The sequence below is a fragment of the Cervus elaphus genome, chromosome 24 (genome assembly GCF_910594005.1).
Source record: "Cervus elaphus chromosome 24, mCerEla1.1, whole genome shotgun sequence".
Lineage (NCBI taxonomy): Eukaryota > Metazoa > Chordata > Mammalia > Artiodactyla > Cervidae > Cervus > Cervus elaphus.
This window is the reverse complement of record NC_057838.1, coordinates 25,646,895-25,710,783: the sequence shown is the minus strand read 5'-3', so window position 1 is coordinate 25,710,783 and position 63,889 is coordinate 25,646,895. Positions and strand designations below refer to the sequence as shown.

Genomic DNA, 63,889 nt, shown 5'->3' with positions numbered 1-63,889 from the left:
AGTCCAAGGGACTCTCAAGAGTCTTCTCCAATACCACAGTTCCAAAGCATCAATTTTTCAACACTCAGCTTTCTTTATAGTCCAACTCTCTCATCCATATATGACTACTGGAAAAACCATAGCTTTGACTAGACGTATTTTTGTTGGCAAAGTAATGTCTCTGTTTTTTAATAAGCTGTCTTGGTTGGTCATAACTTTTCTTCCAAGGAGTAAGCGTCTTTTAATTTCATGGCTGCAGTCACCATCTGCAGTGATTTTGGAGCCCAAGAAAATAAAGTCTGTTTGCACTGTTTCCCCACTTATTTGCCATGAAGTAATGGGACCAGATGCCATGATCTTAGTTTTCTGAATGTTGAGTTTTTAAGCCAACTTTTTCACTCTCCTCTTTCACTTTCATCAAGAGACTCTTTAGTTCTTCTTCGCTTTCTGCCATTAGCATGGTATCATCTGCATATCTGAGGTTATTGATATTTCTCCTGGCAATCTTGATTCCAGTTTGTGCTTCATCCAGCACAGCATTTCGCATGAGGTACTCTGCATATAAGTTAAGTAAGCAGGGTGACAGTATACAGCCTTGACGTATTCCTTTCCCAATTTAGAACCAGTCTGTTGTTTCATGTCCAGTTCTAACTGTTGCTTCTTGATCTGCATGCAGTCTCAGGAGGCAGGTAAGGTGATCTGGTATTCCCATCTCTTGAAGAGTTTTCCACAGTTTGTTGTGATCCACACGTCGAAAAAGCAAGAGAGTTCCAGAAAAACATTTACTTCTGCTTTATTGACACTGACAGTGGCTGGAATGTTTTCTGAGTTGCTGAAATATATGGGTACTTGGAACTTGCCTCAGGGCAAATATGTCTGCTGAGCATGTTTCTGAGATTTGCTCTCTGTTTTATAAGATTGTTTTAGGAAATTCCCTGTGGTCTAGTGTTTAAGGCACAGCACTTTCACTACTGTGGCTGAGTTCAATCCCTGGTCAGGGATCTAAGATCTCACAAGCTGCATAGTGCAACCAGGAGAAAAAAAAATTGTTTTAAAAAGAATTTCCAGTGTAAATGGAGTTTGTACTTGTACCAGAAGAAGTAGTGTTACCAGCAAAGTGGCAATACCTTTGCTTTTGTGCTCCCAAAGAAAATAATTCAGTCAACAGACAGCACAGTTTTAAGCAGCCAGAATTTTATTTTTAAAAAAGCAAAAGTATGCTTCTAGAAAAGGAGAGCAGGCCAAATGGATAGTGTTGGGTTTTTTAGAGTGGTGATCCTTCCCTGTGTCCTGTGTTATTTAACAAGTTGATTGACAGCTTTAAGTTATGTAACTTTTCTCCTAGTATGCAGGCGCTTACCCATAAGCACCCAAGTGAGACCCATTTGCAAAGAAATAGAGGAAAACAATAGAAAGGAAAGACTAGAGATCTCCTCAAGAAAATTACAGATACCAAGGGAACATTTCATGCAAAAATGGGCACAATAAAGGACAGAAATGGTATAGACCTAACAGAAGCAGAAGATACCAAGAAGAGGTGACAAGAAGATACCAAGAGGTGACACAGAAGAACTATACAGATATGACCCAGATAACCACATGGTGTGATCACTAACCTAGAGCCAGACCTCCTGAAATGGGAAGTCAAATAGGCCTTAGGATGCATGGCTACGAACAAACCTAGTGGAGGTGATGGAACTCCAGCTGAGCTATTTCAAATCCTAAAAGATGATGCTGTTATAATGCTGCACTCAATATGCCAGTAAATTTGGAAAACTCAGCAGTGGCCACAGGACTGGAAAAGGTCAGTTTTCATTCAAAGAAAGCCAGTGCCAAAGAATGTTCAAACTGCTGCACAATTGGATTCATCCCACTCGTGAGAAAAGTAATGCTCAAAATTCTCCAAGCTAGGCTTTAATAGTATGTAAACTGAGAACTTTCAGATGTTCCAGCTGGATTTACAAAAGGTAGAGGAACCAGAGATCAAGTTGCCAACATCAACTGGATCATCAAAAAAGCAAGAGAATTTCAGAAGAACATCTACTTCTGCTTCATTGACCACACTAAAGCCTTTGAGTGTGCAGATCACAACAGACTGGAAAATTCTGAAAGAGATGGGAATACCAGACCACCTTACCTGCCTCCTGAGAAATATGTATGCAGGTCAATTAGAACTGTACATGGAACAACGAACTGGTTCCAAATTGGGAAAGGAGTGCGTCAGGCTGTATTTTATTACCCTGCTTATTTAACTTATATGCAGAGTATATCATGTGAAATGCTGTGATGGATGAAGCACAAGCTGGAATCAAGATCGCTGGGAGGAATATCAATAACCTCAGATATGAAGATGACACCACCATTATGGCAGAAAGTGAAGAAGAGCTAAAGAGCCGCTTGATGAAAGTGAAAGAGGAGAATGAAAAGTTGGCTTAAAACTCAACATTCAAAAAACGAAGATCATAGCATCTGGTCCCATCACTTCATGGCAAATAGATGGGGAAACAATGGAAACAGTGACAGACTTCATTTTCTTGGGCTCCAAAATCACTGCAGATGGTGACTGCAGCCATGAAATTAAAAGACACTTGCTCCTTGGAAGAAAAGCTATAACACACCTAGACAGCATATTAAAAAGCAGAGATGTCACTTTACCGACAAAAGTCCATATAATCAAAGCTATTGTTTTTCCAGTTGTCATGTATGGATGTGAGAGTTGGACCATAAAGAAAGCTGAGCACTGAAGAATTGATGCTTTTGAACTGTGGTGTTGGAGAATACTCCTGAATGTCCCTTGGACAGTAAGAAGATCAAACCAGTCAATTCTAAGGAAAATCAACCCTGAATATTCATTAGAAGGATTGATGCTGAAGTTGAAGCTCAAATATTTTGGCCACTTGATGTGAAGAGCTGACTCATTGGAAAAGGTTCTGATGCAGTGAAAGATTGAGGGCAGAAGAAGAAGCGGGCCACAGATGATGAGATAGTTAGTTAGTTAGCATCACTGACTCAGTGGACAAGAATTTGAGCAAAGTGGGAGATCGTGAAGGACAAGGAAGCCTGGTGTGCCATAGTCCATGGGGTCACAAAGAGTCAGACATGACTTAGTGATTGAACAACAACAAAAGTAGAGGGTTGGTTGGGATACTAGAACAAGGCTGGTGCTCCTTTATCAGTGGACAGGGTCACTTCTGAAAAAGTAAAAGGACAGAGGCACATGGGATGGCCTTCAGCTCCAGCAAGAATACTCATGTTATCTTGGCTGGCTTGATATCTCAATATCGGAGTTCTGTGACCTACTGTGTCCTCTGATTGATTTCTTATGAGACAAATGTCCCATGAGGTGGGGAAATTACTCCAATAGGAGACTGTATATGGTTGTCAAAAGACAATTTTATCATGTTCCCAATACTTACTGTCTGAATCTGGGCATGCCATTTGCCTTCTCTAAATCTCAGGTTCCCTTGTGGTAAAATAAGGATGAAAAACATCAACTTCCAAGGACTGTTAGGTCTAAAAGGAATAATCTATATGAGAAATCAGCAAACTTTTTTTTGTAAAGGGCGTTATAGTAAATGTATTGGATTTTGTGGCCATAGAATCTCAGCCACAATTGTTGATCTCATTTGTTTTAGTGGAAAAGCTGCCATAGGTAACACAAAAATGAATGGATGTGGCTCTGCTCCAATAAACTTTATTTACCAAAACAGGCAGTAGCTAGAATTGACCATCCTTTGCCAACCCCTTTGTATAGATAAAGTCCTTAACCTATCACAGAATCCATCTTCAGTTAGTCTCTGTAATAATGTACTCAATATTAAAGTGTGTGCCACAAAGACAGAAATATAGATCAATGGAACAGAATAGAAAGCCCAGAGATAAATCTACGAACCTATGGACACCTTATCTTTGACAAAGGAGGCAAGGATATACAATGGAAAAAAGACAACCTCTTTGACAAGTGGTGCTGGGAAAACTGGTCAACCACTTGTAAAAGAATGAAACTAGAACACTTTCTAACACCATACACAAAAATAAACTCAAAATGGATTAAAGATCTAAATGTAAGACCAGAAACTATAAAACTCCTAGAGGAGAACATAGGCAAAACACTCTCCGACATAAATCACAGCAAGATCCTCTATGACCCACCTCCCAGAATATTGGAAATAAAAGCAAAAATAAACAAATGGGACCTAATGAAACTTAAAAGCTTTTGCACTACAAAGGAAACTATAAGTAAGGTGAAAAGACAGCCCTCAGATTGGGAGAAAACAATAGCAAATGAAGAAACAGACAAAGGATTAATCTCAAAAATATACAAGCAACTCCTGCAGCTCAATTCCAGAAAAATAAATGACCCAATCAAAAAATGGGCCAAAGAACTAAACAGACATTTCTCCAAGGAAGACATACAGATGGCTAACAAACACATGAAAAGATGCTCAACATCACTCATTATTAGAGAAATGCAAATCAAAACCACAATGAGGTACCATTACACGCCAGTCAGGATGGCTGCTATCCAAAAGTCTACAAGCAATAAATGCTGGAGAGGGTGTGGAGAAAAGGGAACCCTCTTACACTGTTGGTGGGAATGCAAACTAGTACAGCCGCTATGGAGAACAGTGTGGAGATTTCTTAAAAAACTGGAAATAGACCTGCCATATGACCCAGCAATCCCACTTGTGGGCATACACACTGAGGAAACCAGATCTGAAAGAGACATGTGCACCCCAATGTTCATCGCAGCACTGTTTATAATAGCCAGGACATGGAAGCAACCTAGATGCCCATCAGCAGATGAATGGATAAGGAAGCTGTGGTACATATACACCATGGAATATTACTCAGCTGTTAAAAAGAATTCATTTGAATCAGTCCTAATGAGATGGATGAAACTGGAGCCCCTTATACAGAGTGAAGTAAGCCAGAAAGATAAAGAACATTACAGCATACTAACACATATATATGGAATTTAGAAAGATGGTAATGATAACCCTATATGCAAAACAGAAAAAGAGACACAGAAATACAGAACAGACTTTTGAACTCTGTGGGAGAATGTGAGGGTGGGATATTTCAAAAGAACAGCATGTATACTATTTATGGTGAAACAGATCACCAGCCCAGGTGGGATGCATGAGACAAGTGCTCGGGCCTGGTACACTGGGAAGACCCAGAGGAATCAGGTGGAGAGGGAGGTGGGAGGGGGATCGGGATGGGGAATACGTGTAAATCTATGGCTGATTCATATCAATGTATGACAAAACCCACTGAAATGTTGTGAAGTAATTAGCCTCCAACTAATAAAAAAATAAAAAAATTTAAAAATAAATAAATAAATAAAATTTGTGTATAATCCAAAAAATAAATAAATAAATAAATAAATAAAGTGTGTGCCAGATGGATGTTCTAAGAGCTGTGGGCTTCCTTGTCTTCAGGTAAATAAAAAAGAGGCCAGATTCTTGCTGGACGCTGGATGGGAGGATTAGCAGACTAGTAGGAAGTCTTCCTTGATTTTGTGTTTTGCAAATGGGGACCTTTGAGGACTGGTTTTAGAATTCTTTTGACTTTAGAGTCTTTTCCTTTTCCTCATTCCTTTGTCTCCCCCCTCCTTTTTTTTTAATTGAAATATAGTTTGATTTACAATGTCGTGTTGATTTCTGCTGTGCAGCAAAGTGGTTTTGTTATACATACATGTACATTCTTCTTAAAATATTCTTTTCCATTATGGTTTATCACAGGATATTGAACATAATTCTCTGTGCTATACAGTAGGACCTTGTTGTTTATCCATTCTGTATATAATTGCTTACATCTGCTAACCCCAACTTCCCACTTCATCACCCCCAACCCCCATCCCCTGGGCAACCACAAGTCTATTCTCTATGTCCATGAGTCTGTTTCTGTTTCACAGACAGGTTCCTTTGTGTCACTTTAGATTCCATGTATAAGTGATATCATATGTGTCTTTCTCTGTATGGCTAACTTCATGTAGTATGGTAATCTCTAGTTGCATCCATGTGCTGCAAATGGGATTATTTTGTTCTTTTTATGGCTGAGTAGTGTTCCATTGTATATTTGTACCACATCTTCTTTATCCCTTTATCTCTCCATGAACATACAGATTGTTTCCATGTTTTGACTATAGTGAATAGTGCTGCTGTGAACATATGGGTGCGTGTATCTTTTTGGCTTAGAGTTTTGTCTGGATATATGCCCAGGAGTGGGATTGCTGGATCATATGATAATTCTGTTTTTGGTTTTCTGAGGAACCTCCATACTGTTTTCCATAGTGACTTTACCAAGTTACATTCCCACCAACAATGTAGGAGGATTCCCTTTGCTCCACATCATCTCCAGCATTTGTTATTTGTAGAGTTTTTAACAATGGTCATTTTGACTGTATGGATCACAATAAACTGTGGAAAATTCTGAAAGAAATGGGAATACCAGACCACCTGACCTGTCTCTTGAGAAGCTTGTATGCAGGTCAGGAAGCAACAGTTAGAACTGGACATGGAACAACAGACTGGTTCCAAATAGGAAAAGGGGTACATCAAGGCTGTATATTGTCACCTTGCTTATTTAACTTATATGCAGAGTACATCATGCGAAATGCTGTGCTGGATGAAGCACAAACTGGAATCAAGATTGCCGGGAGAAATATCAATAACCTCAGATATGCAGACAACACCACCCTTATGGTGGAAAGTGAAGAAGAATTAAAGAGCCTCTTGATGAAAGTGAAAGAGGAGAGTGAAAAAGTTGGCTTAAAACTCAACATTCAGAAAACCAAGATCATGGCATCTGGTCCCATCATTTCATGGCAATTAGATGGGGAAACAGTGGAAACAGTGGCCGACTTTATTTTTGGGGCTCCAAAATCACTGCAGATGGTAACTGCAGCCATGAAATTAAAAGACGCTTACTCCTTGGAAGGAAACTTATGATCAACCTAGACAGCATATTAAAAAGCAGACATTACTTTGCCAACAAAGGTCTGTCTGGTCAAGGCTATGGTTTTTCCAGTAGTCATGTATGGATGTGAGAGTTGGATTATAAAGAAAGCTGAGTGCCGAAGAATTGATGCTTTTGAACTGTGGTATTGGAGAAGACTCTTGAGAGTCCCTTGGACTGCAAGGAGACCCAACCAGTCCATCCTAAAGGAGATCAGTCTGGGTGTTCATTGGAAGGACTGATGTTGAAGCTGAAACTCCAGTATTTTGGCCACCTGACGTGAAGAGCTGACTCATTTCAAAAGACCCTGATGTTGGGAAAGATTGAAGGCAGAAGGAGAAGGGGACAACAGAGGATGAGATGGTTGGATGGCATCACCGACTCAGTGGACATGAGTTTAAGTAAACTCTGGGAGCTGGTGATGGACAGGAAGGCCTGGAGTGCTGCGGTTCATGGGATCACAAAGAGTCGGACACGACTGAGACTGAACTGAGCTGATTGTGACTGGTGTGAGCCCATTCCTTTGTCTTGTCTCTACTTTCTGAGGGTTTGATGAAATGTCTAGTTAGTTTTTAATGTCTGCTATTAGATTATTAATTTTCAAGAGTTATTTCTTCTTAATTCCACCTGCATTTTTTAAAAAAATGTTGCTGTCTCATAGAAGCAATATCTTCTATTATCTCTCTTCGATATTAATCAAAACTTCCTTTTTAAAATGTATTTATTTTTTTAATTGAAGGATAATTGCTTTACAGAATTTTGTTGTTTTCTGTCAAACCTCAACATGAATCAGACATAGGTATACATATATGCCCCCCCAACCCAGAACCTCCCTCCCATCTCTCTCCCCATCTATATCTAGGTTGATACAGACCCCCTGTTTGAGTTGCCTGAGACATACAGCAAATTCCCATTAGGTATCTATTTTATATACGGTAATGTAAGTTTCCACGTTACTCTCTCCATACATCTTACCCTCTCCTCCCCTCTCCCTATGTCCATAAGTCTGTTTATGTTTGTTTCTCCATTGCTGCCCTGCAAATAAATTCTTTGGTACCATCTTTCTAGATTCTATATACATGTGTTAGTATTTGATACTTATCTTTTTCTTTCTGACTGACTTCACGCTGTATAATAGACTCTAGGTTCATCCACCTCATTAGAACTGACTCAAATGCATTTCTTTTTATGGCTGAGTAATTTTCCACTGTGTATCTGTACCACAACTTCTTTATCCATCCATCTGTCAGTGGACATCTAGGTTGCTTCCATATCCTAGCTATTGTAAATAGTGCTGCAATGAACATTGTGGTACATGTGTCTTTTTCAATTTTGGTTTCCTCAGGATATATGCCTAGGAGTGGGATTGCTGGGTCATATGGTGGTTTTATTCCTAGTTTTTAAAGAAATCTCTATACTATCTTCCATAATGGCTGTATCAATTTACGTTCCCACTAATAGTGCAAGAGGGCTCCCTCTTCTCCACAGAGGGAGGGCTCCCTCTCCAGCAGTTTTTGTTTGTAGACTTTCTGATGATGGCCATTCTTATTGGTGTGAGGTGATATCTCCTTGTAATTTTGATTTGCGTTTCTCTAATAATGAGCAATGTTGAGCATCTTTTCATGTATTTGTTAGCCATCCGTATGTCTTCTTTGGAGAAATGTCTGTTTAGGTCTTTTCCTCACTTTTTGATTGGGTTATTTGTTTTTCTGGTATTGAGTGGTAAAAGCTCAATATGTTGAGCTTATAAATTGATACAGCCTTCATGGAAGACAGTATGGATATTTCTTGAAAAGCTAGGAATAAAACCACCATATGAGCCAGCAGTCCCACTCCTAGGCATATATCCTGAGGAAACCAAAATTGAAAAAGACACATGTACCACAGTGTTCATTGCAGCACTATTTACAACATCTATAACATGGAAGCAACCTATATATTCACTGACAGATGAACAATAGATGTCCTAGATGTCCATTGACACTACATTTTGGAAATTAATCTTTTGTCAGTTGCTTCATTTGCTATTATTTTCTCCCGTTCTGAGGGTTGTCTTTTCACCTTGCTTATGGTTTGCTTTGCTGTGCAAAAGCTTTTAAGTTTAATCAGGTCCCGTTTGTATACTTTTGTTTTTATTTCCATTACTCTAGGAGGTGGGTCATAGAGGGTCTTGCTTTGATTTATGTCATCGAGTGTTCTGCCTATGTTTTCCTGTAAGGAGTATCATGTCATCTGCAAACAGTGAGTGTTTTGCTTCTTCTTTTCCAATTTGGATTCCTTTCACTTCTTTTTCTTCTCTGATTGCTATAGCTAGGACTTCCAAAACTACATTGAATAATAGTGTTGAAAGTGGACACCCTTGTCTTGTTCCTGATCTTAGGGGGAATGCTTTCTGTTTTTCACCATTGAGAATAATGTTTGCTGTGGGCTTATCATATATGGCCTTGACTATGTTGAGGTAAGTCCCTTCTATGCCCATTTTTTGAAGAGGTTTAATCATAAATGGGTGCTGAATTTTGTCAAAGGCTCTTTCTGCATCTATTGAGATGATCATATGGTTTTTATCTCTCAGTTTGCTAACATGTTGTATCACACTGATTGATTTGCATATATTGAAGAATCCTTGCATCCCTGGAATAAACTGAACTTGATCATGGTGTATGAGCTTTTAATATGTTGTTGAATTCTGTTTGCTAGAATTTTGTTGAGGATTTTTGCATCCATGTTCATCAGTGATATGGGCCTGTAGTTTTAACTAATTTAATTAATCAAAATTTCCTTAAAAATTTTTTTTTTCTTTTCTGTGGATAGTTTCTGTTTCTTCCAATTCACTTTTTCCTGTTGGTTTGTTTTGTTCTTTACCCTTATATTCCAGCTAATAGATATCAGTTGGCAGGCTATTAGATATATAAATCTGGAGTGAAGGAAATATGAACTTTGTCTACCTTATTTAGCTATTGTGACTATGAAATGATATAACAATATAATTTGTTTAGCACAAAGCCGGGAATATAATTAGAATTCAAATGTTAGATGTTACTTTTGTTTTACTATTTAGTGATTGTATGCAGCACATGGGTGAACATAATTTAATCATTCCTTTATTGTTATGAAGAACTAAAGTGTCTCTTGGTGAATGTGAGAAAGGAGCATGAAAAAGTTGGCTTAAAACTAAACATTCAGAAAACTAAGATCATGGCATCTAGTCCCATCTCTTGATGGCAAATAGATGGGGAAACAATGGAAACAGTGACAGACTTCATTTTCTTGGGCTCCAAAATCACTGCAGATGGTGACTGCAGCCATGAAATTAGAAGACACTTGCTCCTTGGAAGAAAAGCTATGACAAACCTAGATAGTGTATTAAAAAGCAGAGACATTACTTTGCCAACAAAGGTTCATCTAGTCAAAGCTATGGTTTTTCCAGTAGTCGTGTATGGATCTGAGAGTTGGACTATAAAGAAAGCTGAGTGCTAAAGAACTGATGCTTTTGAACTGTAGTGTTGGAGAAGACTCTTGAGAGTCCCTTGGGCAGCAAGGAGATCCAACCAGTCCATCCTAAAGGAGATCAGTCCTGGGTGTTCATTGGAAGGACTAATGCTGAAGCTGAAACTCCAATATTTTGGCCACCTGATGTGAAGAACTGACTCATTGGAAAATACCCTGATGCTGGGAAGGATTGAAGGTGGGAGGAGAAGGGGATGACAGAAAATGAGATGGTTGGATGGCATTGCTGACTCGATGGACATGAGTCTGAGCAAGCTCTGGGAGATGGTAAAGGGCAGGGAAGCCTGGCGTGCTTCAGTCCATGGGGTCGCAAAGAGGTGAACATGACTGAGTGACTGAACTGAACTTGCTGTTATAAGTACTGCACATTTTTCTCACTTTTTAGTGTTGTATAAACAGGAGTGAACACCTTCTTGAAAACAGCTTTGCTCATATATTTAAAACTTTTTTATGGGAAATTACAAAAGTAGAGAATGGGATATAAAGAATTCCTGTGTACCCATCACCTAATTTGAATAATTACCCATTTATGCTCAATCATTCAAACATATTCATGTTTAATGCAAAATTTTGTTTTATTGATAGGAATACAGTCATCCCTTGGTATCCATGGAGGATTGGTTCCAGGACCTCCATAGATACCAAAATCCGCAAAGGCTCAAGTATATAAAATGTATATAAAAAGTATATAAAATGACTTACTGTTTACATGTAACCTACACACATCTTCCTGTGTGTATACTTGAAGTTATCCCTAGATTACTCATAATACATAATACAATATAAAAGCTATATTAGTGCTCGCTTCGGCAGCACATATACTAAAATTGGAACGATACAGAGAAGATTAGCATGGCCCCTGCGCAAGGATGACACGCAAGTTCGTGAAGCGTTCCATATTTTTAAAAGAAAAAAGAAAGAAAAAAAAAAACAAAAAAGCTATATTAATAGTTGTAAATACAGTTGACCTGGGTTTGAACTGCAAGTGTCCACTTATATTCAGATTTTTTAAATAGTAAATACTTCAGTACTACATGATCCACAGTTGGTTGAATCTATAACTGGTGACCTTGAATATAGAAGACTCATGGATATGGAGGGCCAACTCTTTCTGTTTCCACTGTTCAGAGGGTTGGCACCCCAAACCCTAGTGTTGTTGAAGGGTCAACTGGGTCAACTGCTCTAAATAGTTTACAGCATATGGCAAATTCAAGTTTTCCTTTTCAAACTTTCTGGAATTTTGTTTTCCCTGAATATTTTTGATCTGAGATTGGTTGACTCCGAAGAATGTGAAACCTGCAGATATGTCCTACTGGTGGTATATAGACTCTATACCAGTGCTGTCCAATAGAAACATAATGTAAACCACAAATATTAATACAAGCCACATTTATAATTAAAAATGTTACTTAAATGTGATTTAAACTTTTCTACTAGTTCCATTTCACAAAGAGAAAAGAAATAGGTGAAGTCAATTTTAATGATACATTTTCTTTTTTTCAATATATCCAAAATATTATTTTAATAGATGCCCCATATGCAAATTATTAATGACATATTTCACTTTTTCTTTTTGGTATTAAGTCTTCAAAATCCAGTGTGTATTATACATTTACAGCACACTACAATGGGACTATGTACATAGTGGCTTTCATATGAGAAAATATAAATACACCCACTAAATATGATTATTCTGAAGCAAGTTTTAGACATTGTATCCATATATTCATAAGCACTTCAGTATGTATTACCACTAATAGTATTCACATTAAAAATTTTCCTTAGTATAAATTTCTAGAAATTAGATTGTTGGATTGCTCATTTAAAATCTTACAGCATATTACCCATAATTTTCCAGAAAGTTGACACCAATTTACACGCCATCAGGAGTGCTTGATAGGGCCCACATCACTTCATACAGTGTATTTTTATTCCTGACTAGGTTTCTGAAATCCAGAGAAAGGCAATCAGACTTTCATCCTGAAGAAAGGTCAAGTTCTAAGATGACTCAGAGGTTAGTTTTAGGCAGATAAGAACAAAGGACCAAAACCAGGGGCCTCTTGGAATATTGCTTTGTTTTTCTTTTCTTTTTAAGGAAAGAATAGGGCAAAGGAAAAAAGATAGTGGGGAGGTAGAAATAAAGCAGACAGACTCTGGGTAAAGATGTCTGATAGAAAACCAACATCTAATTGCATTCCTTCCTGACACTCCAGTAAAAGTACAATGAGGCTCTGCCTAGATACTTGGCAATCCTTGTTTATCATCTCATTTTTGAGCGTGGATGTTGGTGGATAGGATGAAAAGCTGATGTAAGTTCTAACTTCTTGACTCAAGTTTCACTATTGAGTGATCTAACTGGGGAACTCCAAATGTCAGCACATTTTGTCCTTTTTCCTGGGCTGTTTGGATTTCCCATAATGGAAAACTTTTCCAAAGTCCTGTCTGGAGGGAGAGTTACACAGAACCCGAGGGGTGGACTTGAGATCTAAACAGTGTGTGTGCTCTGTCTGATTCTCTAAATCCTGCTGTTCTGCGTATGATACCTCCAACTTCAGCTGTGACTTGTGCTGTCCAGTCCTCTGCCTGTGTTGGGGAGAGATAATCATTCTTTAGCAGAGTAGGAGAAGGGATTAGGGAGCTACATTCTTAAACAGCTTTAAACTGTTTTAACCTTTTAACCGTCTTTATTTTATACCCATGAACTCAGCTTCCAGCTGTACGTGATACCATGAACTCCTGAACTTTTTAAAGATGCTACTGTTTAAACAGGTTGATTCTCAATTTCCTCATTGAGTTAGGATTAGGCTTTCTTGGATAGCTAAGCCATTAACCCTGGTCCATCAGCTTTTCAGGTGCCAAAGCTGTTGCCATTTTCTCTTCTCCTCTTTCCCATAGTTGTGGATTTGTGCTGGTACAATGCAGAGTTAACTCTCTCTGATGCATTCACTGCTCAGTTAATGGCAACCCCATATTTCTAGTTGCTTAGGCTAAAAGTTTAGAATAATCCTAGACTCCTCCTCTCTCTCACCCCACATATTAATAAATACAACAGCAAATCTTGGGGCTCTGACTATTGCTCAGAGTCTCTAGCACTACCAGCCTGGTCCTTGCCACTAGCATCTTTTGTCTGTATGTTTCTAATAGACTACCAGTTGATTTTCCTGTTTCTGCCCTTGCCCCTTTCACTTTATTTTTATTGCTGCAGCTAGAGAGTAAACCCTCTAAACCAGAAGCCAGATGTCCCTCCTTTGTTTAAAACCATCTAACGACTCTATCTTGCACAGTCTGTTTCCTGTTAACTCTCTGAGCCCATTTCCCACATCGTCTAGTTGTTCGTTCTCCTCCAATCACTCTGGCCTCTTTCTGTGCCTTGAATGCGCTCCTACTTGCATATGCTATTTCCTTTGCTTAGTGTGCTCTTCTGCCAAATAATTTCAAATGGCTGACTCCTTCACTTCCTTCAAGTCTTTGTTCAAATGTCACCTTATCAGACAAGACTTGCCTGACTTGTGTGAAGTAGCAATCCCTGCACTCCCTATCCCCTTTACTGTGCCTCATTTTCCTCTGGATTAGTTGTAATCCCCTGCACAATATGTACTTAGTGTCTGTTTCCTCCAGTAATGTCAGTTCCATGAGAGCAGGGACTTTGTTTTTTTAATTGGTGTAGCCACAGCATCAAGAACAGGAACTGGTTCAAAACAACAAAATTCTGTAAAGCAATTATCCTTCAACTAAAAAAAAAAAAAGAACAGGATCTGGTTCAGAGGATACTCACAGTATTAGCTGAACAAGTAGATGACTATATTAAAAGAAACTGAGGTATAGAAAGCATCTAAGAAGCGTAGGCGAGGGTCACTCAGTATCTAATAGAAGAACCGGGATTCAAACCAGATTTGTGTGATATCAGTGCCTGAATTATTAATCTTTTTGTTTGATATTTGGGAAGAATTTTTAATGAGGTGTGAAAGTGCTAATGAAATAAGTAATGAAATGCTATAAAAGAAGTAGATGTAAAGTAGTAACTCCAGTATGCTCTTAACTATGTGAAAACATGTAGAGGAAAAGATCCAGAAGTAAAGATACCAAATATAAAGCAGTGGGTTTCTGAGTGATTTAAAGTATATTTTAAAACTCTCTTGTAGAAAATTGTGACGTATACAAAGAAGACAGAACTATAGCAAACCTCCATGTACCCATCATCCCAGGCTCAAGGACAATCAAACCATGGGCCAGTCCTGTTCCATCTGCATTCTCCCTTCCATATTATTTTGAATCAGTTCACAAATGTGATGGTCAGTTTTATGTGTCACCATGGCTAGGCTACAGTCCTGTGTTATTTATTAAAGTGACTACAACCATAATCAGTTGTTTTTAAGTATGGGAAATTATCCTAGATAATCTAGGTGAGGCTGTCCTGTGGGTTTCAGACTTGCCTCAATAGCCCCTACAATCATGTAAGTTACTAGCAAAAGCAATTTCTCATGAAATTGAAACTGTATGTATCAGTGTATCTCCTACTTGTTCTATTTCTTGGGTTAAATCCTAACTGCTATAATAGACATATCAGTTCATCTGAAATAGTTTAAAAAATTTTTAAATGGTAAAGATTTTTTTCTTTCAATTTTTATTGGAATATAGCTGTTTCACAGTGTTGTGTTAATTTCTGCTGTACACCAAAGTGAATCAGTTATGTGTATACATGTATTCCCTCTTTTTAAGATTTCCTTCCCATCTAGGTCACCACAGATTATTGAGTAGAGTTCCCGGTGCTAAGGAGGTTCTCATTGGTTATCTATTTTGTACATAGAACTGCCAACATCTGCTGGATCATCGAAAAAGCAAGAGAGTTCCAGAAAACCATCTATTTCTGCTTTATTGACTATGCCAAAGCCTTTGACTGTGTAAATCATAATAAACTGTGGAAAATTCTGAAAGAGATGGGAATACCAGACCACCTGACCTGCCTCTTGAGAAACCTGTATGCAGGTCAGGAAGCAACAGTTAGAACTGGACATGGAACAACAGACTGGTTCCAGATAGGAAAAGGGGTACATCAAGGCTGTATATTGTCACCTTGCTTATTTAACTTATATGCAGAGTACATCATGCGAAATGCTGTGCTGGATGAAGCACAAACTGGAATCAAGATTGCTGGGAGAAATATCAATAACCTCAGATATGCAGATGACACCACTCTTATGGCAGAAAGTGAAGAAGAATTAAAGAGCCTCTTGATGAAAGTGAAAGAGGAGAGTGAAAACGTTGGCTTAAAACTCAACATTCAGAAAACAAAGATTATGGCATCTGGTCCCATCACTTCATGGCAAATAGATGGGGAAATGGTGGAAACTGGCTGGCTTTATTTTTCTGGGCTCCAAAATCACTGCAGATGGTGACTGCAGCCATGAAATTAAAAGACGCTTACTCCTTGGAAGGAAACTTATGACCAACCTAGATAGCATATTAAAAAGCAGAGACAAAAAATAAAAAAAAGCAGAGACATTACTTTGTCAACAAAGGTCCATCTGGTAAAGGCTATGGTTTCTCCAGTGGTCATGTATGGATATGAAAGTTGGACTATAAAGAAAGCTGAGTGCCAAAGAATTGATGCTTTTGAACTGTGGTGCTGGAGAAGACTCTTGAGAGCCCCTTGGACTGCAAGGAGATCCAACCAGTCCATCCTAAAGGAGATCAGTCCTGGGTGTTCATTGGAAGGACTGATGTTGAAGCTGAAACTCAAATACTTTGGCCACCAGATGTGAAGACCTGACTCATTGGAAAAGATCGTGATGCTGGGAAAGATTGAGAGCAGGAGGAGAAGGGGACGGCAGAGGATAAGATGGTTGAATGGCATCACCGACTCGATGGACATGGGTTTTGGTGGACTCCGGGAGTTGGTGATGGACAGGGAGGCCTGGCGTGCTGCAATTCACGGGGTTGCAAAGAGTCGGACACGACTGAGCGACTGAACTGAACTGAATGTATATATGTCAATCCCAATCTCCCAATTCCTCCAACTCCTCTTCCCACTTGATAACCATAAATTTGTTCTCTACATCTGTGACTCTTTCTGCTTTGCAAATAAGTTTATCTGTATCATTTTTCTATATTTCACATGTAAGTGATATTATTTTCTTTTTCTGACTTACTTCACTTTGTATGACAATCTCTGTGTGCATACTAAGTTGTTTCAGTCATGTCTGACTCTGTGCGACCCTATGGACTGTAGCTTGCCAAGCTCCTCTGTGGAGCTTGGAGATTGTCCAGGCAAGATTGTCCAGGAGTGGGTTGCCATGTCCTCTTCCAAGGGATCTTCCTGACCTAAGGATTGAATCCGAGTCTCCTGTCTCCTACATTGGCAGGCAGGTTGTTTATCACTAGCGCCACCTGGGAAGCCCTTGACAATCTCTAGGTCCTTCCATATCTCTGCAAATGGCACTATTTCATTCCTTTTTATGGCTGAGTATTATTCTGTTCTATATGTTTACTGCATCTTTATCCATTTGTCTCTGTCAATGGACATTTAGGTTGCTTTCATGTCCTTGCTATTGTAAATCGTGCTGCAATGAACACTGGAGTACATGGGTCTTTTTGAATTATGGTTTTCCCTGGGTATAGCCCAGGAGTGTGATTGCTGGGTCTTATTTTTAATTTTTTAAGGAACCGCCATACTCTTTTCCATAGTGACTTTATCAATTTACATTCCCAACGGAGCAAGAGGGTTCCCTTTTCTTCACACCCTCTCCAGCATTTATTGTTTGTAGATTTTTTTTGATGATGGCCATTCTGACTGGTGTGAGGTGATACTTCTTGCAGTTTCTTTTTTCATTGTAGTTTTGATTTGCATTTTGGTAATAATTAGTGATGCTGAGTATCTTTTCATGTGTTTGTTGGCCATCTGTATATCTTCTTTGATGAAATGTCTATTTAAGTCTCTCACCCATTTTTAAATATTGAGCTGTTTGAGCTGTTTGTATATAAATCTCTTGTCAGTTGTTTCATTGGTAAATATTTTCTCCAGTTCTGAGGGTCGTCTTTTCATTTGTTTATGATTTCCTTTGCCATGCAAAAGATTTTAAGTGTGATTCGGTCCCATTTGTTTATTTTTATTTTCATAGGTGGTAGGTAAACAGTAAGGATTATTTTTGAAGAAGAAATCCACAATACCATTGTCTCACCTAAACAAAAATTAACAGAAATTCCTTGATATTGCCAAATGTTTTAATTTCCAATTGTCTCATTATTTTATAAAATTAAAAATATTTTTGAACTCTTAATTTTTTTTTCAGCACCTATAATTAGGGAGGAAAAAAGCGCATAACCAGGAAGAGTTTTCTCCATAGCTCCAGTAGGGGGCATTAGTGTCTCATATGTTTCAAGAGGAAAATTTTCTCTTCCAACCTTAGTCTTGCAGCCCAGTGAGTGATTTAGCACCTGATAGACTTTTGGAAAATATTAGTGCGAGCGTGCTCAGTCATATCTGACTCTTTGTGACCCAGTGGACTGTAGCCTGTCAGGCTCCTCTATCTATGGGATTCTCCAGGCAAGAATACTGGAGTAAGTTGCCATTTTCTTCTTCAGGGAATTTTCCCGACCCAGGGATAAAACCGATGTCTCCTGAGTCTCCTGCATTTCCTGCATTGGCAGGTAGATTCTTTTACCACTGAGTCACCTGGAAAGCCCTTGGTAAATGTATGATAAGTGAATAAATAAATGGGTGAAGGAAATACTTTTTTATACTTTTATCCATTGGCTATACTCTGTGCCAGGTACTAGCTGAGTGTTACATTTTCTCTTTTTAAAATTTTTAACAGGAGGCAGATATTATCTCCATTTTATACATGAGAAAATCTAATGGTCAAAGAGATTGAAAGACTTAATGAACATCATAGAGATAGCAAATCCTGAGTTAGCCCAGATCTATAATTTTATTTTTAAATGTCATGTAGGACGTACAGAAAGTGTATGAATGGTTGAAAAAGGGAATACCTGTAACTGCTACCCATTTGTAGAACCTCACTGTCAGACATGGACCAACAGACTGCTTCCAAATTAGGAAAGGAGTACGTCAAGGCTGTATATTGTCACCCTGCTTATTTAACTTATGTGCAGAGTACATCATGAGAAACGCTGGGCTGGAAGAAGCACAAGCTGGAATTAAGATTGCCAGGAGAAATAGCAATAACCTCAGATATTCAGATGACACCACCCTTATGGCAGAAAGTGAAGAGGAACTAAAAAGCCTCTTGATGAAAGTGAAAGAGGAGAGTGAAAAAGTTGGCTTAAAGCTCAACATTCAGAAAACCAAGATCATGGCATCTGGTCCCATCATTTCATGGCAAATAGATGGGGAAACAATGGAAACAGTGAAAGACTTTAATTTTTTGGGCTCCCAAATCACTGCAGATGGTGATTGCAGCCATGAAATTAAAAGACACTTGCTCCTTGGAAGAGAAGCTGTGACCAACCTAGATAGCATATTAAGAAGCAGAGACATTACTTTGCCAACAAAGGTTCATCTAGTCAAAGCTATGGTTTTTCCAGTGGTCATGTATGAATGTGAGAGTTGGACTATAAAGAAAGCTGAGTGCTGAAAAATTGATGTTTTTGAACTGTGTTGTTGGAGAAGACTCTTGAGAGTCCCTTGGACTGCAAGGAGATCCAACCAGTCCATCCTAAAGGAGATCAGTCCTGGGTGTTCATTGGAAGGACTGATGCTGAAGCTGAAACTCCAGTATTTTGGCCACGGGATGCGAAGAACTGACTCATTTGAAAAGACCCTGATGCTGAGCAAGATTGAAGGCAGGAGGAGAAGGGGACAACAGAGGCTGAGATGGCTGGATGGCATCACTGACTCGATGGACATGAGTTTGAACAGACGCTGAGAGTCGGTGATGGACAGGGAAGCCTGGCATGCTGCAGTCCATGGGGTTGCAAAGAGTCAGACACGACTGAGTGACTGAACTGAACTGAACTGTCACTCCATAAGTCCTGTTTTTATGGACTGTCTGCTTGTGTGCCCCCAACAGTCATATGTTGAAACCATAACCCCCAATGTGGTGGTGTTGGGTATGGGACCTTTGGGAGGTGATTAGGGTTAGATGAGGTTATGAGGGGGGTTCACTAATCGTGATGAGATGATTATAAAAGGAGAGAGCTCACTCTCCCTTTCTGTATAAGCACAGAGGAAAGGTCAGTGAGAGGGTAGCCATCTACAAAGCAGAGAACTCTCACCAGGCACTGAACTGACCAGCACCTTAATCTCGGACTTCTTAGCTTCCAGAAGAGTGAGAAAATAAACTTCTGTTGTTTAAGCCACCCAGTCTGTGGTAGTTTATTGTGGTAGCCCTAGCAGACTGAAACATCTGTTTATCTCTCCCCATACAAAAGGTACCAATTTTACTTTCTTTGTTTAGTTTTACCTGTTTTTGAGCTTTATATTAATGGAATTATTCTATCTACCTACCTAATGACTTGTTTTTTAACCTCAACATTATGTTTGTAAGATCCATCCATATTGAGTATATATTTGTGGTTCTTTTGTTTTAATGCTGTATGGTATTTTCTAGTACCAACATGTTACTATTTATTCTTCCATTTTATGAGATGGGAGTCTTGGTTGCTGGTAAGAACATTCCTAGGCATGTATCCTGATATACATTAGAACACATATCTCAAAGATATATACCTTGGCCTGGAATTTTCCGACCATCTGGTATGCATGTCTTCAGCATTATTAGATAATAGCACAGGTTCCCAGAGTGGTTGCACTGACTTACATTCCCACCAGCAGTGAATGAGAATTCCATTTTTCTATACTTTCATTAACACTTGGTTTGTCAGACTTTTAAATTTGCCAGAATAATGGGTATATTGTGCTATCTTGTAGTTTTAATTTGCATTGCCCTGACCTGTTTAATGAAATTGAGCACCTTTTTATATTTATTGGACATTTAGATTTCTTCTTTTGTAAAATGTCTTTTCAAACCTTTTGCCCACTGAGAAAAACTAGGTCATCTGCTTTCTTCTCACTGATTTGTGGTTCTTCATACAATTAATCAGCTATATACTTTGCAGATACCTCTTCCCATTCTATGGCTTGTATTTTCATTCTTAATGCTGTTTTTTGACGAGTAGAAGTTCTTAATCTAATGTGATCCATCATATCCAGTATTCTTTTATGGTTAATGCTTTTTGTATAGTGTTTAAGAAACCCTTTCCTTATTCAAGATCTTACATTTTCCACCCTACATTCTATTCTAAAGCTTTTGTAGGTTTATCTTTCACACTTACTACCTGGGGGTGATGTTTTTCAAATCCTTATTTGTTTATTTGGCTGCATCAGGTCTTACTTTTGGCACACAGGATCTTCTTTGTGTCATGCAGGATCTTTTGTTGAGGCTCACAGACTCACTAGTTGTGGCGTGTCAACTTACTTGCTCTGCAGCATGTGGCATCTCAGCTCCCCAACCAGGGATTGAACCCATGTTCCCTGCATTGCAAGGCAGAGTCTTACCCCCTGGACCACGAGGAAAGTCCCTGGGAATGATTTTTGAAAATGTGAGAGGAAGGGTTGAATTTCCTTTATTTCTCCATGTGGAAATCCAGTTGTCCCACATTTTTCACTATTGCTCTGATGAGACACGTCTGTCATAAATCACGCAGCTATATATGAATAGGTATGTTGAACTACAAAATTCTAAAGTCAGATGCCCAACTGTCATGATATTGACTTTGTGAGGGGAAATATGATGGACATAATGTGATTTCCTTGCCGTCAAAGTGTGGAGTCCTAACCACTGGGCATCCAGGGAATTCCCCAATTTTTTTTTTTTTAATTTACTTGTTTTTTTCCAAATGTATTTTAGACTTAACCAGACTCTCAACTCACAGTCTCTATCTCCAGAAATACTTACTAGCTGGTGATGCTGGTGTGTTATTTTACCTTTGAGCCCATGTTTTTCTTGCATGGTTATTATAAGGAGTAGGCATAATTTGTGACACCTAATCGTAGTTAGTGATTTATCATCAGTACATATTTCACATGTAAGCACTTGCCCTGTTTGTAGCTTAGGGGCTTGGAGTTCTGTAGTTGTGTTAAGTTTTTATGGCGGTGTAACAAGTAGCCACACGCTCAGTACCCTGTAACAGCACCCATTTCTGACCTCGCAGTTCTGGAGGTCAGAAGTCTGGGTGGGTTCTCTGCTTAGAGACTCACAAATCTGAAATGATTGGAGGCTCTGGGGAGATCTGCCTCCAAGTTCACTTAGGTTGGTGGCTGAACTCAACTCCTTGCAGTTGTAGGACTGAAGTCCTTCTTCCATGCTGGCTGTCAGCCCCCTTAGTTCCTAGGGGCTGCCCTAAGGCCCTTTCCACCTAGCCTTCTCCATCTTCAAGTTAGCAACAGTCAAATCCTCCTAATGCTTTGAATATGACTTTCTTTCCTGGAGAAAATGAAAATGGAAGTGAAAGCTGCTCACTTATGTCCAACTCTTTGTGACCCCATGGACTATACAGTCCATGGAATTCTCCAGGGGATCTTCCCAACCCAGGGATCGAACCCAGATCTCCCACATTGCAGGAGGATTCTTTACCATCAGAGTCACCAGGAAAGCCCAGGAATACTGGAGGGGGTAGCCTATCCCTTCTCCAGTGGATCTTTCCAACCCAGGAATCGAAGTGGGGTCTCCTGCATTGCAGGCAGATTCTTTACTAACTAAACTATCAGGGAAGCCTGGAGAAAACACTCTGCCTTTAAAGAAGTCATGGAAATTGTGAATTGAGATTAGATTAGAATTTTGTAGTCCAGTTACATGATTAGCAACAATATGAAAATTTATGTAGTTTTAAAAAAGTAGTCCAAGAGATAGATCATGATGTGTGTATGTACACGTGCATGAGTGTGTGCAAGGAATACTTTGTGAAAGAAGTAGAGCTGGGATTGAACCTTGAGAAATATGGTGGTTTGGATGAGTGGGAGGATGACTCAGTCTAGGTAGGGAAAACTGAACAGTGGTGCACTTTGGGATGGGAGCAGACATTCTGGTTTGGAACCAAGAGGTGAGTGGCAGGTTGTAGCCTCACAGAAGCTTTGCAATGTCAGATAAGGTAAGGAAATGTTGGACTCAGTTATCTCAAGGAACCAAAGGTTTATTAAAGTGAAATACTTTGAACTTTCTGGAATAAAGGTGATATTGATGCATGACTTTCTTAATATACTAGGAAAGTTTGCTCAAGAAACTTCTTTTAGTTGTTTAGCTTCTTTTCATAGATGCCACCTTGGGTCCTTAGGAGAAAGAGTACCATATGCACAGTAACACACACACAGCAAGTCACAATAAAATAAGTCTCCTTTATTCTGTACTCAGTGAACAAGCTATAATCTGAGAGAATGTTGATTTTTACTTTGTAGCCATTGGACTTGCTAGAGTTCCCTCCCACTTTGTAGTTAAATATCCCTGCAGCTTCCTTTCCCCCCCTCAAAGTCAGGAACTATGGCTACTGTGCAAAGGCCTACCATCTAGGAAAGTGATTGGTAAGCAAATCAGAGAAGAGGATGTCCTGTGACAGCATCAGGTGGACCTGTGGGAATGGTGGGTGAAATATACTCAGGGTGCTAATGATGGAAAGACAACCCTAAGCAAAAGCCTAGCAAAGGCAAAATGATCTGGAGCCTGATAGCCTTGCTAGGAATAAACATTTCACAAGGGCACACAGCAAGGGGAAGGGGAGGCAACAAGGATGATACACACACAGGTGGAGATCTAATGACCAGAGCCCTGAGAGGGAATCCTACTTCAGGAATGGCCTGTAGTGTTCTGGTAAATATTCTGTGTGGCTCTGCCCTTCAGGTTCTGCTTGCATGACAGAAGCTTGGCTGTGGCCACTGTCCTTGAGGGTGGAGGAGGATTTTCCCTCAGATACAATATTCTACCAAGCTGAGGGAGCACAATGTTATTAACGGTTGTTAAGGAAATTCTTAGTTAAGGACCAATGAGAGGAAGCCATAAAATGAGATATTTGATTAGACCAGATGCCTACTAGACACCTGCCAGTTTCCAATCCTACTGGGAGGACTTATGGCATTTTTGAAGGAGGGAAAATGCAAACTGAGCCCTGAGGTCAACTCTTCCACATTCATCTGTCATCTTCTCAACTTACTCTTCCTGTGGGACACTTGGAATAAGGAGGCTGACCTTGATGGCCTGTCTCTCCCTGTTCCCCAATAGGTCAGCTAGTGGGTGGCGGGGTCTCTGGCAGAGGAATGTGCACAGAGCAGCTGAGGGACTTCCCAAGAGGTGTTTTGACGTAAATCAGTATCTGAGAGGCACAGGACCTAGGCACTGGACTTTAGCTGTGTTTCCTGAAGATGGACATTTTGCTTGCATTGTCTGGTGCCCCCCAAGCTGGTTACGGGCAGCTCTCAGGCTCTAGGAACCACTCTGTGAGGCTCACTCAGAGTCCACCATGTTGTCCAAGGCGTGCTGGGAGCGCCTCTGACTCCTGGACGACACACACAAGTACACGAGATACGTCAGACACAGCAAGGCCACTGCTGCAAAGGAGGCGAGGGTGCCCACGAAGGCAGGTGGCTCGATGGGCAGGTGGATGAGGGGGCTTTCGGCTGGGATCTGGTTGGTCAGGCTGAGCATGTAGCCGAGAGACCAGGCTATGCTGCTGTTCCCCACCTGAGGAGTAGAGGAGACGGCTCAGTTCTCAGGACTGAGCTTGAGGCACAGATTATATCCCCAGGACACACCATGGTCACCCTCCTGAGACACCCCCAGGAACTGTGGCCTAAGGAGGTCAAAGGACTTGCCTAAGTTCAGAAACTGCAGAGACTGGGCTAGAACCCTGGTCATCATGACCACAAAGGCTCGAGTGTCCGACCTCCCACACTGCAGAGAAGTAATCCTCACAGCCTTGTCACAGCCAGTGTGAAGAGGGCACAGTTAACAACAGTGGAAGTTTTTCTGTCACTGGGTACAGAAGTGTCTCTAGCTAAAAAAGAGGTGATGCATGTTTTACCGAACCCAGGACCAGTTTCTAAGGAAAGAAGGTCAGTCTAAGTGGGAAGCAGACGGTGTCAGTTTCATCTGGTGGTTCCATCAGTTTTTGTTGGCATGTTTTTAGGCCATTTTGGTAGATGTATGAATGTTTCACGTTTGTAACCTTCCGTCCTCTCTCTCTCACTGTGCTGTCTTCTCTTGCTGTGGAGCACAGACTAGAAGCTGCACAGCCTCAGTGGTTGTGGCGCATGGACTTAGCTGCTCCCTGGCCTGGGGAATCTTCCCAGACCAGGGACTGAGCCCGTGTCCTCTGCAGTGGCAGGTGGGTTCTCATCTACTGAGCCACCAGGGAAACCCCCCAAATATTTTGGATATAAATCTTTGTTTGGGGTTTGGCAAATCTCCTGAAGTCTTTTTTACATCCTCACATTTGAATACTGATTTGACTGATATTAAATTCTTTATAAATAAAAGAAAGGAACTTGAAACCTAGAATTATGTATCCCCCCCGCCCCCGAATTGGTATTTAATGGAAAATCATAATGTGCTTTCCTGGTAATTAGATTAGTTAGAAACAAAGCTTGGAGCGGACATGCCACCAGCAGTCCTTATCTGTCTCCAGACAGCCTTCTTTTTTACGGCCGACTCAATTTTATCCATGTAAAACAGTCACAAGCCTAATACTGGATATTGCTTGCTGTAATCTAATTACTGCTGAAGCTCATATTGAACAGACTGACTCCAGACATACTTCAGGCTTTACATCTGCTATTCCTGAAATGAGAAAACCCTCCAAGAACCCAGGGAACAGAGTGCTGGATCAATATAACAGCAAGGCTGAGTCCTGGAAGCAAAGTACAGAGGCACCTCACCAGTCAGCTGTCATTCCAGCGTCAGACCATTCTGGACACTTGAAAGTGAATACGGTGACCTCAGACTCATTCCAAGATCAAATTCTTATTTAATGCTGCTTACTTAATCCCTGTGCTCTAAAGAATAGATCTCCTTCTGACATCTGTGTAAAATGGAGATCAGTTAGTTACTATCCTCTTAACAAAATTGTTGTATCTGAAGCTTCTTGTCAGGATTAAAAGTCTCAGTTCCTTAACATATTTATGGATTCACTCAACAATATTTACTAAGAGCCTCCTATGTTCTCAGTCTTGTGTGAGTGCTTAGGAATATGAGGATGATAAAGCAAGCCCTGCCCCGACAGAGCTTAGAGTCCACAGTTCTTGGCTTCCTTAGCTCACATAGAAGGTTTCTGATGACCACTTCCTCTAAATTCTCCATTATCTCTTCTCATAAGCTCACCAGGGCTCATAAGCTCACTGGCTCCCATTCAGCAAGTTTAAATCCCCAATTCCCACTTATCTCCTACATTTCTTTCACACACATACAAACAAACATCTATTTTGAGAGGAAGAAGAGGAAAACAATTTGTGCTTTGACTTACTTCCTTTTTAAAATGTATTTGGGGCCAGCTCTCCTCGGTGAATTTGTATCCACTTACAAGCAAATGGTAGATATAGTGGGCCGAGAAGCAGTAGGAGCGTGCATACTGCTCATCAAACCGGGGCAGCAGCAGTAGGAGCTGAAGACAAGTTCAAAACAGGGAGGAGGCAGGTTTTAAAATGCGCATTTCAGAACAGCTTAGGTCAGCAGTCATATTTTAAAGAATCTTATCACCCAGAGAATTTAATCATTAAAATTACTATAAAATAACACAATAACAAAATATCCATATTTTATGTTCATTTGTTTCATTAGATTCCACATATACATGATAAAATACAATATCTGTCTTCCTCCGTCTGACTTATTTCACTAAGCATAATACCCTCCAGGTCCACTCATGTTGCTGCAAATGGCACAATTTCATTCTTAATGGCTGAGTGATATTCCATTGTATATATACACCACATCTCCTATATTAAAAAAAAAATCCCTTTACAACATAACCGAGTGGTAAACCACCCGCCTGCCAATGCAGGAGACGTAACAGATGCAGGTTCAATCCCTGGGTTGGGAAGATCCCCTGGAGAAGGAAATGGCAACCCACTTTAGTATTCTTGCCTGGAGAATTCCATGGACAGAGGAGCCTGGTGGGCTACAGTTCATAGCGTCACAAAGAGTTGGACTGAAGCGACTTAAAATGCATACAATATCATGGAAGAGCAATCTTAAGTTTATAGAGTGCTTGTTACATGCCAGACACTGTTATAAACATTGTGCCCATGAATAGAACATTTAATCTACAACATAGCTATGAGGTGGGGCTCCTTATTACCCCCATCTTACAGATGTGGTGAAGGAGAACAGGATAAAAGTCAAATTCAGAACATACATACACACACACACAGGCGCAAATGAAATCTACCCTGCTCTACTGTTTTGTACCAATATGGATCCTTTTTCTTTAAATACTGACCTGAGTCCAATTCTTTGAGCAGAAATTCCAGGTGCTCAAGTTGAAGGTGTGCAGAGAAAAGCTACCCGAAAGGTTGAAAGCATTGGCTGTGTAGTAGAATCCTGCAAAAGCCTGTAAGGAAGTTGTACAGAATGCAATATAATGGAGGTTTCAGGGCAGGGAATAAGAAAGTGGGAAACACCTCAGCAGAGGAAAAACAGGAAGGTGAGAAATAATCAGTAGGGGGAAAAGGGGAATCTCTGTTGTTTTGCTCTTACCACAAATGACCCTTTAACTCTTGGCTGATACACCCCATCAAAGGAACAAGCTTCGTGATCACGGCAAGCGCTGAAGTTAAATAGGAAAGCCACCTTTTCCCTACACAGTGATGGGTCCCCAGTTCCTTCAAAAGTGATGATGTTGTTGGGATTATATCTTTCAGAAGGCCTCAGGTCCTCTGTACACAGGCTGCCAAACACCTGTGCCTCAGTGAAGGTGGTGATGTAATTCTGAGGGTAACAAGGGTTGGTGAACGTGGTTTCAGTGGTATAATCCTATAGGTATAAGAGTAAGGTGTTAGAAATCACTCTTGTGGAGGTCCAAATACTTTCCTTTTGCAAGTCCTCACTGTTGTTCCCCTCCAATGCCAAGAGAGAAATGGAAAAAAGGCCATTATACGTCCAGTGGAAGGGAAGTCCCAGGTTGTCTAGATAACTCTACTTGGGGTGGGGGCTTTGTCACCCCGCACCAGGCACAATACCAGGCTCTGCTCCAGTACTTAGCGCAGCTCCATGAAGCAGGTTTATGAGCTCCATTGTGATGAGAAAGCAAGATATGTTTAGGTTAATTGACCATTTTGAAGAGCATGTTATCTATCCATCTAAAAATAACAATTAAAAAGGTACAAATAAATGTATTATGAAAATTAAGGCTCATTCCCACCCACTTTATCCACCCAGGTTCCCTCCCTGGAAGTAACCACTATTGCCAGTTATAGTGTATTCTAACAGAGATTCTGTGTATACTTCTTCTATGCATGTGCAATTACATTTTCTTTTCCCCTCTTTCTCTTTCTTTAAATTTTAAATCATAAATGGTAGTGCTCTATACACACTGTTCTGTCCCGTGCATCTCTTACTTAAGAATATATCTTTGAGATTTTCCTTTCATTGTCCATGTAAGAGTGAAGTGAAGTCAGGTCACTCAGTCGTGTCCAACTCTTTGCGACCCTGTGGACTGTAGCCCACCAGGCTCCTCCGTCCATGGGATTCTCCAGGCAAGAATACTGGAGTGGATTGCCATTTTCTTCTCCAGGGGATCTTCCCGATCCAGGGATCGAACCCAGGTCTCCCGCATTGCAAGCAGACGCTTTAACGTCTGAGCCACCAGGGAAGCCCCTGGTGTAAGAGTGACCTCTTCTTTTTACACTAGCTTCTTTCATGCTAGCTACAGAGAACTCCACTGTACAAATAAACCGTACTTTATTTAGGGAATCCCATCTAGAGGAAAATTGAGCTGGTTTCCAATCACGTGCCATTACAAAACAATGATGTAATAAATACCCTGTTACATAGAAATCTTTGATCTGTTTGTAATTTATTTGGTATTAAGATTGTGGTAGGGATTTGATTTTACTTTCTCCAGATTATTATCCAGTCTTCTATCTGTGGTGAAAAATGTTCCCTTTATTTAATGCTAAATTCCAAAATGTGTTTGGTTCAATTTATGGGCTCTCTTTCCCAAGAAATTGGATTTGAACTCTGTGTAATTTCAAAGCTACTGAAGTGTATTTTATCCTCTACAGTAAAATCTTGGCCCAGAAAACACTTAGCTCAGCTCTCTCATTTTACTGCTGAGGAACCTGAGGTACACATCAAAATAATGTAATCATTTAATGAAAGGCTGTCATAGGACTCTATGCAGAATCCTACAGAAGTCCAACACTCATCCGATATAACATATGAGTGTCCTACAGAAAGATCTTAATACGACTGTGGAGGCAGCAAATGGGCCCCTTCTGCTTCAGTGGCGTGAAAAAGTCTATGGTGTTCAAAAGCTGTTACATCTCATTTGTAACATAGCACATCACAGTCACCCTTTGGCTGAAATAATCATTGAAAGAAAAAAAAGTCAAATAAACAACTAATCATTTAGTTTCCCCCTCCAAATCTGACTTAAACTTTTTAAATAATTAAAATAAATCATTTCTGGCCTGGCTTGGAGAAGAAGCAAAATAATATAAATTATTTTTTGGCTAGAAGAAGCTTGGTAAAGATTAATTCATTTCTCTTTTTGGATCATGAATTATTTGTTATAGCATTGCTGAAATATAACTTGCCAATGTGCCAAGTTACTTAGTCCCTCACCATTTAATAAATCTTCCCTGAATTTAGTCTTTGCAAGGCATTAGCATGAAAGGGCCATGTACTCTCCTTTGTAACTACATGACCAACATAGCTTTTCTTTTTAAATAATGTATTTGGAATACTGCCTGTGCTTGTGCTCAGTCGTGTTCGACCCTTTGCAACCCCCATGGACCGTAGCTGGCCTGGCTTCTCCACCCATGGGATTTTCCAGGTGAGAATACTGGAGTGGGTTGTCATTTCCTCCTCCAGGGGATCTTCCCAACCCAGAGATCTAACCTGTGTCTCTTATGTCTCTGGCATTGGCAGGCGGGTTCTTTACCACTAGCACCACTTGGCAAGCCCATATATATACCATATGAAGCCAAATTTGTAAATACACATATTCTTGCATTTAAAAAAAAACTGGAAGAAAATGCAATAATATGTTGATGATGGGTAATTCCAAGTTTTATTGTTTATTATTTATATTCTTTATGTCTGTATTTTCTGTTTTTTTTCCCTCACTGACTATGTGTTACTTTAAAACCAGAAGAAAAAAATCTTACTTAACAAGGGAGAGAAAGTGAATGCATGTCCCTAATGTCTAACGTGCTATCAGAGTGAGACTTGAGCCTTAGGGTCGCTGGAGACCCCTTATTAAGAAAATAATTTGCAAAGTATATATTGGTAGCTCAGATGGTAAAGAATCTGCCTGCAATGCATGAGACCTGAGTTTGATCTCTGGATCAGAAAGACCCCCTGGAGTAGGAAATGGCAACCCACTCCAATATTCTTGCCTGGAGAATTCCATGGACAGAAGAGCCTGGCAGGCTACAGTCCATGGGGTTGCAAAGAGCTGGACACGACTGATTATCACTTTCACTTTTTCATATATCTAGGTGTCACTCTCACCACACTCTGTAGCCCTTTATATTTCAGTCCAGGAACTGAGACCTGGACTGGAGGCAATTACTCAGGCAACGTTCATGATGCAATAAGCTTTGGGAACCTTTAAGTTGGGGCTTGGCAACACATCTTTGGAACATGAAAGTACTGGCTAGGCAGGTCGGGACATGCATTTGTGGGTGATCCTCATCACACCTGGATCCTTCCCCACACATGAGTCAGAAGGCTTAGAGGGCAAAGCCACTCTCTCAGGCATCCACATGTTATCAGGCAAGTTGGAGATGCCCCCTGTCCCTGTGAGTTGACTATATACAGTGAGAGGCAGGGGTGTCCCACCTCTGTCCCCAGACCTGGGCTCACACCTTGAGACCTGCATTCTCAAGTTTGAATGAGACCTCACCCAGGTGGTGTATTCACTTCTCTACTGTAGACTGTTTGGTACATAGACAGTCATTCTTTAATAAATGTTGTAGGAGTGTGTGCACAAATATACATACACACCCCGTCATGGCCAGCCAAATTTAATAGGTTAGCTTCTCAAACCTACATTCACCCTGGGAAAAGGGTGATTTCTCCTGCCTCCCTTCTCCCATCTGAAGTTCAGAGGAGCCCTGCCCTCCCTGCCCCACCCTGCACCGCTTCTAGGGCCAGAGCTGAAGGAAGGGGCCTTAAGTATTGCTAGAAATAAAAAGGGAGAGAAAAGAGGAGCCCAGTTAGAGAGGGTTGACTAAGCTCCTTGCGGGGTTTGGTTTGGCCAAGTTGGGGTTGTATTTGGGAGTCTGGCCTGGGCACCGAGTCTCCTGAGCCGTGGACAAGTAGCTCAGGGCTGCCGGCAGGGCCCCCGCTCTGTCTTCCCAGGAGTGCCCAGCCTCTCCCCAAAATACATGTGGCATACATGTGTGCTGGGGCTCCAGCCTTTCCTGTGAGGCTGGAAGAGCAGTTTTGGGAAGAGAGCCAGACCTGGAGGGTGAATTCTCACAATCCACTCTGCATGAATACTCAGTAAATGCAGGGATTTGAAGATGTGAGTTCTACTGATGACTCTTTGTAAACCAACCCAATTTTTCTACAGCTAGTGGCTGGGAAACACTGCGTCCTTCCTCATGACCAGAGTAAGCTGCAGTGGTGGGGGTTAACCTACTGATGCTGTGTCCACTACATTCAGAGGCTGACTCAGCCCCTGTGCCCTGCCCCGGCTCCCCTCAGAAGTTAGGATCTGTGGCCTCCGGTTGGCCTCATGCCCCTCCAGGTGATCAAGGTTCCTTCCCTTCATTCTCCTTTCATCTTCACCTTCCCTTTTCAGCCATGGCCGAGATGGACGTCCCCTGAGCGCTGGAGTTTGGGGCCCAGGGTCACATGCATGGTGTGAGTGCTCTCGCTGCCACCAACAGTACTCATGTCAACTTTATGTTAGTGGCAGCCTAACTGATGTCTGAGGTGGCCATCATATTCAGCTACCATATAAATTACTGGCCAGTGTGATGGAATTCGGCTGCTCTAAGATCCCACCATATAAAGCGCATTAAATCTGCCTAATACAGGCTCATCTAAAAGAAGCCTGAGCCTGGGGAGGTCTTCTGCCCTCTCTGTTGTCAGCAAGGATTTCTCCTGTGACCAGGTATATTATTTTGTCTGCACTCAGGGGAGTCTCTGCAATGTCCAGCTTCTTTAGCTACTAGTTTAAAGCAGTTTATATCCATAAAGGGATCCCAAGTCCTGAATCATTTATAAAACCTCTGCAGCTCTGGAATTTCCCTGGACTTCTGACTCAAATATACTGGAAGTGGTCAATGTATCAGAGAGAGAGAGAGAGGAAGAGAACGCTCGGACCCCTACAAGTTAACAAGAAGATGCTGCTGTTTCCATCCACCTTCTAATTGGAGTGGAAAGGACAGACCCCAGAAGGCAAGGCATCTTCTCCCCAAGGGAACACCTGTTGCCCCCTGCCTCAGGTACCTGAACGAGGGTTGCCAGAAACCTCTTCTCAGCCTCGTTTCGGCCATAGCACTGGAAGCTGTGTGTGTAGAGCGTGTATTCATAGCCATACAAGGTCACCTTCATGATGTCGCTGGTGTTCAGCCCCACCTTCTCTTCTGCCGCGAAGGATATCTGGGTGGAGGCACCACCCAAATCCAGGGCACCTGTGGTCTCCTTTCCAGTTGGATGCACCCACATATGCCACAGGCTCTTCTACACAGTTGGAAAAAGAAGCAAGAAAAAAGACCAAAGGTGCCATCTCTGACTGGCCAGGGTTCATCACCCAGGATCCATCTCTTATTGCTAAGAAGTATGACATAGGGTGCATTCAGGGCCAAATCTCTCCCTAGTTTCACGGGTGGTGAACTCAAATGCTTTCAGGGACTGGACAGGCAACATAAATGAGTGAGTAGATTAGGTGTACACAACAGGGAATGGTGAGAGGACTGTGGCCATCTGGGGAATGTATGAGTTATATACTCTGTTCCAGTTGGTTGTTGGCATGCAGGAATGTGAGTCTACTCTGACCAGCTCTTCCAACTTTTGGGGAGTGAGGGAGTCCAGAAGAAGCTAGAATTGTGGATTTCTATGTGAATTTTCCAAAATATTAACTAAATTAATTAACTAAAAATATATTCAAGGGGGAAGAAAACAGGTCTTAGGCTGGACATGGTAGGGGTATCCTCAGTTTACACCCTCTGTGACCTGGTGACAATCTTTCAGAGGCAGCTTTCCTCTGCACCAAAGGAGCAGGGAGTGTGGAGACTGGAGTGTGAGGAGGCCTGAGGACACAGAGTGAGTGAGAAGAAGGCGGCCTGAGGGCTCTGTAAATTCCTGACAGCTACAGGACTTCTTGGAAGGGTCCTTCTCTAGTTGGATTTCAAAAGACTCATGGCCCACTGCAAGATTTAGATCCTCCCACCCCCCTTCAAATTTCTTGTTAGTTGGTAAAATGATATCCTCCCCACCCCCACCACATGCATTTGTCTTATTTAGGATCCGAGGCTTTTTCCCAGCTATACATGTCTTGTCCTGGCTGTTTTATCGCTGGTGTTTCCCTAATGCATTACATGATAGAAATGATGCAGGACAGATGGCCCCGTCAGCATGCACCTCTGCTTAAGCTCCCAATCCCAGGGGACAGAATAAACAGCAAGATTAAAAACCATGCATTTGTTTTCACACACCTCCAGGAAATTTCCCATTAAATAGTTGGCTGTAATCCATCCATATATCCCTTCCTCTTGCCCAGAAATGATTTGAGCATCCCTAAAATCAAAGGGCTGAGACTCGAAGTAGTTTTCAATGCTCTCAAGGACTTCATTAGCTGCTGTTTCGTTTTGCAACCTATTCAAGGCACAGAACACAAAAGGCTGAGTGCCCAGACAACAATCTTAAAATAACCTCCCCACTCCCTCAGGCAGGGACCATTTTCCAGATGTAGGTAAGACACAGGAACCCCCTCTGCAAATTGAAGCCTTCCAGGCAACCATGAAGGCAGGCTGCACTTGTTACCTGTCAAACTGCCAAGCAGGGAAATAGATACCAGTAAAAATATCACTTGTTCTCTCCTCCCTTACCTGTTCCTATTCTGCTATCTAGCAACCAGCTAAAGAGCCTCCTACTCAATCACTATTGCTTGTCTCAGATCAGCAGAGAAAAGGAGATTAGGGAAGGCACAGGAGTAGCATAAGTATTCGCTTGGGGCACTATACAAAGAAACCCTCATCAGGCCAGAAGGAAGGGGAGCTTAGGAGGGAGGGGGAAAGGAAGAGGGGTTTTTCGCTGTCCCTGCTTTGCTCTTTGAGAGGGCTTTGGCATGAGGGGATATGATGGCCATCACGGTTGTCACTGAATTGAAATCCTTTAGTGTGCTGACCCATGGAGGAGTGGTGACATAGCATTCATATCACCCATGACATAGTATACTTGTATCATTCATCTGTGCCATTTGATGGAAGAAAGCTCACTTGGGACATTCTTTTCCCTTTCATCAGTGGGTTAAGAAAGTCGGGGGGGTGGCTCACTCTTGGCTGAAGAAGAAGAAAGAGCAATGCTACAAGCTGAAGTCCATTCCCGTTCAGTAGCAGTTTATCACTGCTTGGAAAATAATGAATGATTTTCCTAGTTTTATTAGTTCCCATCCCAGAGACTCAAATTATTGTTTTTTCTATATGTGACTTTTCTGGCAATTAAAATATCAACTAGTTCCTCAGAAGAAATGGATCACCATCAGAGGTTGTGAAAGAGTTCACAAAGAAGCTTCAGTATTTAATCTATTCAAATGTAACATTCACCTTCTCACTAAGTTGCAAACTTTCTATTCCATGTTTTTTTGCATGGCTATAAATTACAGAGCCTTTGAAGGATTTCTCACTGAGAGGACTGGGAGAAAAAAGCAACCAAGACAAAGTTGAGTTCTTTGCTTCCATTAGAAAGAAAAGGCAGAAGGAAGGGATTTCTATATCATTTCTATTTCAAGTAAACACAGCAATCTTGAAAACACACTGCAAAATCCAAGAGTAAGCAAAGAAATCTGACTTCCTTCCACACTCTACTTGATCAACCAGGACATAGGAATAGAAAAAAAATGAGAGGAAAACTACAAGGAAAAGGCTCAATCCAACTGAAAGTGCTTCATGATCTTTTTGATGATCATCTGAAAGCGACTCTGTTTGTTCCTTTGAAGTTTCTGCATGTGGTGAAGAAAATACATATAATTTTACATCCCTAGGATCATAGACAAAGTGACTTTGCAACCAAATGAGTGTCATCTTTTGGGGAGAAAGCCTTATTTTCAAAGTTTAGGGCAGCATCTGCCCTTTAATTTTGGTAGTTTTAAGCTTGATGGGTTTTTAAAAAACTGTTTTTTTTTTTTATTTCAAGGTCAAGGAAATATTATCATGGAGAAAAAAAATGAGAAAGGACATTCAAAAACAATACAATGGGGCTAAAAGTCATGGCTGAAAATTTAGAAGGAACTGCTTAATTGAAGGAAATGAGATGTATGTTTTTTATAGTAACACCAAAGGCTTTGGGGCGAGGAGCAGAATCCCCATTATTTGAAAGCAGATATTTTGGTGACATTTTGTACATGGGTAGAAGCTAAATAGCTTAGGAGTATAGTGGCTTACATTTAGTGGCACTGGTTGTGCACAGGTATTGAAGGTGTTATTTAGTCGCTCAGTTGTGTTTGACTCTTCTATGACCCAATGGACTGTAGCCTGCCATGCTCCTCTGTCCATGGAATTTCCCAGGCAAGGATACTGGAGGGGGTTTCTATGCCCTTCTCCAGGGGACCTTCCCAAATCAGGGACCAAACCTGAGTCTCCTGCGCTGGCAGGCCGGTTCTTTACCACTGAGCCACCAGGGAAACCCCAGTGTTAAAATACCAGAGGTCAAAAACAGTTTCTACTTTTCAAGAAAACTAGAGGTACATCCCATGACTAGATTTCATGTTACTTTCATTTCTTTTCAGAGTTCTCAATAAAATCACCATGGGGAAGGGAATTAAATATAGAACTGTTTCTTTCTGAGTATTAAGACTAAAAGTTTCCCAACTTTGAAAGCCTAAATTTATGGCAGAATATGGGTTTCTTTCCCAGAAATAGTTATATTCTTGGAAAGGTTCGACACACAGCGGGCTTCTCTGGGCCATTCGCGCTCTCACCTCAGTAATCGCATCCCAGCGGTGGCCCCCAGGTAAACGCAGGTGGACCCGTGGAGATGGACTGGAATGTGCCCCTTGACTTTTTGCATGCAATCCTCAAAGGCTTTGGGGGCATCTTGGGGGTTTTCCGCATACTTGGAGATCCCAGAGCCTGAAGAGCAAACATTCATCACTTCTTAGCATTACCAGGAACCAACAAGAGCCACACAACTTTTAAATAAAAAAGCAAATCAGCTCTGTAAATTAATGGCTTTTTATAGGGGATTGAAAACAGTGTATGTGCTAAGTTCCATGTGGCCACACAGATGAGTCAATTCTCAAAATATAGAAGGAAAGAATTACAAAGGTGAAAAAAATTGAGCCGAAACCTGCTTTGAAAAAAGGTTCTCATTATGGAAATTTCAAATATATATAAAAGTAGAGAGAAGAGTGCAACAAACCCATGCACCCATCTTCCAGTTTTAACAGTGATCAGTCTTGCCCCATCTGCACTCTCCCATTCTCTCCTAATGAAGCAAACTACAGACATGGTATCATTTCATTCTATAAATATTTCAGTATGTATCATTAAAAGATAAGACTTCTTTTAAAGAAACATAACCATAGTCTCATTAGTCTATATAAAAGTTTAAAAAATAATCACTTAATATAATTAAATATCTAATTAAGATTCACATTTCCTCCATATTCATGTTTTTTCTCTCCCTCTACCTCTATCTAGTTTGTTTGAACTAGGGCCCAAATAAATTCCATCCATTATAATTGGTTGCCATGTCTTTTAAATTTCCTTTAATATGTAGATTCTGCCCTCTCTTTCTAATTTTTCTTTGTAATTAAACACTTTTTCCCTTGCAATTTCATTTGTCCTATAGTTTCCTAAAGTCTAGAATTTGCTGACCACATCTCCATGGTTCATTTAATATGTTATTTGGTTTCAGTGTTTTCTATAGATTGGTAACTGAACACAGAGGCTTAATCAGATTCAGGCCTGAACTTTTTCAGAAACAGTCATTTGTAGGGATGTGCATTCCCAATTAGAGGCACAAGCATCTGGCTGCTTCTCTCTCTGTGCTGTTAATAGGCATCAGTGGTCATTGCCTAGATCCATTAGCCCATTAGGGTTTGTGAAATGGTGATATTTTATTTCCATCATTCTTGTTTCACTTTTTATTTAAAATGCTTTTAAAAGAGGAAAACTTCCCCATCATTAACTACTTGGTTACCCTATAGTACAGTTGGTACAGGGAAGGTTGGATAGATATGTGCTTGATTCTTTCCCTTTATTTACCAGCTTAAAAAATATTGATTGTGGACTTCCCTGGCAGTCCAGTGGTTGACTCCACGCTTCCAATGTAGGGGGCAGAGGTTCGATCTCTGGTTGGGGAACTAATATCCCACATGCCACGTGACCAAATAAATTTTTAAAATTTATATATATGCTATATATGTGTGTGTGTGTGTGTGTGTATGTTGCATCTCCAGTATCTTCTTAACTTAACCATGAGGGATTTTATTTGTTTGCTTAATATCTTTAAGGGCTTATGAATCTACAGATACATTTGCTATATAATATTGCAGTTATTATTCTTATTGATGGCCCATCTTTATCCAGTGGTGCTTTCTTCAGTTTGGTAGCTGAGTCCTTTTGACATGATCCCAAAAACCTTTAAGAACTTCTCTGCTTTCTGATATGAGATGTCTCAATGACTTATATACTTCCTGCCCCAGATCTGGAATCTGCCATTTCTCCAAGAAATCCTGATTTCTTTTATTGAGTAATGGTATCTAGTATCCAAAATTTAGAAGTTAGGGTGCTCATTGCAAACCTTTCCAGAAGACAGACCTAGAGAAAACTTTATTTCAAGAGAAAATATGTCATGAATTCTCAGTGGTATTTCTAATTCAGAACTTCAGTTTTTCCCTTGAATTCACTGATCTTGTATCTTTATCTTCCTTTTCCTAGGCTAAAAATCCTGTTCCCCAATCCCTCCAACTTAATAACTCATGTGCTTTATTTCACAGCCCACATGCAGCAGTCTCAGCATGACAGTGACAGTACCGGCACTACCACCAGTGGTAGGATTATTGAAAACAATTTAAACATTTTTGAAATTCTTTTTTGTCCTTAGGGTATATCCTATTAGACATATACAAGTGTCCATAAATAAAGTCTTCTTGAAATACATACATGCTAATTTGTCTCCAGATGGTCTATGGCTGCTTTCATGCTAAAGTAGGAGAGTTAAATACAACAGAGATCACATGGCCAACACATGAAAAATATTTATCCTCTAGCTCTTTACAGAAAAAGTTTGCTGTCTCCTGACTTAGATGATTTATTGGCACCTTCAACTTAATATATTCAAAACCAGATTCCTTAATCCTGCCATAGCCCCAGCCCTCAGTGTTGCCCGTTCTCAGGAGACGGTACCTTCATGCACACAGTCACTCAGGTCAGAACTGATGCTCAGGTACCACCAGCCAGGATGCCATACATTAAAACAATCGTAAAATGTTGTTGGCTCTACTTCCAAAATACGGCTCAAATCTCAGCACTTCTCACTCCTTCCCCAGAACCATTCTCAACCAGTGTTTCTCAGCCTCCGCACTACTGACCTTTTGGGCTGGATGGTTCTTCATTGTGGGGACTGTCCTGCAAGTCATGCAGTGGTTAGCAGTGCCCTTGTTCTCTACCATTAGATGCCAGCAGCACCACAAACCCCAGTTGGGAAAACCAAAAATGTCCCCAGAGGGACTTCCCTGGTGGCCCAGTGGCTAAGACTTCATGCTCCCAATGCAGGGGGCCTGGGTTCAATCCCTAGTCAGGGAACTAAGATCCCATATGCCACAACTAAGACCTGGTGCAGCCAAATAAATCCATTAAATAAATAAAAATAATAAAAAATAATAATGTCCCCAGATAGCAACAAATGTTCCCTGGGGGGCAAAATTGCCTTATGTCGAGAAGCACGAGTCTAGGCTAGACCACCCACACATCACCTCCCACTTGCACTGCTCTAATAACCCTGGTCTCCCTGCCTCTAGGTCTCTTGACTACATGCTCTACATTGACAGAGTGATCCGTTAAAATGATGTCATCTAATGTTAGCTCCCTGGTCAGAATCTCCTAATGGCTTCCCAATATACTGTGAACAAAATTCGTCTGAGTAAAAGTCAAACCCCTTACTCCATCTCAAGGTCCTCCCTGAGCTGGCCTCTGCAACAGCTCTGGCCTCATTTCTCACTTGAATCTCTTACTCGTTCTGCTCCAGTCACACTGGCCCCTTTGCTTTTCCTAGAAAATGCTGAGCTGCTGCCACCCATGGTCTTTTCTCCTGCCATGCCCTCTGCTAGCACATTCTTCCCTCAAACACGTGTGTGCCTCACCCTCTCATCTCACTTTGGTCTCTGCTTAGCTGTCACCTTCTTTGCTCTCCCATGAAACGCATGATTACTCTCTATCCACCTAGCTGGCTTAGTTTCTCTTCCCAGCATTTCTGACTGACATCATATACCCATTTATTTGCTATCTCTCCTTCATTAGACTGTAAGTTCTATAACAGTAGAGACTTTGTACATTTTGTACATTGTACATTTGTACATGTATTTGTACATTTTGTACATTGGTTATTTTAGAATTCCCAGTGTCAAGAACAGTTACTGGCAAATAGCAAGCACCCAAATAAATATTTATTAAATATATGAATCAATCAATCAGTGAGATTTTCAGATCAGCCCACCACACTATAGGAAGGGGATTGTGTAGTTCAGTCTAGAGCAAACAAAATATATTTCTGCAAGAACTGATCTCTGGACAGGAACTGGTTAGGAGCATTGCTAGAATGTTGAAATGTGGAGTATTTGAGCATGTCCCTCAGGGACCTATTTTCATAAGGTTCCCTTAAGCCTCCCAGAGGGAAAAGGAGATTGGGTTCACAGGCTCATGGAATACTGGGAAACTCCAACGAAAGAGCTAAAACTGCTATTCCAGTCTGAGAAGAGAGGGTTGGACAGCTGGCATAAGACTTACTTGAGGTGGGACAGGAGCAAAAGTCATGTTCTGAGCAAAAGACGGTTTTCAATGCTATAGTGATCTGGTCCCTAGAGCAACTTTTGAAGGTATTTCAGTGGAGATGGTTAAGTCTAGTCTCAGTGGAGTTGAAAAAATTTTTAACTGCTGGTGTAAAGGGAAAACATGACTGTTACCTCTGAGAGAAGGCAGCAGGAAGCCTGAGCAGTGCATCCCGCACAAGAGATGAGGGACAGGCAAGGAGCCAGTGACCCTCAGAGAATGGCTTTAAAATAAGCAGCCAGAGTAACAGACACCGGCATGGTGCCCAGGAGCTAAGGCAGCACCCACTGAACTCACAGAAAACAGCAGCATCTGAGGACTGACGCCCACCACGAATGCCCTGAGAAAAATATTTCTAAGGCCCTGGGCATTCAGGGAACACTGCTAGGCAAGCAAACATTCACCGCTCCCTCACACTGGCCAAGCCAGGGGAATCCTGGGGAAATCTGCAGCTGAGAAACTAGAAACCCAAATTATGCTTGGCGAAGCCACTTGTCTTCCAGTGGATGACACTTGCCAAACTTCAACTCTGTTATTTGAGCTGTAGTTTGTGGTCTTCTGGTCATTCGGAGAATATATGGATCCCTGAGGCTACTGTGATCAAAGAGAAGATCCATTTATGGATGTGGTGTGGGCTCCATGACCCTGCTCCTCCCCTCAATCACATCCAGGGTGGGCCAAGGGCCCCTGCCCCTGAGAGACTGCCCGGATCCCTCCCCACGAAAGTGCCACCTCTTCCTACAGTTTGAGGCCATCACGACTGACTTGGCTAAACTGCCCTCCCAGGGCTAGAGGCAGATCTTACAACTATGTTAAGACAGCCTCTTAGCAAGAATATCCACTGGGAATTCTAAAGTGTGGTGCCACATAATTAATAGCTAACAATTATTGAGTGCCTACTGTATGCCAGGTCTTTGCTACCTGCTTTATATGTGCTGGTGCTCAGTTGCTAAGTTGTGTCTGACTCTTTGTGACCTCATGGACTGTAGCCCGCCAAGCTCTCGGGAAAATCCCCTGAAGGAAGAAATGGGAACCCACTCCTGAAAAATCCCATGGACCTGCTTTATACATATTATGTCATTTAATCCAAATCATTCCTGTGGGGTGGGTATTACTGTTATTATGCTTTTTATTTTAGAGATGAGGGAGTCAAGATGCAGAGAGCTCAGATAAGTTTCCAGAGCTTTCATAGTAGGGATGAGGGTGATGTCTTAATCACTGTCCTACAATATTATCTCTGCTTGGAGTGGCTGGTCTGTCTTTCCTCAAAAAGCATCCTGTTTCATGCTTCACAGTGAAGAGATAGCTCAGAAGTTAGGAGCACAGAGATGGGATCTCTGGCTGAAGTTTCAGAAAGGTTGCTGCTGCTGGTGAAGTGCAGGTAATGATGCAAGCGGTTCTCAGAAGACACGAAAGTTCCCTGTTGTGAGGAGCCAAGAGAAGTGCCACACAGATGCCCCTTCAAATAAAGGCTTAGTGTTCAGATGTTAATTCCTTCAGGGTTTTCTTTAGCTGCAGAAAACTCTTGGTCAACACCTTCTTCCCAAGCTGGCAACATCCAATAACTGACAGTGACAGGAGGAATCACCATCCGGTCATTTCAGACCATTTATACCCAGTGCAGGACACCTCTACTTGGCTGGAGCTCTGCCTTGCCTGAGTTGCAGTCTGACTTCTCTTTCTGTGCAGTCCTCCTCTTTCTGCCTCTCTTCCACATCACTCCCTTGCACCCCAGCCTCTGTCTGCGCGTCTGCTCCTTAAGACCCTAGCTGTGACACCTATGTTCCAGGATCGGCGAGCTCCTGGCTGTCCTCCATGGAAGGGCAGATGGCCAGAGTGCACCCTGGTTATCCAGAGACAACTCCTGGTCTCTCTACGGGAAAGGCTAATTCTGCTTCCCAACGTTTTCTCTACCACGATCAGCAAGAGGGTATTCTATTTGAGCAGCTTATTGAGGGAAATGAAGGAAGTTGCTTGGGGTGACTGGCCCAGAGTCTAACTCATCCTCTGGGTTGAGGGTATCCCTGTGACCTATCCTGTACACTGGTTGGGAAGATCCAGGCCGAGTCAAAAATCATAGTACTCTATAGAGGGTGGCACATACATGCACGCTCGCTCACTGGGCTTGATTATGTGGCCTAAAGACTTAATTGTAAAAGGCAAATTTAGAAAACTTTTTGGTTTTGATTGTGCCACATGGCCTGAACCTGTGATCCCCAATGGACTGCCAGGGAAGTTCAAAACTTTTGATAGAAAAATATCTTTATGACTTCAAGTTAGGGAAGGATTTCTTAAATAAAACATACAAAAGAGCAAACGAAAAGGCAGAAGACTGATAACTGTACCTTTGTAAAAATTAAGAACTTTTATTTGTCAAAAGACATCATGAAAAACTAAAAAGACAAACCATAAACTGAGAGATATTAGCAACAGTATAATAATAATATAGCAAAGCATTCATATTCAGAATACAGATAAAGAATTCCACAACTCAATAGGAAAATGTCAAGCAATTCAGTAGAAAAATGAGCAAAAGACATGAACAGGCGTTTCGCAGAAACAGAAATAGTCATAAATATATAAAAAGATACTTAACCTTATTAGTAACCAGGGAAATACAAATATCCCTCAACAGGGAAAAATGAACCAGGTACTCATAGCAACAGAGATGCATTTTAAAAACCAAGTGGTAGTGAACAAAGCAAATTACAGAATAAATGTTTGCTTCCAATTGTATAAATATGCACTTGATTCCATTTCCAAAACCAGGAAAAACTAAATGCATAAGGACAAAACTATAAAAAAGAACAAGTAAATAGTCAACATAACATTCAGGATATATTGTGGAGGAAGCAGGAAGTGCATGGAGGGTCATTAAAGACACTGATAACGTTCTGTTTCAGAGTTGGCAACTCCCTAGCCATATACAGTTCACCACCTTCTTTTATACAGCCTATGAACTGAGATATTCATGCATTATTTTTAGATGGTATTGAACTTTTTTTTTTAATAATATTTTGTGACATTTGAGAATTATATGAAATTCAAAATTTCAGGGTCTATAAAGAAAGTTTTACTGGAACAGAGCCACACAAGCCTGTTTTTTACAGATGGTCCATCTCTATCTCTTTTTACCCTCCCCTCCCACCATACACAGCCAACTGGAATATAAGTTTCCTATTGGAATATAATTTTCCATGAATTTCTTGTGTTTCTACATATCTTACGAGCAGAGGCACTCACTGCTGTTTTTCTGGACTATCTGTTCAGGGATATTTGCATAATAAGCAGGCTAAGAAGATACGGATAGTGTTTCCCTCCAGAGCAAGGCAGGCGCCCATTATAAATCTTTCAGGTTCTCTAATCCCAGGGTTCCTTATTGGTAATACAACCCACTGTGCAAGCAGGTACCATCTGGCATCTCTATATCACCCTGTGCAAATTGGGGCTCAGAGAACCAGGACAAGAAAATGCTGATCCTTGGGCTATAGCTATTTGTGTGAGCAATAAACTCTCCTTTGTTTCTGACAGAAGTTTTGGGTCTTTCACCAGCATCTGTATCACACCATTTACAGTTCTTGATACCCCCGCCTCCCGTTTTACAGATGAGAAATCTGAGATCCAGAGAAGGGAAGGGGCTAGCCTAAGGTCACTGTACTGAAGAGTAGCAGTGCTAACAAGAGGTCTCATTTCCCTGACGCCCAGCCCAGTGCTCACTCCTCGCCTCCAGACAGTATTTCAGGACCCCTGCAGGCCTCCCAAAGGACATTAGGATGCTCCCTTCTTCCCTTGGGCCTTACCTTTCACGTTGCATTTGAAGGTTTGACTGACCACTCCAGTATTATTCGCCTTCTCTGCTGGCCATTGATAAACGTAGATTGTGGTTCTGGAAGACCCGGCATCAAGTACAATTCCATACTGAATAAAAGGGGGACGGAGAGTTAATTACAGGCTCAGCCTCTCTGAGGACCCCTTTTCCCAGAGAACCCTGAGTCGTCCCAAGAGTTTAACCCACACTGCTTCCTTTATATAGAACCTGACCAGAAAAAACTTATCTTCTCCAAACCAACTTTGTTTCTGTTGACTGGAGGGAGGGGTGGGGAGGAGATGGGTCAGGTGTTCCAGGCCACAGTTCTCAGCCTTGGTTCACAGTGGAATCACTTAGGGAGCTTTTGAAGCTCCCAATGCCAAGGCTACACCCTGAGACTCATTAAATCAGAATCTCTGTCAGTTGTCCCAGGCACACACAGTACTTAAAGCTCCCGTCGTGATTCCGAAATGCAGCCAAGGTTAAAGATGAGTACCCCAAGGATTGTGCATGCAAAGACAATCTCCTGGTTTCCCTTCATCCAGATTCCGCAGGGTGGAAGTACGGGAGGTCAGAAGCCACCTGGGTCTCAGGAGGAAAATGAATAGTCAGTCACCTGCTACCGTTTCTTCTCCAAACTTCCAGGACTATCCACCTGGGAATAAGCAACCAATAGGAAACCATGGAAGGAAGTACTTAAGGAGGAAAAAAACCAAAATACAAAAGATTGTTGATATATCATCTCACTTTGGTGACTCATGTGTGGAAGAATGGACAGGAGGGTACTGCCAGCCATATCACCCAGCTTGAGGCAGTTACCAGAGAGCTTTGCTTGAAGGTGTGGCCCAGCTCAGGCCCTGGACCAGGCCTGCCCAAGACAGAGCATGCCGTAGCAGCCAAGGGGCATGGGAATGAGTTATGCTGACCTAGGTCAGTATCTGGTTGGGCTGGAGTCAGCCTAGGCCATCAGAGGCTTCTGGATGGCAGCTTTTCCCCAATTCCTCTGCCACTGAGTTAGCCTAGCCTGTCTCAGAGAGGAAGATGACGTTGGGTTCTGGAGGCAGGTCAAATCGGATGGATTCCTACTTTTCCGATATTGTGTAAGAGACCTAAGCTCTCTGGATTCCATCATCTGCAGACAACTTCCTTTCGGAAGTAAATAGGAGACCATCTGCCTGATGCTTACTGGCTGTTCAATAAATTCAGGCTACATAGAAAAACCAGTAAGCAAAATAAATAAAATTACAAAGCAAGAAAAAGAGGAAAGAAAAGTGAATAACACTCCTCAAACCCAACTACTGTTTTAACACCTTGTTATATAGCTTTTCCAGTGGTCTTCTGTGCATACAACTACATATACACCTATGTTTCATAGGTTTTTAAATCAACACAGGATTATATTACACAGAAGCTTCTCCAGTGCTCTTTTCTTACTAGAAAAATATATCAAGAACATCTCTCCCTATCAGTAAAAACACTGACATCGTGATTTTTAAGACATTCATCACATTGACTGTGAGACATACAGTAATTCATTTATCCAATCCCCTGATTCTAAACTTTCTGCCATGAACACTTGCTTCATTTGAAATAGGAGCAAATAAAAAAGTGTTACTCCAGCTCCTCCATTCTATTAAGATTTAGAACATGCTGTGTACACTGGTATTTGAACTTGAACAGCCTCTTCAACTTGGCTGTTCAGTCTGATGACGCGTGTTGTTTGGGATCTTGACATGACACCCCTCTATGGCGAACAAGGGAGGCATTGTTCACAATCTGTTCCAGGCAGAGGCTCCCCATGAGATTAAAGCACAGGTTGAAACTGAAGGAAATCAGGTACTCCAGAGGTCTGAGCCTCCATGTCAGTGCTTTCTTTCCTTCCCTCTGCTGCCAGCCTGCTCACTACCCCTCCACCAGCCCCTCCAGACCAGGTACTGATAAGAGGAGAGTGAGCATAAGAAGGCAACCACTCCACAAGATACCATACTGTCTATTCCCAAATCTTCTTTATTCCAACCCTTCATGAAGAATGCTTAGGGTTCCTGGGCCAAGATCAGAAAGAAAGAAGAATGTTCACTTTCATTTGTAACTCCAGAAAAATGGGATTTAGTTTTCACCACAGTGGGTGCAGCCAGAGACTTTGCTCTGAGATTTGCAGGAGAAATGGCAGCCCCTTGGGTACCTGCTGATGTACTGACAGGGGCAGCCTCCAGGCCCAGGGCTACTTCTCACTAACACAATCCACCCCCACCCCACCATCTTTCACTGGCATTTTCAAAAGTGGAAAAATTGGTCTTTAACTGGTTTTCAGAGTTCATTTGCCTAGATCAGTGCAACTCAGTGTGGTTCCATGGAGGAAGGTATAAGAGGAGAATGAATTTCATTCAGTTCAATGAAGTGGGTGATGTTTGGGTGAAAAGCAGCAGGGCACCCTCTGTTTAATGCACTGTCAGAAAAAAACACATGGCCTGACGCAGAACTGAAGACACACTCAGTGGGTCAACCGAAAAAAAACAGTCTTCCATATTAACCCATGGTCATGGACTGTGTGATCGTCTAGGAAAAGCAAAAGCAAAGATCACATGATCAGCTTTCTTAGATGTGTTTATCATCATCATCATTACTCTTACTATAATAATAAGAATAGGGATAGTAATAAACATTTGCTGAACCTTATAATATGCCAGGCATTACAGAAAGGGCCTTAATGTCACATTTATAAGGCGGGTGTTATCATCATCTCCACTTGACAGATGGGAAAACTGAGGCTCACAGAGGTAAAATTAGCCAAGGTCACAGACCTGGGATCAAGCTGGGATCTGACTCTCAAACCTGTACTCATAGCCCCTATACTTTCACTGAGTTCCAAGAAAAACAAGTCTTTCTTAAAATGTATTTTTAATTGAAGGATAATTGCTTTACAGTATTGTATTGCTTTCTGCCATACGTCAGCATGAGTCGCCCATAGGTATATCTATGTCCTCTCCCTCTTGAACCTCCTTCCCACCTCCCACCCCGTCCCACCTCTCTAGGCTGTCACAGAGCCCCAGTTTTAATTCCCTGAGTCACAGAGCAAGTTCCCACTGGATATCTGTTTTATACATGATAGTGTATATGTTTTCATGCTACTCTCTCCATTTGTCGCACCCTCTCCTTCCCACTCTGTGTTCTCAAATCTGTTCTCTATGTCTGTGTCTCCATTGCTGCTCTGCAAATAGGTTCATCAGTACCATCTTTCTAGATTCCATATAGATGCATTAATATATGATATTTGTTGAAGAAAAACAAGTCTTAACATGGTGACTGATTAGTAAGAAGGTGCCTGGTATGGTATGGCAGACTTTGTTCAGACAAAAGACCCTTGAAAGCAAACTCTTAGTTAAGTGGTATGCAGATCTGGGTGGAGAGGAGAATGACCAATGTGAATAAGGAGCCAGGGCTTTCTAGAAAGGAATAAACCAATTACCCATCTCTTGTTTTCCAAGAGGTAAACCCGGGTGGGCCACAGGGTACCTGATACCCAGGCTGATGACTGAGAATGGATGAGGGTTAGAAGGAAATGGTTTTAACACAGCCTGGTCCGGTTGTTGTGCTTTGGAGAGTTGTGTGATCCAACCTGGGCTCTAATGTGGCCTGAGCAGGTCATGGCAGAAAAGCAGGGTCCCTGAAACTGGGACTCTGCATGCCCTTCTCCACCAGTGACGCCAGGTGGGTGCAGGCAGCAGTGGCAGTGGGATGCCGATCAGATGGGACTGAGAGGCTTCAGGGCTTCCAGGCAACTGTGAGGGGGTTGGGAGGTAAAACCTCAAGAGGAGGATGTCAGACTTAACGATAATAAAGCGGCAGGGTGGGGGAAAAACAAAGGCAATGTTGTCATGTTTATTCCTCAAGCTGATAGAGCAGGTCAAACCAGTAACAATGAAAAAGGGACTGGGGATATTTCTATTGTTGCCTAAGTTTTAATAGTTCCACTCTATGAGATCAGTCCTGAGTGTTCATTGGAAGGACTGATGTTGAAGCTGAAACTCCAATACTTTGGCCACCTGATGTGAAGAGCTAACTCATTTGAAAAGACCCTGATGCTGGGAAAGATTGAGGGCAGGAGGAGAAGGGAACGACAGAAGATGAGATGGTTGGATGGCATCACCGACTCAATGGACATGAGTTTGAGTAAACTCTGGGAGTTGGTAATGGAAAGGGAGGCCTGGTGTGCCTCAGTCCATGGGGTTGCAAAGAGTTGGACACGACTGAGCCACTGAACTGAACTTAATAGAACACTCAGATAAAACAAGGTCAGGTGGGCCAACATTGGATTTAATAGCTAGAAATCTTGACCTCTCATGTCTTGAGGAACATTCCAGGGCTCCCTATATTGGCAGACCACCATGGAGCTGGCCCCTCAGAACCACCAGCTGCATGCAAAGGCAAGATAAAGCAAGGTATGAAAACATAAACAGTGAAAAATTTATATATTTTTTTCATTTTTTTTTAATATTCACTGCCTCCACTTCCACACTGCCCTTCCCATCCCCAGCACACATTGCACAACAGAAGGACAGGTGTCTGGACAGGCTGAGAAAAGCTGCATGTGAAGGGCCCCTTTCCAAGCTGTCATTCCACTCCACTTCAGCTGGCCCACAACATCTGTCTTTTCTCACACCTAATTCTCTCAGTGAAACAGGATGAGCCCCTGAGCCAATATTCCAATGTCATAGAACTCATTCTCCTACAGCTGGGGCTGAAGAAATTAAAAATCCCCTCTCTGAACTGTGTCTGCTAATGAGGATATACATACTGATCCTTCCAAACTCTTGCCTTAGGCCACTGTTCTCTGCTTTTTTCTTCCTTCTATGCCAATTATGTTACTTCTAATCTGTGTAATCACAGGAAGCTATTTGCCCTTTCTGTTCCTCTGTTTTCTCGTTTTCAAAGTGGGAATGAAAATAATCTACCTATGGGGTGACAGTCACTGAGGGTTCCCCACCCACAAGCTCTCAGACCTCACCCCTGTGATGTCCACTTATGTACTTTCTACCTGCCTGAAGGCTGTCTCCATTGGCCTAGCCTACCTGAGCTCACAATATGCCAGAAATACTAGAGAGCTTATGTCCCCCAGGGAGCAGCCCTCAACCGATGACCAATGGAAGCTGGTGTGTAAATACGCCCTGGACTCGGATGACTGTGAGGCAGGTGTTCTGTATGCCCGTGACAGATTTCATCCCTGAGGTGAGTTCCGCACTGGCTCCCAGGGCAGTCCCAGCTGCCCACAGTGGTAACCTGCTGGGTATCAGCCCCTCCACTGACTGCCTTCACTTCTGTCTCACTTCCATCCCCCCAGTGCTTCCTGGGGTCACCCCCAGATGACAGTCTTGCACAGGCATCTTTGACTAGGGAAACCGCTCTGACACAGTGGAACTAAACATGTGTGGTCTCCTTCAACAGCACCTCCACACTGCTCTGGGACCCACTTTTCTCTCCTCAGTTTACTCTTCAGGTCTTCTAATTCCTCCATGTCCCTCCAGTTTGAACTTACCTCTCATCTCCCCAAACAACTGTCTTAACCAGCCCATCCCTCACATTTGAAGGGCCCAAGAGACCCTTTTTTATAAAGGAAGACTTCTGCCCTGTCCTGCCCCGCCCCCGCCCCGCCGCCAGTCTTTTTCTCATCCACAGGCAAATCCACAGTGTGAACAGCCTCATGCACTGGACGTTGACTGTAGAAGGTGGGCTAGCTCAGACTACAGACCATGCCCATGCTCTGTCTACTCCCCCTGCAAGCTGCTGCCCCTTTGCCACCCCTCAGGTGAGTGGTGAGGTCTGCTCTCAGGGGAAGGCCCACACAGACCCTGGATTCTGGGGTCCCCAGCATGTTTTAGAAGGGGAAGCATGGCTCTTGGTGGGCACATTCCCTTGTCCCATGGAGAGGTGTACCTGGAGTGCAGCTAGAGCTGGTTCCTTTGATTTATGGGGTCTAAGGGCGGTAATGGGCTTCCCAGGTGGTGCTAGTGGTAAAGAACCTGCCTGCCAGTACAGGAGATGTAAGAGATGTGATCTCTGGGTTGGGAAGACCCCCTGAAGGAGGAAATGGAACCCCTCTCCAGTATTCTTGCCTGGGAAATCCCGTGGACATAGGAGCCTGGCGGGGTATGGCCCATAGGGCCGCAGAGTCAGACACAACTGAAGCGGCTGAGCACGCACGCACAGGGTGGTACTAGGGTCTAAGAATGGACTTGCCCCCCAAGTCGCTCCTGCGATTCAGCACCTTCCTGTCTCTGTGCCCGTCCTCCCCTCCTCCCCTCCTGTGCAAAGGAGGACATGTTTTCCTATCAGAGGCCAGTATCTCCTCCTGGGCTCCCTATTCAGAACTTAGGATCAAGGAACAGTTGGAAGGAAATGAAGAGAGCCCTGGCGGTGGGTAGAGGAATGTTCAGGTTTCAGGTTCTGGTCCCACCATCCACTGAGCAAGCCTTTGTTTCCTCACTTGCAAAATGGTGGTGACAGGGCTTGTCCATCTTCCATAGCTGGCACAAGATTTCAGTGAGATTATTCAGGGAAAAATGCTCACTCAACTGACTAGCAATTTACAAAGAGTAAGGAGATGGTATTTCCTCTAGTTGCACTCCTGATTTTATACAGTTTATAGAGGAAGGCAGTGCCTGGAGCTTGGGAAAACAGCTTCTCTAGGCCTTAGCTAATGTCTTTGGACAGCCAGATAATTTGTTTTCCTCTCACCACTGGACAGCTGCATGAGGCTTTTATTTTTCTTTTTTATTCATGTTATTCATGGGAGGCTGAGATTCTTAAGTAAAGTATAAAAGAACAAAATTCCATTATCTAGAAAAGATTTTAGGAAATTCTCTGGCAGTCCAGTGGTTAGGACTCGGCATTCTTACTGCTGGGCCCCTGGGCTGGATCCCTAGTTGGGGAAGTAAGATCCCACAAGCTTCTTTTTGCAGCCAGAAAAAAATTTAATTAATTAATTTAAAGGCAGACAGACAGAAAAAAAGAAACAGATTTTCCTCTACTCCTTTAGCAAAGTGGACTCTGGATGGTAGATCAAACTCAACCACAGAGTCAAGGCAAAAACGGTTCTTTTTATCTTTTAAAAACCTCTATATCAAATATAGCCTATGAACAGTCCCTAACAGCAGGAAGATATAGAAAAGACCCAAGGTCAAAGACAAATACTAAATGAGATTCAAATAACATGGTTCCTATGGCTCTCCATCTAAGAGTGGTTTTCATAGCTTTAAAGAGTCATAAGAAGAGAAAAAGAAAAGAAGATATGCAATAGACTATAAGTGGTTCTCAAAACCTAAAATATGTACCGTCTGGCTCTTTACGGAGGAAGTTTGCTGACTTCTACTCAAAATAATTGAAGGACTCACTGATTATCTTCACCTTTCACTTGACATTCCCTCAGGGGATCACCTCCCGTCACCCTTACAGCCAAAGCAGAGGGCACGTACAATTCTGTCTACCAGAGTCCATCCATTGGGGGATGGTTTTGTCAAGGCTGACAGAGGTCTCTGGAACTTAGCATGAGGTCCGGAGTAATTTTGGTGGGGGGAGGAGTCAGAGGGATCAAAGCATACTTCTAGACTCAAAGAGACGTAGCACAGCACAGATCAAGGAGACTTTCCAGGTCCTTGATTTTGTTTACCCAGGCTAGGCCAGAAGAAGAGCCTGGGTCTCCTGGTCTCTGCTCATGAGCAAGGTTGGGTCATCTGGGGAGACTGACAAGATGGTAAATCTTTGGTGAAAGTGGAAGTGAAGTCGCTCAGTCGTGTCCAACTCTTTGCGACCCCAGGGACACCATGCTCCTCCATCCATGGGATTTTCTAGGCAACAGTACTGGAGTGGGTTGCCATTTCCTTCTCCAGGAGATCTTCCTGACCCAGGGATCAAACCCAGGTCTCCTGCATTGTAGACAGATGCTTTACCGTCTGAGCCACCAGGGAAGTTGGCAACAAAGTCTGCTTTGGTTCCAAAAGTCAGGAGTCAAAGCAAGACCACATCATCCTAGGAGAAGGTGTCACCACTATCAGTCTGTCACCTCGAACACCACAAACCTAGCATGTCCAGTCTTTCTCCTTGGGTCTTACCCCATCTTTCCCTGGCTCCAGCTGGAGGTGAGGAAGGGCAAGAATTTTCTTCTCTTCTAACTCACAGCTTGAGAGTCATTGATGCTAGAGCCCATTTCTTCCCTTCAGTGCCAACCTCTTCACACCTACCTTTGGTCCTGGAAAGAGGACCTCTTTCTGGTGTGTCTGGATGAGTGTGATAGCCATAAACACCACAATGCTCAAAAACAAGACCACCAAGGCGATGATGGCTGGAGTTCGGGAGAGGACCTTGAGGCCTAAAATGAGGAAGCCCAGAAGACACATGAGGGGGAATCAGGAACAGGGCTCTGCCCTTCTTCGTAGAATCTGTGAATTGGGTGCTTAACTGGGTGCTTAGCTGCGTGCATAAGTCACTTCCTCTGGCTTTTTTGAGACCCAAACATTTAGAACTACAACTGGGCTCAAATACCCATTTGAGTATCTTTCCTCCAAAGAGTGGACTAAAACAGCGTTTGCAAGGAGGGTGTGCATAGTCTAGCTCTCTGGTATTTCCCAAAGTGTGTTATGCATATTACTGGTTGTCCCTGAGATGATTTCCAATAACATTTATTTCAATGTATATTTGAAAATTATGAGTTTTCTATTAAAGCAGGTGATACAATATTTCATTAAAAAAATAATCTCGGATAAATAAGAAGAAATTCCTATTGTATTTCAGATACAATCAATGATTATAAAGTTTAGTACATGGTGACATTGTCAAACAAATGGTAATGTGTCTGAATTCCTAAGATATGTGGGTGTCCAGTAAGAATTCAACCTCAGTCATTTTCCCTGTGTCTATAGTAAAGACATAGACATCTTTACAAATGAAGAGTAACTAGACCCCAATCCACATGTTCCCTCCCAAAGGGGTCATGTAATCTCTGGTATTTATATTTTATATTTTAATCATAACATGTAAATGCAAAACAAAAAAAAGTAGCATATGAGTTGTCTTCAACTAAATATAGCCTCTAAGTAAAGATAATTATATAATTATATGCATTGTATGATAATATACAATGTATCATAATGGACTATTTTTACTTACTAAATTTAAGCTAATATTTCCTAACTAGATGGTTGTGAGCAAATATTTCCTTGGATCTTAACGTACCAGTGTGGGCTAATGAAAATTTCATAAATAAAGTAGCAAATATATTTATTTAAAAAAAAGAAAAGAAGGAAAGAAACTTTCTAAAATGACCCCATTTATGTTACGCTCTAAAACAGGTGGATGACAGAAATCAGAACAGTGATGGCACAGGGGTTTGGGGCAGGCACTTTCTAGAGAAATGAAAATGCTCTTATATCTAAATAGGATTGTGGGGTATATGAGTTTGTGCATTTTTCAAAATTTATCAAACTTTCCAAAATCCTTTGGAAAAAAACTAAAAATCACAGCAAACCAGCTCCTTTAGATACAATTTCCCTTAAAAAATATTCTTATAAATTGTCCATTTTCTAAAAACATAATCCTTCCAGAAGGCAAGAATACCAGATTTAGGGACACAACTTAAGATCTATCCATTTCACTATATATTAAAGAAGTGAAAGTCACTCAGTCGTGTCAGACCCAGGTCTCCCACGTTGCAGGCAGATTCTTTACTGTCTGAGCCACAAGGGAAGCCCAAGAATACTGGTGTGGGTAACCTATTCCTTTTCCAGGGGCTTTTCCTGACCCAGGAATCAAACATGGGTCTCCTGCATTTACCAGCATAAAGAATCCACCTGCAATGTAGGAGACCGGAGTTCGATCCCTGGGTCACAAGATCACTTGGAGAAGGAAATCACAACCCACTCCAGTATTCTTGCCTGGGAAATCCCATGGACAGAGGAGCCTGGTGGACTACAGTCCATGTGGTTGCAAAGATTAGGACACGACTGAGCGACTAAACCACCACCACCACTACCTATCACTATGTATAACTTATACCTAATTTTTTTAAAGATAAAAAGACATTAGAGTAAAATATTGACTAAATAATAGTCTTGTTAGAACTATTACAGCATAAACATAAGTGGTGACATTCAAATGGCTGAACTATGATAAACACTAGCATAAGAAGAAGATCATTGAATTCAGAGAATCCAAATATGTCTCACCAATTGAGTATTTAAATTAATTAAAAGTAAATAAAATTTAAAAATACAGTTTCTCAGTTGCACTAGCCACTTTCTAAGTGTTAAATAATCAAAAGTGGCTACCATATTGGACAGTGTAATTACAGAACATCTCTACCATCACAGAAAGTTCTATTGAACAGCAATGGGGTAGAACCTGCCCTATTCTGGAACATCTACTTTTAGATCATCATAAGCTATTCTTTACTACTCCATTATTTCTAGGGATATTTTCTTGGAAGAAAAAGAAAGCATGTATTTAATACCATATAGAGTCAGATTCAACCTCAATATCCAGTCACATCACAGTGCTCATTACTTGGGGAGGTCAGTCATGCAGTAGGTCTCAATATCTCAGAAGAGCCAACTCTTAACTTACCTCATCTGATTCCCCTGCAGTATAAATACTGCCACAGACACATCCTGATGTCCAAGGTGCCTTAATTCTCCTACCTTGTCACTGGGAGTGAACTGGAGGGGAATTTGTCAAAATGTATCAAAATTGCAAATGTGTATACTATCTGCCTCATAATCCCACTTCTGGGAATCTATTCCACAGAACTGGTCCCACGTGTGTTAAACGACTTGTACACCAAGTTACTCACTGCGGAATCATTTGTCATAGCACCTGGAGGGCAGCCACTGTGGCGTTAACCTTCAGAGCCTCTGGAGGGGTCTTGCCTCACTTTTCTGTGATTCCAGATCAAAGGGTATGACCCAGACAGAAACCGGTTTATCCACAGAGGCAAACTTTTGCATCAACTGTTACACAGTGCACATGCCAGGTCAGTTATATACAAGACAAGGTAGACATTTAATCTGCCAAGTTAAACTTGTCCTTTGGAAGGAATGTAACAAGTTACTCTGCATGTGTGATGTTATTTTATATGTGTTAAACTATCAAAGTGTTTTGAATACCAATTTAGGGGTACCACTAAAGAACATCTGTCCATGGGGCGGAACTGGGGGTGATACGTAAGCAGTCTCCTGACCACAGCCACGAGCCTAGCCTCCTAAGTCCTCTGCGCTTCAGCAGTTTTCAGGTGAAAAGCTGTGATTACTTTAAGCAAAGCCTTGCTCCAGCAGAAAAGCCTGTCGTAGACCAAAATGGACTAGACCAGGTCTCATTCATTTAGGGAACTGCAGCCTAGAGCTGTGCTGTCATTAGGGCTGGAGAACACTGTCATTACCAGGTGCCTCCCGAGAGGGGAGAGGCCAGACCCTTCCAGGCTTCCACACAGAGCAGCTGCAGAATGTGCTCCAGAGGCAGGCAGGCAGGCGGGCAGGCGGGCAGGACAAGCTCAGAAGTGTGTGTGTGTGTGTGTGTGTGCAAATTCTACCCATGTGCCTGCAGTAAAAGGTGGTAACAACACTGACCATGGCGGGGGCGGGGCGGAGGGAGGGGAGGGAAGAGGGGAGGGGGAAGGGATGCTGTAGGCACCAGGCCAGCAGCAACTTGGATGGAAAGAGAGACAAGCTCCAAGTACTTTACAGTTCATCACAAAATCAACAATATTCTAAAGCAGACCTTACACACAGCTGGGTAAGGGAAACCACAAGGGCCAAATTAATGGATTATGCAAACCGGAAAAACCGTTTAAGCGAAACAAGCATGCTAGTCCTTGTTTTGTGTGGCTTTGAGGAAAAGAATTACTTTATGCCGGTGGCGAAAGCCGGGTGACGACTAAGTCTCCCACCAAAGAGGTTAAACCATCATTTGCTGGGGACGTGGATGAAACAGCCTGTGGGCTGAAGCTGGGATTCTTGGGTGATGTGACAAAATCATACTCGCTGCCTGCTGAGTGATACTGACCTGCTTGCTCACAAGGTTGGCGGGTCAGCACCGTGAACATCTCTCCTTCCAGCTGCAGGTGAGAGAACATAGAATGAGGGCGCGAACTTGGTCCCTGACTTAAGAAGTTCCGAAAACTTGCACTGCGTTAAAGCACAAACCCACTTCATTTCTTCCAAAGGAAAGCCTGCTGGGGGCCAGATGAACCTAGAACTTCCCAGGCAGACCCAAAGCTGGGCTTATATTCTAGAGTCATCTCTCGCCAACCCCCACCTCCCCCCATGCAAAAAGGAAGGACAGACTTGCTGAAATTTTAAATTAAAAAAATTTTCGAAGAAGTCAAGCTTCTCCTGCAGATTTTCCCACCTGTACACACCTCCTGGGGCAGAACAAATCTTCAACCTATTATCAACATTCACAGTCTGAGGCAGGGCTTTTTTCTCAAAGCACGCCAGCAAGGGAGGTTTCTTTGTGTGTTCGCGGCTCGCGAGCCCGAGGTCGCTCTTTCAAGATCCAAGACGAGTTATCTGTCGCTGCTGACTGGCGACCATTGCAAGAGGATGTCGGGCCCCCAGCATCCAGCGCCCCAGGATCTAGGAGGCCCCACTATGGACTGAATCCCCACAGAGTCAAGGCATCCAAGCTCCCGGCGCTTCTTTGGACCCGAAGAAGCGCTCGGTTAAAGACGCGTCCACCTCTCCGGGGGCCGCATGGATCACCTCCCCACGGCCCGAGGACGTGGGGCCCGCGTACTTCTGTCCCTCCCTCCGGCCCCCTGAGGAATTCGATTCCGTTTCCTTCCCTCCCAGATTTCAGCCCCACGAAGCTTCCCACTCCTGCAGCGGCTCAGACGCTGGGTCCACTCCTCACCTGTGCGCAGACGACCGGAGGAAGGCGACTGGCGCTGCCGCAGTGCCCGCCGGCAGCCAGAGCTCCAGGGGCTCCTGCGGGGGCGGGGCGGAGGCGGGGACAGGGCGGGGCTTCCATGTCCTGGGCCCGCCCCCTGGTCCTGGCCAAGCACCTCTTCACCTTCCCTCTTCTAGTTCACCGTCATGCGGAATGGGGGCGGGGAGGTTTGGGAACCGCAGCCGGGCCTTGGCTCTTCACTAGCGATCCCGCCCGGGCCTACTTGGGAAAAGTGGGGCGGGGGTGATGTCTTTTAACTGCTGCCCTCTTTGATGTCAAGGCCAAGAGCCTTTTGACTTAACTGTTGGTTTCCTCCACTGTTACCCCAAGCCTCAGTGGAGGGGAAGTGGGATCAGGGCAGGGCAGAGACTAAGGCACTCTGTGGGTGTGCACTGGTGCTCCATCTTTCCGTGACATGGAGGACACCTGTAAACACCTGAAATGGTGGGGGTGAGACAAGTAAGCAGACTGGTCCCTGGGTCACTTGGAGCAGGAGGGCAAAGTAATACAGAGTCTTTCCCTCGCAGATAGTTTAGCAGAACTGCCTTCACTATGCCCAGGGACATTCTTACTAGTTACTGAGCAATGCTGTCCCTCACTGCATTTTATAGGCCAAAATTCAGTCCAAGCACTTCTTGGAAGAGGCCAAATAGGAAAAGTGACCAAAATGCAGCCATTCACATGCTCCAGGAGTCTGTTTTTAATGCACCAGTAGGTAGCCTTGTGGCCCCTCTGAGTGACCCCCTGGGACTCTTGGAATGATCCCAGCAAGATGCATAAGCAGGCTTCTGTTGAGTCATCCCTCTTTGTGGCTCCTGAATTTTTGAAAGGAACTGCTGAGACCTCGGCTATGTCCTTGGGAGCTAGGTCCTGTGCACCACGAGTGTTCTGTCCTGTGCAGGTAGGGCCAAACCTTTCATGAGACGAAAGGGCCTTCAGAGGACAGTACACCTGTTTTTTGAGACCTTTGAGCCCAGAGAGGAGGGTCCCAAGCTGGGTGTGTGTATGTGGGTGCACACACACACACACAAGCATGCAAGGGCACCAGTCATTCACCCTAAGTCTGATGGACATGGACTGTTGAACAGGATTTGTACAGAGTCTAGAGTGGGACATTCAGTAAATACTTGCTGATTTGCAAGGCTTCTTTTCATTGAACGCTGTGCGTCAATGAAACACAAGGCTTAGGACTGAAAGATGAATCACTCTGCACCTAGGGGGTCATAAACCCACAAGCAGCTGCTGACGTTGCACCTAGACCTGGGGTCAACACTGGCTCAAAGGGATGAATAGCTGACCTTAACATCCCCTAGGGTTTCCCAGCAGCTGAGAAGAGTGTCCTGGGCCTAAAACTTTGATATCTTTAAATTAGACTTTTTAAACTGAGCAGTAGCAAAGCTAAAACTATCTGTGAATGACTATTGTCAAAAAGAACACAAAAACAAATGTTGGTGAGGATGTGGCAAAAGGGGAACCCTCATACATTGTTGATAGGAATGTAAATTGGTGCAGCTACTGTGGAAAACAGTATGGAGGTTCTTCAAAAAAACTAAAAGCTACCATAAGATCCAGCAGTTCCCCTAAGTTGGAAAAGATACATGCACCCCAATGTTCAGAGCAGCACTATTTATAATAACCAAGATATGGAAGCTACCTCAGTGTCCATCAGCACGTGAATGGTTAAGGAAACTGTGATGTGTATGTGTGTGTGTATGATATTACCCATAAAAAGAACAAAATTTTGCCATTTGCAACAACATGGATGGACTTGGAGGGCAATGTGGTTAGTGAAATAAGACAGAAACAAAGTACTGTTTGATATCACTTGTATATGAAATCTAAAAATACAACAAACAAATGAATGTAACAACAGCACCAAAAAAGATCTATAATACTCCATGTTGGAGAAGCTGTGGGGGAAACAGGCCTTTTTGAAGCTTCTGGGATGTGACATGCCCTGGTTTTCTTTCCAAATCCTAGAAGAAGCTTTTTGCTAGTTTGTGCTCTTCGCCCAGGAGTTTCTCAACAAGTAGTCCTGGGCCCTCTTTTCTCCTCACTCTGTACTCTCTTCCTAGGTAATCTCATCCATGCCCACAACTTCTCTTCTATTCACAAAAGCCCCTCCAATACATGTCTCCTACTCAGGATTCCCCCCTTGAGCTGTAGACTTAGAGAACTGGCTGTTTGACTTCTTTGGATGTCTTAAAAGTCATCTCAGTTTATGAGGCTTCAAGCTGAATTCCTTATCTTCTCCCACCAGATCATCACCTCCTCCAAAATTTTCTCATTTCAGTGGAAGCCACTCCTGCTCATCCACTTGGGCAAGCCAGCAACCTGAGGGTTATCTTAGATAATCTTTCACTCATTCCTCATAATCAGCCACTAATTACTGTGGATACTAACCTCTTAATTATCTCTGCAATATGTAGTCTTATCTTCACCACCACCACATTCTGAGCAAGGGTTTCCCGGTCTTTGGCTCTATTTGTATTTCAGGCCAGATAATCCTTTGTTGTGGGGGCAGCTCTCTGTATCATGATTTAGTAACATCCCTGATCTTTACCTGCTAAATGCCAGTGACATCCCTCCACACATAGTGGAACAACCAAAAATGTCTCCAGACATTGCCAAATGTTTTCTGAGGGGTAAAATTTCTCAATTTGAGAACCGCTGGTCTAAGCTATCATTGTCTCTCTCCTGGACGTGGGCAGTGGTCTCACTTTCTTCCTTTCTGATCCATTTTCCCATTGCTACCACCCTCCTCTTTCCAAAAGACAAATCTCACTGTGTCAGCCCTGTCCTTAACAGACACTTCTGTGCTATCCATTTCTCAACCGATACAGACTCAAATCCTCAATATAACCTAGAAGGTCCTGCTCTGTCTGGTCCCAAGCTTCCTTTCTCTGCCTGTTTTAGTCTCATCCTTCTTCTTACTTTATGCCCTGAGGGCGCGCCAGCTTTCTTTCAGTTTTTTAAATTTGTTAATTTGGCTGTACCGGGTCTTAGTTGTGGTATACGGGATCTTTAGTTGCAGTGTGCAAACGTTTATTTGTGGCATGTGGGATCTAGTTCCCTGCCCAGGGATTGAACCTGGGCCCCCTGCATTGGGAATGTAGAGTCTTAGCCATTGGCCCACCAGGGAAGTCTCCAGTTTTTCAAATATATTTCCTCCTGCCATAGGGCAGTTGCACATACTTTCCTTTGCCTTTGCCTAAGGAACAGGGTGGTGTCTGCCTCTTCTTTTGTTTTTCCCTAACTGACTCTGGTTTATACTTTCCTTCTCAGCTCAGTCACAGCCACCCTTGAGTTACATACTCCCTCAGTGGGCTTTTCTTCCCTCCAGCTGTGGTTTCATTACGGCAGTTGTGGAGCAAGTGACACCTGTTGCCTCCCACCAGGAGCAGCAGTACCAGGGGGTCAACCCACTGCATGGTTTGCAGGTGTCAGGGTTGCCAAGAAAGAACTTACACAGGCTCTGGATGGAACAACACTTGCCCCCGTAAAGAGACAGAGCAAGAGCAGCTTCAACAGCCAGCATCCATCCCCTGTGGTCAGCGGGTCTCACTCCACAGCCCAGAGTAAGACAGGGAGATGGTGCGTGAACCCCTTTTCTGCTGCAGGTGAAGGACACCCTGTCCCCCATATGGGTTTGAAATTCAAAAAGCTGGGGACATACCTGAGGGCCAATGAGCCACATGCTCAAGAGGAACAAAAAAGCACACATCAAACCTGGAGCAGGGGAAGATGTTCCAAAGCAAAGACGTACGGCTGGTACAGACTGTGGGCTTTTTCTCTCCTTGTGAGGAAGCGTTCCAGGCCCAGGGCAACCCTTCCAGGCAGGAGGCAGGAAGCTGCATGTGACTGCCTTTCCCAACAATGATTTCTCATGAGTCTGTCCCTGCCTGCTAGGTGGTAAATCCCATGCAAGTAAAAACCATGCTATTTTTACTTACCATGGTATTCTTAGTATCTACCACAGTCAAGCAGCTAGTAAGTTCTCAATAAATATAAGTCAAATGGACACGATGCTGTCTTACAAATGGAGGATATTAACCCTTTGACTATCTTCTATGACACATACTTTCCCCCAGTTTTCCATTTAAGACTCAGCATTTTTACAAGCTACTGCTGTCTTTCTGGCTGCATGTTGCAGCTTGAAGTCTTTGAGTTGAACAAAGCATATCTAATTGGAGATAGTTCATTGTTGCTCATAGACCAGAGGGACAACTGGGTTATCCAAAGGAGTGTTAAACTGATATTTAGGAAACCCGACTACTTAGTCTCAGCTCTAATTACCAGCAGGTACGTGACCCTGAACACATCTCTAGACTTCTTGGATCCTCAGGTTGTTGGTTTTTGTTTTTTTTTTAACCTGTGAAATGGAGACAGTAGTTAGCATCTGTGTATGATTCCATTATTTTTGAAAGCTTAAGGCTAGAGATATACATCATTATTGGATGGGAATGGTTGGAATTTGGAGGAAGACTAGAGATGACCAGGAGTAAAGGTCTAATAATGGAGCCTCAGGGTGGAAGCCAGATTGCCAGAAGTCATGAAGAGTGGTTAAGGAGGAAAGGGAGCAGGTGTGTGCGTGTGAGCATATGCCCCAGATGACCTTAATTCCTGCTCTCTTCTAAAGCAGTCCTCGCCTTCACTGTGTGAACCAAACTTAAATCCCACTGAAATTCATCACCCTCGTGTTTCTTAATGTTCTTTTGCTACTCTAATGAATTAAGTAAAGCAAAAGAAGCAAACAATTTTTCTCTGAACTTATGGTATGTAACATTTCTATGTGGATGATTTAGAGCATATATATATACACATATATGGAGTTGGAGTTGTTGTGAGGAATTGGCTCATGTGTTTATGAAGGCTGAGAAGTCCCAGGACCTGCTGTTTTGACAAGCTAGAAACCCAGGAGAACCAATGCTCTACAAGCCTGAGGCTGAAGGCCTGAGAACCAGGAGAGCTGATGGTGTAATTTCAACGTTTCAGTTTGAGTCCATGTGTGAAGCTAGGAGAAGACTAATGTCCCAGCTCTAAGACAGTCAGGCAGAAAGTACACTGTCCCCATTCTGCCAGTATTTGTTTAACCAGCTGAACATTTGAAGATCCAGTCAAGCTAACACATAAAATTAACCATTATGAAATCTAATTGCCTCTTCTTGAATTTTATGATTCTGGTCCCAGATCCAAGACTTGCCTGGGTGGTATCATATAGGGCAAGTCATGCCTTGCATTAAGTGTTCTGGGCTAGAAAAACCTCGTTCCAACATGCTTTTGTGGAAGATATTCAGGAAGATTGACAAATGTGCTTTGGGACAATGGCTCTATAGAGTCTCATTTATAAAGGAGAAAAGCAATTTAGAACCAGATGGGTGAAATTAAAACTTAAGATCAGTGCCTGATTCCAGGTGATGTAGAGGCTCAGAAGATGAATAAATCCTTCCGCTGCGGTAGCTCACTGTGAGTCTCCAACCTCCTACACCTACTCTAGTGCCAGACCTCTCTGAATGCCCCAGCTTTCATGCAACACCTTATACCCCTTTGACCCTTCTTTTTTGACTCATAAGCCCACTCAGTGGATCAGCCCAGTATATTCCACCTCACAATTGCCTCCACGCCACTTCTATTTTCCATTCATTTAAAAAATTTGACTTAGTGGCCTCGTGTTCCAAGCACTGTTCTAGTACCAGGTCTGGGCAGGAAATGAGTGACTCCTGGGGGACTGAGTTCACTCCTGTCCTTTACCCTCTCATTCCAGCTCTCTTATCACTGGTTTAGACTTTTTCACAGCCTCCAAGGATCTGCCCCACCTTCTCCTCTTAGCCATCTTACTTAGTTTTCACTTTTTTTTTTTTGCCATCATGGACCCTTTTTGCAGTCTGGTGAAGCTGATGGACATTCTCAGAATTGTTTTTTTTTAATGTATAAAATGAAGTACATAGAATTGCAAGGAAATCTTTGTGTTGAAATGCATTTTAAAAATGTTTTAAAAATCAGACTTGTGTTGTATGTACTTCATTAACTCATTAAGTCATGAGGTCCAGTAGCAGATCTAATGCCTGGTTTAATTTCAAAGTGTGATGAGTGTAAAAGGATATTGAAGGACATCTACCACAACGGTAATGTGACATGAAAATATCTGTGATTTCTTTTGGTGACAAAATCACAGGTCTTGCCAATACCATTATGCTTTGTTGACTATATTCATAATTGAAGGAAGCACTCCATTTCCTGAAGATAAAAAAGTATCTCCCTGCCCCATGCAAGGATGTAAGCCCCCTGAGTTTTGTCTGTGGACTCCAGTTTAAGAACCTGCTGGATGATTGTTATAGCACAACAGTGGGTTTCTGGCTCAAAATCTTTTGATGACTCATTCATTCAACAATCAATTCTCACTGCCTACTGAAATGTCTTATCAGCCTGGCATTCAAAGATCTTCTTCTGCCAATTAATTTTTTTTTCTGTCTTAAAAAATTTACTAATATTGTACATACTATTCTTTTGCCACTTGCCTTTTTCATTCAAAAGTTTCTTCCCCTGAGATTTTTCCATGTTGTTATCTATTTTGTTGCTGCTGTTTGCGGGTAAGTCATGTCTGACTCTTTGCGACCCCATACACTGTAGCACACCAGCCTCCTTTGTTCTCCACTATCTCCTGGGGTTTGCTCAAATTTATATCCATTGAGTCAGTGATGCTATCTAACCATGGGAGTTAAAACCCATGAAAAATAAAACCTTGTTGGGGTCTGAGGAACTTGTGTTCTAGGCCAGTTCTACCTGAGTCATAGACTGGCACATACTAAACCTCCCTTAGACTTGGGCCCTGTCCATGCCAGGGACTGGGCAGGCATGGGCAGCCCAGTCAAAACATTTCCGTGGGGTAAGATTTATAAACAAGCGCTTCACTTGTCCTTTGGGCACCGATTTTGATTGCAATCTCTTTCCATTTTTATCACCTGATTTAGGGGAATGAAATTATACACTCCTTGTTGGAATATGCCTAACTTCCTTCTTCACTTGACTGGCTTTAAATTATCTTTTTTTCCACCTAATTGGCTCCTACATTACTCTGATAGTTTTCTTGTTTGGCTATAGCCACAGTTTTATTGTTCTTTACAATGTGCCTTTGTTTACAATTACAGCTAATTTTTTAAAAAGAATTCCTCCTTTCTACTTAAAATTTTTTCCTGTCCTTTTTAACTTCCTGAGCAAAATGGTTAAAATTCCTGTCTTCTATATATATATACTTGAGATTACATTCCACGGCTATGCTCTTTACTTCAAATGCCACTTCAGCTACGTTCCAC

The 63,889-nt window shown here is 42.3% G+C and overlaps 1 protein-coding gene, 1 long non-coding RNA gene and 1 other non-coding gene across 4 annotated transcripts; 1 reads left to right on the top strand and 2 right to left on the bottom strand.

The window, feature by feature from the left end:
- Positions 1-8,267: 8,267 nt before the first annotated feature.
- LOC122682735 lies at positions 8,268-17,227 on the bottom strand. The gene is made up of 4 exons (XR_006337504.1): positions 17,187-17,227; positions 15,308-15,310; positions 9,775-9,780; positions 8,268-8,419 (listed from the first exon to the last, which is right to left on the bottom strand). It is a non-coding gene; the product is annotated as an uncharacterized LOC122682735 (long non-coding RNA).
- On the top strand, positions 11,247-11,353 carry LOC122683407. Its single transcript, XR_006337744.1, has one exon. It is a non-coding gene; the product is annotated as a U6 spliceosomal RNA (small nuclear RNA).
- A 5,554-nt stretch (positions 17,228-22,781) lies between the features above and the next one.
- On the bottom strand, positions 22,782-56,629 carry ENTPD3 (ectonucleoside triphosphate diphosphohydrolase 3). 2 transcript variants are annotated; one of them, XM_043886668.1, is made up of 11 exons: positions 56,541-56,629; positions 55,692-55,743; positions 51,881-52,008; positions 43,639-43,756; positions 35,767-35,917; positions 33,284-33,443; positions 32,076-32,309; positions 27,147-27,422; positions 26,890-27,000; positions 25,915-26,052; positions 22,782-24,137 (listed from the first exon to the last, which is right to left on the bottom strand). In XM_043886668.1, exons 2-11 carry the CDS (start codon positions 55,729-55,731, stop codon positions 23,901-23,903), a joined length of 1,593 nt encoding a protein of 530 aa, XP_043742603.1. In that variant the 5' UTR covers positions 55,732-55,743; positions 56,541-56,629; the 3' UTR covers positions 22,782-23,900. The 2 variants fall into 2 exon arrangements, with proteins under 2 accessions (XP_043742603.1, XP_043742604.1); XM_043886669.1 differs by lacking the exon at positions 56,541-56,629 and adding an exon at positions 56,047-56,465.
- Positions 56,630-63,889: the final 7,260 nt, after the last annotated feature.

Coding starts and splice junctions, on each gene's coding strand:
- ENTPD3 (XM_043886668.1), bottom strand. CDS start 55,731: ATGTTCACGGTGCTGACCCGCCAACCTTGTGAGCAAGCAG. Junction 27,423..32,075: donor TTCTGGCAACCCTCGTTCAG/GTACCTGAGGCA, acceptor TTATACCTATAG/GATTATACCACTGAAACCAC. Junction 26,053..26,889: donor GCTCAAAGAATTGGACTCAG/GTCAGTATTTAA, acceptor ACTTGTCTTCAG/CTCCTACTGCTGCTGCCCCG.